This window comes from Cucumis melo, chromosome 1 (assembly GCF_025177605.1).
Source record: "Cucumis melo cultivar AY chromosome 1, USDA_Cmelo_AY_1.0, whole genome shotgun sequence".
NCBI lineage: Eukaryota > Viridiplantae > Streptophyta > Magnoliopsida > Cucurbitales > Cucurbitaceae > Cucumis > Cucumis melo.
This window is the reverse complement of record NC_066857.1, coordinates 13,828,607-13,900,695: the sequence shown is the minus strand read 5'-3', so window position 1 is coordinate 13,900,695 and position 72,089 is coordinate 13,828,607. Positions and strand designations below refer to the sequence as shown.

Below are 72,089 nucleotides of genomic sequence, written 5' to 3'. Positions count from 1 at the left end.
AGAAAATGGTACTAAATAGAAAGTTGTCCAAGTGGTCTAAAATAAACGTATATGGGAAGTGCTCAAAGTGGATGATGTTGAGGATGAGCAATTGAACGTACTCGAAATCGTATCAGCCATTGAGTGGATGAACACATTGAGGATGACACTTTGTGTTGGGCTGACGTTCATCCTATAGTTGTTGAAAAATTGATTGTGTGTCATGTCGCTGACGACTTCATAAACGATGGTTATGAATAATTGTCACATCAAAGCGGATTAAGCGACAAACTAATCACATATCCAGATATTTGATTAGTTTGTATTTTCAATTTGATTAGGCATTTGTATTTGCTTAATCATTATTTATTTCTTTATGTCCACAGGTACTATGTTATCATTTCCGAGCGGTTTTAAGGATACAGATACGATGTATCTCGAGTTTGAGGATAATTTAAATACTGCAGAAGGGTCATCCTCAATGGGCGATAATTTGAGAGAGTCTCTCGGTACTTTACCTCATAATTATTTTAACTTATTTCTCATATGATTTGTTGTTTTATCTAGCAAAAACTACTCAACCCTCTCTGACTCCTAGGAGACGTAAAGAGTCTCGACTATTGGAGTTGGAAGGTACGTCCATGCTAATGGTAGGATTCCCATGTCCATCCTAAAGGGGAGAAGCCAATATCTCCATACGTTATTCGATTCAGCCAAGTCTTGGGCCTGTGCGTGAGGTGTAAATTTTCCGTTTACTGCCTTAGGTGGGCTAATGTTGGGAGAGAATACATCGAGATTGTCAAGGTCGATCTACAGGTTCGTGCAATACACAATTTGGTTTTCATTTGAAACATACTTAAGTAACCAAGCTAATGTGTAACGTCATTTTATGCTTGATTTCAACAATCAAGCAATGACTAGATTTGTTGAGCATCAAATGCTCACTTCTTTCAAGGAGATCAGGGACAACTGTCATAGACAATTCAAAAAGTACAACGACCCTGAATAGGCACGTGCCAACCCATTGCATATATTTGGTGGGATGTATGGAATATTGACACTTCCTCTAAGATCACTACATGAGTTATGAATTTCAGGTAAAGACTTATATATTGTAATGGTTATTTCATTTAACTTTTTGTATGTATAAAGAATAAACAATTGTTTTCATGCAGAAGCAACAACGGACGAACAAGGCTTCTAGACAAAAGCAGCCTTACAATCATAGCAGTGACTTCAAGTCGTTTCTACAACGACAGCATGAGCTCGTTGAGCAATAAGGTCAGTTAGTCGACTGTGTGAAGTTATTCAAACAAACATACGTTCGAGATGGCACGTTCATTTTGCAGGCCGCTGAGGATGCGCATGTAAGTTCAAGCAATACTTTTGTCTTATTATGTAATTTTATTTGTGTCTTAATAACTTAATTACGAAATTTGTTGCAGAATCAAATGCTTGGATTCCAGTTCCAGCCTACCCTAGAGAGTTCTTAGCCACCCTAGGGATATTAGGTTCAATGCATATACATACTTTTACTTCATACTATATAAAGTTTGTATACCGCCTAGATGAGAAGTAAGCTTTATAACTAAGGTTTGATAGAAATTCCCTGAGTTCGACCCTGACTTATCTAGGAAACCTATCGTTTCACTTACATTTGGGAAAGCGATAGGAAAACTTGTACTACATGTTTATCATTTGTAAATCAGCAACACATATGTATGAAGCACTTTTTATTGCATAATGCCTTCCTAAACGCCTATTAAGTCAACCTCTTAGAACTTACATGCCACAACCATGAACAAACATTATAAACACGAATCCTAACAAGCAAGTTTTTGACGTTGTTACCGAATAATTTATTTTTCAAAATTAGAGATAAAGTTTTTACTTCGATTTTTAGCGAAACACTAGATTCATGAATCACGCATTCAACTAAAGACCGCATGAGCAAATCTGTGGTACTAGAGCAATTTGTGATGCATGCACTTGACCCAAAGATTGAGCGAATCTTTTGGATGATGACAAAAGGAACCTTAGTTGATGCGATTAAAAGTAAATGAAACTAAGCACATCAAATGCCCTAAGCCAAAAACATTCTACCCTCTTTTGTAGAGGATATCTAGTAAGGCATTATAAAAGTGTCCACGAGATAGACTAAGTAAGGCACTTGGCCATCACTGGCTATGCAAAGAACGGACAAAGGATTATTTGCAACATTGCGATGAACTAATACGAGCAGAGACTCATTGGGATGAGCAATCATGTAGCTTAGAGACATTCCTTCACACCTTCTTAACACAAGTTAGTTCATTCTCCATTTTCTCGCCATTCTATGTGACCTTTCACATAATCTCTAGTGTAGTCATTAGGTTCAATGCATATACATACTTTTACTTTATACTGTATAGAGTTTGTATATCGTCTAGATGAGAAGTAAGCTTCATAACTAAGGTTTGATAGAAATTTTCCGAGTTCAACCCTGGCTTATACAAGAAACCTATCATTTTGCTTACACTTGGATAAGCGATAGGAAAACTTGTACTAGATGTTTAACATTTTTGAATCAGCAATGCATAGGTAGGAAGCACTTTTTATTGCATAACCCTATCCCAATCACCTATTAAGTCAACCTCTTAAAACTTACATGCCACAACCATGAACAAACATTGAAATCACGGATCCAAACAAGCAAAGGCACCGAGAGGTTTCTCGTCTTAAATCTAGAGTTAACAAATGCTTGGTGTCGCCTCGTTGCATTAGCTATCCTTGCTTTACACTTAATTAGTCGTTAGACATTCTTGCACATCATCGCTACATACATGAGTTCATAGTTTATTACATTTCATCGTCATCTCCATCTTGCTACTTCATCGCACTTAGTGTAAATATATAGAGTAAATGATATTGTGCATATCAATCTATATTGTATAGATATCGCATGACTTTAGAATGCATGATTAACCTATTAGAATCACTAATTTTCTGTGTTAGTCCCTGGCTTATACAGGAAACCTCTCTCACTTGGACAAGAGAGAGGAAAACTAGTACTCAAAACGATGAATCAATGGTAGTTAGCAACGTATTGGTAGGAATATGTCCCTTTTATTGCATAACCCATGTCTAGTCGCAAACTCTGGTCGTATACTTAGAGTCTAACCAGAACATATTCTTGAATTGATATAAAAACAAACAAGTAAGTCTTTGACGCCGTTATCTGAGATTAGTAGATTTTATTATAGATTTAATTTGTGTGCTAATATCATGCAGAAGTTCAATTTCAACTTAATAGTGTGATAAACTGAAGAGCACGTGAAAAAGTATAGGAGTGAAGGTGAACAACCAAAATTCATACTTAACTTTGAAATCGAATGAACTTTTCGACGAAACAAAAGAACAAGACGGAGGAGACAAGCAACTGAGAGAATGAAAAACAACAACAACAACAATGGAGTCCCTCTGCACAATGCTGCCCAAGAACAAGGAAATCCCGCTATGATAGCCCACGATTTAGATAGACCAATTTTGGGGTTATGGTTTACCTAACATGTACGACTTCAACCTCCGAATCGCCTACCATGTCTTTGGAAAAAACACATGTTTTAAGATCAAACTAGTGAAGCTTCAAATAATCCAAAACGTCAGCTAATTTGGCGGTTATCAAGGAGAAGATCCACATGAATACATAAGAAACTTCTACTCTATCTAGAGATGTCCAACTTTCAACCTAAAAGACTTTGAAGAAAAATTTACCTAACTTTCTTAACGAAATTGTGAGTAGTATAATGAAAGTTGGGGTCATGTCCCAAGGAAAACTTGATGATCACTTCAACTAAGAAATCAAAAGAATTAGTAATTTCAAGAATCCAAAGAATAGTAGTAGTACAAGGGGGTTGATTGTCACGAAGAAAAGAATAAGAAAAGAGTTGAAAGAATCTCAATCTTTATGAAATAGGCAATTAAATTGCAATTAACAAGCAAGAAATTCAATAAATGAAAACAAGTGTTTCTATCAATTACAAAGAACAGGGAGTTAAGAGATTCACTTTAATTCTAATCATTTAAACAAAATGGTATTTGCAATCAAATTGATCCTCAATCAATTGGTCTTTTTAGGATCAATTGCCCTAATTTAATGAACAATGTAAAAGAACAAAATTCATATTAATTCATGGGATTAAGTATTCATCTCAGCTGTTTCAACAAAATTATAATGAATTGTATTGGGATCAAGAGTTTCAAATTGAGACTTTTTGAAGCAGGTAGTCTCTATCTTTAGAAAGATTTATTGAGACAAATTAAAACTAACAATCAAGGGTAAATTCAATTGGATGCTAAGTGATGTTAAAAAATTTAATTCAAGATTATCAACATTCATGGTTTAACAATGAGTTTAGCACACCGAAGAATTAGGGTTAAGTTCTAAAATCATATGGTGATCAAGCCTACTTTTAAAGAATATTTTAAGGAAAAAAATCACAAGATCAATTATGAATACAAAATTATACAAAGAATCTCATAGAACTAACGTAAGTACACCCAATTTCTCTAAGAGTTACCTTAGTTCATCATGGAGATTAAAGAATCAAAAGAGATTTTATGGGGAAAGGTAGACATTCTTGAAGCAAATTGAGAGAGTTTTACTGAGCAAATTGAGAGAATTTACTCTAATTTTGAGAGAGTTCTTGCTAACAAACTAAAAAATGATTGAAAAATGTGATTAATGAAGTGAAATACGAGTTATAAAGGCCTTAATGATAATTATTTGGGTAGAGGTGCGTGGAGATGCATGCCTCTTTTTTGCGTTAAAAAGTTTGGAGTGTCACGATACTTGACAAAAATCTACATGAGTGCTGCAACGCTTGACTTGAGTGTCGTGGCGCTCAAGCATATGCATGCTTCTGTCTTCAAGCGTCATTCTGCAATGCTCAAGCATATGCATGCTTCTGTATTCAAGCGTCGTTCTACAGCGGTCCACAGTGTTGGGGGCTATGCGTCTCTTTTAGAAAATTTCCAAAATGCCCTTGAAGCTTGTTTGGGTCCATTCCTGCTCTTTTAGCTACGTTGTAAGCAATTCTCATTGCTTACTATTCTCTACAAAAAGGTGAATTTTGTGAATATGTAGAGTAATGGTGAAAGTTAGGTATTAAAAATCACGTCAAATATAATCTTAACAGAAAGTTTTAAAACATTACAAACTTAACAAAATTCAACAAAACCATGCATGCATTCATCACATAGAACTAAGGCAAAATAACAAACCATCTGATAAACAAAAATGGTAGACTAGTACCCATAGATTAAGCTCTAAGATCATGATCATTGTAATACACATATCTTCTATTCCATTTGCTTGCTAAGAAGTTGAGAAAAAAGAGTTTTTCCCCAAGGATCTCGAGACAGAGGTGTTCAATCTCGATCTTGCTAGACCCAAAGAAAAGGAAGAGAAAGTTACAGGTGAGAATCTTGGGCCAACCTTGAGAAATCTTAAGCGAGAAGGAAAATAGAGAGCAAATCTTCATACTATGGCATGGGCATCTTGGTTCTAGACTACCGAGTTGAAAGACGGTAAGGTTTAAAGTTATGCTTTTGAGCCATCTCATGGTTGTGGTAGCCCAAGATGGAAAACAAAAAGGTTTTAGAGATGAATCTTAGGCCATGTTCAGTTAAGAGTGGAAGCAGAAAAGGAAATATTAGGTTTCTCGGGCATGTTTCGAGCATGTTCTACCGAGAAAAGTGAAGATCTTGGGTCGAGCTTGGTCGAGATTACTTAAAGACACACGACAGACAGACTCGTGAAGACTAGCGTTTTTCAAATGTAAAGAGCATTTTAAGTACAACAAACTCTCATTTCTCACCATTTTCACTTCAAGAGCAAAATAGAGTGAAGAAGTAGAGAGAAGTTGAATTTCCTTGCAAGAGTGAAGTCAAGGCAAGACGGCTATTCAATGTCAAGCTTCAGTTGGGTGTTCAGTCGAGAGACATTTGAGAAAGGCATAAATGTTTGCGAGTTTGAGCTAAAGAGGAAGAGTAGAGCTTGAGGTTAGATCCAAGTAAGTCCAAGTTTCTTCTTCTTTATTTAAGAAGTTTGAGCAAGTTTGTTAAGTTATTTTAGGCTCTAAATCTTTTAGGAGCTCGTGTTGAGCTAGGACAAGCTTGAGGAACTATTCTTAAGCAAGCTAAAATTATCCAAAGAGTTCAAAGAAGTTAAGGTTAGTAAGAAAAGAGTTCTCTTGAGTAGAAAAGGGAAAAACTAAGATGTTGTAGAAGTTTGCGTTAGTTGGAACCCAGGATTTATTTGAGTTTTCTTGTGATTTTTAGGCCAAGAGGAAATAGGGCTAATCTATGAACCAAGAATCTAGCCAAAAGTTATGAGTGACTAAAATGAATTTGAAATGAATTTCTAAACTTAATTTAAAATTTTATGTTTTAAAGCATGCTTTAAGTTTAAGCATTTAAAAATGCTAGATTTATGAAATTATTTACAAAGCATGAGTTTCAATTTTAGAAATGAGTTATTAGAAAGCTTGATTGAGTTGAAGTTCTAAAACATTCAATTTGAGAAATGTTTCTTAAAACATGAGATTTATGAGAATGTGTTCAACTTCTGAGTTTCTGTAAATATTTGAACAAAGAGATTATTTAAAGAAAGCTAGATTTGAGACTTGGTTAATGTAAGAATTTTTCATAAGCATGCTAACTCAAGTAAGTCAAAGTCTTAGCATGAGATTTCTGAATATGCTTAAGTCTATACCGAGATGTCTTGATCTAATAGCAACCCTATGGGGGAAATTGTCATGTGATGAGGGTATCCAGTAGATGCCTAGAGTTTCCATCACATAGACTAGGTAAGAGATTAGGGCCTCTACAGACATCTAGATTTTCCATCCCATGAAAGTTATAACAAGATAGGGTACTACTGATGCCTAGAGTTTTGTCTCGTATGTATTGTATAGAGGGATAGGGCTTCTATGCTTAGAGTTTCGTCCTGTAGATACAAAAAGTTCAAGGTATAGCAAGAAAGAAAAAGAGAAAGTTAAAAGCTAAGTTTGAAAAGAAAGTTGCTTTGCTATGTTTATGTATATTTTGCTTAAAGTTTTTGTTATTATGCTTGTTTTAAAAGTTGTCTCTCATGGGACTTTATAGCTCATTTTTTCAAGGTTTTCCTTACAGGTAAAGATCGTGGTTTCAACGCCTATTAAAGCATCTACCTACTCTTATAGAAATTTGACTAGATTTTTTATGGCTCATTCGATGCATGCATGATAAATTGTAATTAAGTTAGCAAAGAACTTAGTTGTCATTGTCTGTATTAAACTAGTATAAGAGTTGCGAATTTGTTGACTTTTGTAATAGTGTTGTCATAATACTCATCTATATAACTCTCGAGTACAATATCTCATGGCTAATAAATAACTTTTAACTTGAACTTTGCTTACAAACATACTCGTAACTCATGCATTACTCAAATACTTTCCTAAATCTCATCCTTTAAATACTTGGGAAAATAAAAAATCATACTTGATAAAATCATGCTAAGTATAAAAAAAGACGTACTAAAAGACATAACTTCAAAATGTCTTATAAACTCCAAAGGGATCAAGCCATGCCATTCTCGACGCATAGATAATAAACTCGGCGTATAGCACCCACTGGTCGTGTTGCATGGGCGCATAGAACATAATGAATGCATGGATGGGCACATAACTTGACCTATACTAATTGTTCGATTTTATGTCTTAAAAGTCGTGACTTGTGAAGGTTAAACTAACTATTCAATTATTCAATAAATATGTTACTAAGGTATTGTTCAATGAATGATTATTGACTAAATGATTTGCTCGTTATAAACTGCAAGTCCAATAAATTAAGGCTTGTCAACTTTAGTATGAATATCTGAACTTTATGTAACGATGTATAAATGGATCATGCTCAATTTCGATGACCTTGGTGACTTGAAAAAAATCCTAAGTTAACTATGAGCTTCTATTTATTTGGGATTATCCTTAGATCTGTATAGGTGAAGGTAGCTTAATGGTATTGACTCAATAGACTTTCCATTTTAAGGGTAAGATCGAATAGATAGTTAGGGACATAAGGGACAAGTTGGAATTCACTTCTCTTGTTTCTAGGGACAATAGAGAGGTTGTTTCCTTAACTAGTGACTCCGAGACTTGAACAAGGGACCTCATCCTTTCACTAGCCTGAGAGGGACTCGGTTTAATAGATAGACTATAAACCAATTGTTCATTAGAGGAGAATGACACTTAAAGAACAAGATGCAATTTCTGGATAAAACGGTACGTTGACCTAGTCACGATTACGAAAAACCAATGAAGAGTTAACTTATTAATCATTGTTATATCAAGTGAACACAAATATATCTACAGTGAGGAGAATGTAGCTACAAGTTATAGTGGATTGTCCTGTTAGTAAAGGAATGTTGGTTAATTAAGTTAAATAGTTTAGCCAGCTAATCTCAAAATGTTGGAGCTTATAATCTATATGTCCATTAAGTCCATGCACTAGCTCATTATGGAATTAAACTTAGAATAACGTGTACAAAGAATTCGAATTGTTCAAATTCAATTATAGAATAAATTGTAATAACATTTGATACAATTAACGATTACAAATAGAGAGATAAATATTATTTAAATAATATTTAAACAATAATTCAAACAAGGATTTGAATTAGGTCAATTATATTAATCGAGATTGGTGATTAAAATAATAATTTAATATTTGATATTAAATTTTAATTAATTTAAAATTTTTAGTAACTAATTATTATTTTATAATATTTAATTAAAATAGATTTTATAAATTAATTAAATTAGTTATAAAATTATTTAATTAAATAGAAAATCTTGGAATTTAAAAAATTTGACTTTATTTTGACTTTGAGAGTCTAAGTCAATAATTTAACTAAAGCTAGAGTTAATAAGGTGCTTAATTGGTTAGGTGCTAGTTTACTAATCTCACAACAAATCCCACTTTGATACTTTAATGAAGTGACAAATTGATGTGCAAATTTAATTTTCATGGCTTTTGGCTATAGTTTTAATGAGATAAAACACTCTTGAATGTTGAGAATTTTGCTTGAAAATACCCCTCACACAAGAACACACAAGAACTCTTTAATCCTAAAAAAATCTATCAAACTTATCACAAATCTGATCTCACAATCAAGTTATAAGTTCTAAAAATAGTGGAGAAGATCTTGGTTGTGGTCGTTGAAGAGTTTGAGATCAACTACTTCAATTCGTGGTGAATTTAAGCTGCAATGGTTTGAACTTTAAAACTATGTTTTTCTGAGTTGAACCATGTTTAATTAATTCTTAAAATTAATGCACTTAGAGTGATATTTGATTACTTAGTTTTTCACGTATGTCATAAAAAGTCTCCTAACGTACTTACTGTCTTAGTTGTGTGTCTTGTACTGGTCTGTGCACACTAACCTCACAAACAGTCCCTTCATGCCAACGAGCTACACACATTAACCGATTAGCTTGCCTAGCAATGCCCTCTGGCCTTTGCTTGCCCACGAGCTAACCTCGAAGATGGTCGTTTAGCTAAACTTACGTCCCAAGCCTCCTCGCATGTCAAGTTTCCTCGCATATTAATGCCTTCTCATGTGCTTGCCACCTAGATGCAATTGCTAACCTCTCAATAACCCTTCCTCACGCTAAACCTCTTGCTTGGATAAGAGTCATGCATGTATTGCTCCTTATCACTAATCTCTATTAATGCTACCATATTTCACCCAAATTTTCAAATTCAACTTTAAACCTTAATAACTTAAAATCTAGTGCTTAAAATGAAAATTTTCCTTCTACACACAAGTTCTAAAAGTGCTTATCTAGCTTTCCTAAATAATGCAGTCTCAAACTCTTCATGAATCTCCAGATAAGCTTTAATCTTTGTACCTTGCACGGATTGCTCCAAAAATAGCACATTTTGAAAAATCTTCAAGTTTTCTTCATCTTCCTCAAGATTCCTTTCTTTGGAAACCTACGCTCTTAAAATAGACTAAACTAGCCTTCTTTGGACACTAGAAACATCGGTGAATAAATGGAAGCACTTCTTTCCTAAAGCTGCCTTATTTATAGCCCCAAAATTGTGTGCTTTCTCTGACATTTCTCCCTCATTTCAAGACCACTTACTTTAATTGTTTTATTCTCAATACTACACTTGTTTGCTATTATGTTGGAAAAGTCCCAACTCAATGCCTAGCTTATAATAAAGCACCTCACAGTCGCATAGCATTTATGTCATACATAAGTTTGGATGCCTAATCTTTTATAAATGCTCAAGGTATGACCTCAACCATCTCAGCCACAAACCTTGGGTTCCCTTCAATGCTTACCTCAAGTTGGCTCCCCATCTTTTGCTTAGGATTACTTTGCTGCCTAGCGTAAAGACGCACAACATCATACTTAGTTGCATGGTTTATGTTTTCGGTCCATTTGGCCACCTAACTCTTGACCATCTCACATATCCCTTGTTTTGATAGTCTTCCAACTTATATTTGGTTTTCGCCGCTTGATACCTATCTTTGCCACATGGCACTTCCCAATTAGGTTAGATGCATAGTCCTTCCTTTGGTCGTGTGATGCTTGTGTGAGGTTCACTTGGCTCATGCTTGAGTTCCTAATGGCTTGCCTTAGGTTGCATTGTCACACACTTAAAGCTCTAGGTGTCCATTTTTAGAATTTTTCCTTTCTTCTAGCTCAAGCTCACACCATCCATATTTCAAAATGCATGCTTCTTTAGAACTTACGTGCACTCTTTTCTCTAATTATAAATGACATCAAAAGTAACAACAATAAAGCATATAATTGAACTTAAGCAAATTAGAAGAAAGAGTTGGGGTTGACATAAGATGCTTGTGAATTTTGCACGCAAAACTCAATACCTGAAGAAAAACGAGACATGCGCAATAGAATAAATATTAAATCTACTTTAAATACATCTAAACTATTTAGAAATTAACATGCAAAACTACCCTAATTAAAACAAAACTAGGGTTTATAGAAAAACTTACCATCAAAGCTTTCCATTCCATCTCCTCATGAATTCAAACCGAGGACCACCACTATAGTTTACCAACTATTCTTCAAACTTAGAATCAAGTAGTGAGACCTGTTAAGTGAACGAAATGGGGAGATAATGAAATTGGAGGAGGAAATCAACTTTTGGTTAAGAGAGAGATGTGAGAAAAATTTGTGGAATAAAGAATAATTTGTAAAAGGTTATCAAAAAAATTTTTGAAAATGAATTTTCAAAACAATTACATGCAAAATGCATGAAAAACCTTTAACTATGATTACCTCATTCTCTACTCAATCTTAATTAGTTATGTTTTTACATCTTATGTAGCCACTTGTCCCACTAAGTGTCAGTGGGATTATCTAACAAAATGTTGGATTTTTCCACTAACTTTAACATAAAGGCAATATGATCATTCATTCAACTCAAAGTCAAACTTTGACATTTTTAAGTCAAAAGTTAATATTTTTACTTTTTTACTATTTTGTCCGCCTTACTAATTTCGACCTCCCAGCATGAATCCACATTCATTTTTTTAAAATTCAAATCACATTTGAATATAAAGTCGGTAAGAGTTTGGCTTTCCAAAATCAAAAGGTCAACATTTTTATTTTTTCAACTTTGGCTCCATCAATTCCAAGCTTATGAATATGAATATGAATTCGTATTCATATTTTTAATATTTAAATCATATTTAAACATAAATCTCTATATCAATATAATAATCAACGACTATACTCAACTGAGAACTTATTATTAAGTTTCATCCAACCCTTGTCCATCGTTATAAACCTATAACATAAATTAAGTTTCATTAGTCTTATATATTCTCCTCTCAAATGCTCAAACTAAATATCCTATCTGCTAGCTCGTCAATTTACAAACTAAGACAAAATTTTATTTTTCTGAGATCTTTCATCTCGAGTTCTTTCTTAAGATATTATATTGTCTTTGACAATTCTTCAGGAGTTTCAATTATATTTAAATCATCAACATATACAGTTATAATGACAAATCCTAATTGTGATTTCTTTATAAAAGCGGATGGACATATTGGATTATTTTGATATCCTTCTTTCAATAAATATTTACTCAAGCGATTGTACCACATTCGTCCTTATTGTTTCAATCTATATAATGATCTCTGTAACTTTATTGAATATAGTTCTCGGGAACTTGATTTATATGTTTCAAGTATCTTAAATCCTTCTTGGACTTTCATGTAGATATCATCATCAAGAGATCCATATAAATATGTTGTGACTACATTCATAAGATGCATGTCCAGATTTTCATACACAGTCAGGTCAATTAAAAATCTTAATGTGATTGGATCAATCAACTTATATAGAAAAAGTTTTGAAAAGATTTTATATGGATAAAACACATCCATTGAACATTCCAATGCAAGCTTGTTCACTAGATGTGAGGAAAGGTATATTTCGACTTCAAGATGATAATGAAGAACTCCTTGGTCCAAAAGTACAATATCTCTTAGTCTAATTGGTGCACTAATGTATCGTGCTAATAATACAAGACTATATATTACAATTTTAGTAAATCTATTAGCTAGATATGGTTCCTCTCCAACAAAAAGACATCGGAATGGAATTAAACATATACTTCATTATCTCTGAGAAACAATTGATATAGGATTATTTTATTCACATAAATCAAATTTTAAGCTAGTTAGTTTTGCAGATTCTGGATATTTATCTAATCCACACAAAGCTAGATCTCAAACAGGTTATCTATTCACATATGGAGGAACTGTTATATCTTGGCTATCATTGAAACAAACCATAATATCCACCTCCTCAAATCATGCCAAAATTCTTGCTATTCATGAGGCTAGCCAAAAATGTATATGGTTAAGATCGATGACTCAACACATTTAGGAATCATGTGGTTTGTCTTCTAGTAAACTCCTTTCAACAACATTATACGAAGACAACATGACATATATAACTCAAATAAAGTGAGGTTATATTAAAAGTGATAGAACAAAGCATATCTCAACGAAGCTTTTCTATACTCATGATCTTGAAGAAAATGACATGACAATACAACAAATTTGTTCAAGGATAACCTAGCAGACTTGTTTACAAAATCACTATCTACCACAACCTTTGAAAAATTAGTGCACAACATTGGAATATGGCGACTCAAAGATCTTAAATGATGTGTCCATGAGGGGAAATAAATTTTATTTTTGTAAGGATATATGAAATATGTACTCTCTTTCTTTCACTAGGATTTTTTTCCATTGGATTTTTCTCTAGTAAGGTTTTGATGAGACATATTACATATATGTAATGGACATTCAGGAGGGAGTATCATAAATACTATTAATATAGATAGTGCCTATTAGTGTGCATGAGAGGGAATAAATTTTATTTTTATAAGTATATATGAAATATGTACTATTTGAATTTTCCCTAGTAAGGTTTTAACAAGACATATTTCATATATGTAATGGACATATAAATGAGAGTATTATAATATTATTAATATAAATGAGTGCCCATTAGTGTGCTTAGTGGCTATCGCCACATGTCAACCAATTTATCATCCAACACTTGTGCCATGGGTCAAATAAACATGGACTATGGCCATGTAACCCACCTCATGCTCGCCAAATTGCCTATGAATTAGCATTTGATGGAATTGTAAGGTACACTAACATTAGAGAGAAATTCAAATAAGTGGGAGAAAGTGAAGAAATTTGAGATTTTCAATTTCTGGATCATTTTCTTAATTTTCTTAATTTTCCTAAATTTCTTATTTATTTATTATATTATATTATTCTATTATTTTAATATTATAATTTCTCGATTTATGTATTTCAATTGTTCCTCGTTTTCACACCAATAAATTCCAATTTTGAAGCATGGATTTTCATGTTAATAAACTTTCTATGTCATTTATCGAGTGATAAAGACATTGCTATAATTAATTTTTAATAACGCTGGTTAATAACATACTTTTTATTTTACAGGTTGTTTTGCAAAAAAATACTGTAAAATCAAATTATAACCGTGTAGATATTTGTAGAAGTCATTTGCCTAAGTGAATAAAGATGCAATTCACATTTCAACCAAATCTACAATCATAGTTATAACAAAAGTCTTCAAATTTATAACTTATAATAAAAATCTTCAAATTTATAACATACAAAAGAAATAAAATTCATACCTAATAGGTTAATAGAACAAGTTCTAAATTCTTAATTCAAATAAAATGACTATATATATATACCCAAAAGTTGATAGAATCAAAGAGATGTTTAAACTGTAGTGACACCAAAATTCTCACACATATATATTGCTCCAATGTTTGTCGTCACATCAATCACCTAATAAAAATTAAAAAAGAAATATCATGGTCTACCTCTAACAATAAATTATTTAGTTAACTAAATAAACACCTGATTCACAAAGTTAATAAATTTTCTTACATTGTTTGACTTTATCCATTAGCCATGCAATACCAGTGCCCACACACAAACTAAGTTCAACCCAGGAGGTATGTGGCAGACAAGGATCAATGATCATTGGAAGACCATTTTTGCCTTCAACAATAACTTCTCTTGAACTGTTACCCAATCCTAGTAGTGAATGCTTATAGGAACTGTTGGTAGTAACACTCCTTTTCAACCATAGTACGGTTAGAAAATTTTCAAAAAATAATAATTATGAATACGAAATAAATAAAAACTCAATCAATTGCATTTTCAATCGAAGAAAACATTCCCACACGATTTTGTTCGATACACTCCTAACATAAAATCATACATCATAGTAAAATCATTCAAGACTTTGGAGGGAGGGGGGAGGGGGGAGGGGGGAGTGATGCCTTAGGAACAATGTAAACTCGCAACATTAAGATCCCCATACATCAAGTAAATCAATATTCAAACGTCAACAATCCAACAAAAAAGAAATGTTTCAAAGCAAACAAAGCAATGAGTGGGTGAGGGGGGGAGTGCCTTATAAATAATGTGAACTTTAACAACATTAAGAAGCCCATACTTCAAACTAAACAAAGTATTGAACATCAAAAAAGTCGTTCAAGAGAGGAGGTGATGATGCCTAATGTGAACAATGTAAACTCAGAAGTCGCAACATTAAGATCGAATCAATAATAAATGCCAACAATCCAATAAAAAAAAATGTGTTCCAAAACAAACGGAGCATTGAACATAAAATTCATTTAAGAGGAGGGTGATGCCTAATACAAAATTACAAACAAAATAGTAAATCCATTGGCCATGAAGTAAATAAATAATTAATTCACAAAGTAGTATTACTGACCAGAATATTGAGAATACCACTGAAAGCAGACACCACTTTCTGTACCAGCTGCTCTCTTTGTGTTCTCGAAGAAGCATCACCAAACTGATACGGTGACCACAAAACCCTGGCCCTCTCATTCCTTCAAGCACCGATTGAGGTCTGATTCATTCTTGGAGTAGGTGTAGACCAAGGCGATAGCATAGTCATGCAATTAGGCCTCCATCTATGCTCTGTTTCAACCATCAATACAAACATGAGATAGAACTTGTCATTTAATCTAAACAAATCAACAAAAAACATCAACATCATTAAGTAATGGCACAAATTGGACCTGCGTCAATTTGACCATCCTAAACTACCAAAAAGTTCCACAATCTATAGGGAACTTTGACTCAAAATAAGTTTTCGAAACAACTAATCTTCATCCATATCATTCAACAATATATATAAATAATTATTTTCAAGATATCTATGACCACAAAGAGAAAGGCAAGACTCAGCTCAAGAAAAATTCGAAGCAAGAAATGTAAAACTGTTTCCAACTTGGAGGATTTGAACACATGGCCATAAGACTCAACGGGTGGTTGTGCTTGGAAACATACTTTCCCTCTGTATCATACACAAAATCTTGAACCCATTAGCTAAAAGAAAAGGCTTATAAATAGTTAATGTCAGCTTGTAGAATCTAAGGCAAGGGCAGGAATCAAAATTCAGAAGCAAAAGCAACAGGGGTAGCTAAAATTTGAGTCACAAATAAATTTCAGCTTAGAAACAAGAGAAGCAATTGATATTGAATTTTATTTTAGATATAAAGGAAAATATAAATTTGAGTTTGTTTGAAATGCCCAAGTAATAATAGGTCACCAAGTTTGTGCATATTCAAGAATAAGCATAGTGCATTTATTTGGTTCTTGAAAAATATCAATAGAACAAAGGATATAGAGGTGTGTTCCACTATAAAAATGAGAAGTTCATCATAGCTATGTACCTAGTGACATGAATGCACAAAAAGAAATAAGAAAATGTTTAATTTTAGGAGTCAATGCGCAAAAAGAATTACCTCACAATAAGAAGACGAAATCTCGTGTAGTTTGCTTGAAATTAAAGGTTGAAATATCTTGCATGCAAAGCAATGTTGACCTTCAAAACATGATCGAAGGGTTTGATGTAAATAAATATATATATATATATATTAAATGAAACACCATATATACTCAATTAAACAGAACCATACAAACCACTTATCTAGTAGTCTTCGTCTCCTACAAGATTTGAGTTTGATCCTTGTGTAAGTGCTTCAATGTGACTTCATCATGCTTGCCAAAACTTTTCTACCTAGCCACCAAATTCATAAGAACATCAACAGAGCCTAAAATCACGTTCCTCTCATTCATGATCTCATCTTTCAGTCTCTTCCTAACATCAATTGATACGAATTTGCACTTGGGAGCAAATGTTTATGAATTACATTTTGTTAGGACGGTGGCTATATCACACGAATTCCAGCCAAGAGTCTCCAAAAGACTCAACAATAGTGCTTTCAAGTTGTACATAATTAATGCTCCCAGCTGATCTTCTGTACAACATAGAACTTTCTTTTCAATTCTACATTAAATGTACTGAAAGAATACCATAATAAGGTTCAATAAGAAACTATGTATGTAAAGTTAGACAAGTATTTTTTAAAGATTAGTTAGGTTTGAACAATATCAAAACGGACATGCACAAGATAGTATTTAGTTTAGTCGATCGTCAATAAACAAAAAGAATGAACTTGTACTAAAGAAACATTATTACTTGGTGATCCTTTTATAAGGTGGTTAAAAATATGCACCATATAATTAAAACAATTTTAAATTATTTTCAAAATAGTAAAGAACTAATTAAAAGAAACATCATGAACTACCACTCTCATTTTCCATTCTGTCTACAGCTAAGACCAAAAAAGAAAATCACTTCTGAGTAAGCTTCTCATTTTGCTTTGCCTGTTAGAAAGTGAGAGAGGATGTTCCACTTCCATCTCCAAAGTTACAAAAGCCAGAATCATAACCATCCTGAAAATCGAAGCAAAAGCATACCACCACAGATTCCCAATTCCAAAGCTTTTGACAAAAAAATCCCCCACTTTAGGTTATTGCGATAGGCCAAACCGTAATGCTTGAAATTTATGCCCGGGGACGTTAGAAAGACCATCCAGAAGAAAGAAGAAAACAATTTTGTGAAACTGAGAAAAAAATATTAGTTTCTAAATGCCCTGTCAAAAAATCAAGATTGTTGAAAGTGAGAGCAAGCAAATTAGTAATTTTAAGCCTGGCATGACCTTATCTCAATTTGTTCACTGAAGAATCAAGCTTAATCTTTGAGGAGGCCTTGTCTAATCGTCTATCTAAAGAAAATATTCTCCATAAACGAAGAAGAGCATCACAGACGAGAAGAAAAAACCTAGGTCATGTCGTCCATTCAGATTTTGACTTTCAAATGGCCCCAATCTTGGAGGAGGCTGTGAAGTTAGGAAGCAATCGTTGAGGAGAACCCAGATGATGATGGATGATGACAACAGAGGTGTCGAAGGAGTCGATTGCAATGTTTTAAAGCTGAAAGTTCTGTTAGTCCATGGATTTTGCTTCAATAAGAGAGAGTTTTTGGTTGGTTGCTAAGAAGATTGATAGCACTTCAAATGAGAAATTGCAGAACTCTGTGGTGGTTCTTCGAAGTGAGGATTTGGAGGGCAAACTAATATTTCAATGACTAAACCCACCAAAGTCCAATGAGTTGAAAAGAAATAGATGGAGAGAACTTCAAATGTTACATCAAATTTTCCGTACGTGAAGGGCGGGAGACTATATTTTGTTTCCGCCTTCTTTTTTCATTCTTTTAATAACATTTTTTATAATGTTGCTGCATGCCAACCGAACTGCCAAATGACAAAATTTCTACCCCATTACTCAAAGAACTATTTTTTACCCATTTAAAAAGTATTTATGTTTCTATTTCTTTTATCTTTTTTTTTCAGTATTATTTTAGTTAAATTTTCTTAATAATTTTGTTTATATTTTAACATTTTAAAAATCTAAGTATTTTTTATCTATAATCGTCAAAAATGATATTTATTCATTATTTTATTACGTGCTCTTTGTTTCAGTCGGACAATGCTTTTATATCACCTCTCGCCTTAAGGTGATTAAAGAGATTGTCACCTTAAAGTGCACCTAGTGCTTGGGAAACACTTCAAATCACGAGATGAATTGGAAATATGCATCATCTATGATATAAAAAAAAAAAAAAAAAGCTTTGTATGAATTATGGTTAATATCTTGTTGATAAAACAGCAACGGAGGAAAAACAACTCTACCTTTAGAAACTTCTTATAGAGCAATATCATCTCTACGAACATCAGCAGTTTGCTTCTGCAACAATAAAACAGAAGTTTTAGTGAGAGGAATGAAATTGAAACTGAAGCAAAGCCATAAGAACAAAAAAACAAAGAACAAAAAAGTTTGTTATGGTTGTTGTTGAGGATATTTTTGCTAACACTTCAATAAATAACAGCAATTAAATTGTTGCCGCTATTCAGGATGGAAAATTCCATCAGGCAAATTCATTTACATATTGGGTCATATTAGACTACGGTCCACTGTTAGATTAGAAGCTCGAGTAACACTTTTCTTGCTCAAATAACTGCACCTGTTTATCTTTTACAATTCCCAACTGTTTAGAGATTTGAGGGATTTCAATTGAGCAACCTAGTGCAGATAGCTCCCTGGCCAACATAACACATGTCTGGAAATTAAGAGTGCAATTTCTAGATTCCATGTCATGAAGAAGCTTCAAACTTAGATCAGTTTCCCCTTCCTTGAGTAATCCATCAAGTAACACTGTCCAGACAACCTCATCACTATTCCAATGCTTCTTGAGCATAGTTTGAAACATACATTGAGCTTTATGTCTGAAATTTGCTTTGCAAAGCGCACATATGAGAGCCTTATAATCCGATAAGCGAGGTTGAAAACCTATTGTGACCATAGAGTCAAAAATCTTAAGAGCAGCTTCCACTTCCAAGTTCTTACATTGGCCAACCAATAGAGCACGATAAATTTCTTCACTAGGTTGCAAACCTTTCTTTTTCATGCTCATGACCAGCTGATCTGCCTCGTAGCATCTGCCCTTGCCGCACAAGCCTCTCACTAAAGTGGTATAGATATCGACATTAGGCTCACATCCATAGTCAGACAATCTAGCCAGGAGACTGTACACTGAACCTGTGCTTATACATTTCTCATCAGAACTACAAGAACACATGATTTCCTGTTGGGCTACAGCTTTTTCTGTAAGCGACTGGCTTTCCTTTTGCAATCCCTTCAGCAATATGGCAAAGGACCGATAATTGGGTTTGCAGCCAACACCCATCATTCGTCGGCAAAGGAGAAACGCATGATCAATTCTGTCAAGTGCAACAAAACCATTCAAAAGAGAATTTAAAGTTATCTCATCTGGGGTTATTCCTTTCTTCTCCATTTCATCAAGTAATCTTTCTGCATCCTCAGCCCGACCCTCTTGGCATAAACCATAAATTAGGGAACTATAAGTACATAAATTTGGAAAAAAATCTCTTTTCTCCATTTCATGGAAAATCTTGAATGCAAGACTTGTCCTCCCATTCTTACACAGCCCATCAATAAACGATGTGTAGGTAATAACATTTGGAAGCAAGCCTTGCTTCACCATTTTACCACAGAAATTTTCCGCTTCAGAGATGCGATTAGCTTTAGAGAAACCACTTATCATCATATTATAGGTTCCACTACTTGGAAGATTTCCACTTTCCACCATCTTCCAAAACAATGCCAAAGCATCATCCACTTTTGAAACAGTCAAATATCCATTAATTATAGCATTATATGTAACTACATTAGGAGAAATGCCATGTTCCACCATTTCATTGAAAAGAGAAAACGCATGATCCAATTTTCCCTCTCTAGAAAACCCTGAAATAAGATTAGCATAAGTCCAAGTATCTAACTTCAGTCCATTGCCCTTCATCATTTCTACCAGTCTCATTGCATTATTCATATATCCCTGCTTGACATATATATGAATAATCATATTGTAAGTTATTACATTTGGGGAAGGACCAGCCTTGAGCATTTTGTCAAAAATAGCCATTGCCTTCTGAATGTAACCTATTGAGCAAAAGCCTTTAATTATTACATTATATGTTTCAGTATTTGGCAAGCTGTCATGACTCAACATCCAATTGAAGATGGTAAGAGCAGTTTCAAATCTTCCCTCCACATATAATTGATTAATCAGGGCACTATATGTGACAGCTGTTGGAACCAATCCATCAGCCAACATCTTGTGATACACACCAATTGCAACCTCAAATTTCCCATCTCGCGATAAACCACAGATTAGTGCTGTATATGTTTGAACATTTGGACCACAGCCTCTCTTTTTCATCTTTCCTAGAAGCTTCACTGCCTCACAAGAACGGCCAGCATCACATAACGCAACTATTGGAATGGTGTATGCGTGTATTGTTGGTTCAATCCCTTTCTCAATCATTTCTTCGAGCATATTCATTGCTTCTTCTAACCTCCCTTCCCTACATAGCCCATTGATAAGAGTTGAATAAGTTACCGAATTTGGATCACACCTGTCTTTAACCATTCGGTCAAACATCTCAAAAGCCAAATCTAAATTTCGATTTCTACAATGCCCAATAATCAAAGACGTGTATGTAAAAGTATCTGGACAGGCACCATAATGGAAAATATGACCCATAATCAACTCTGCCTCTTGCACCTTTCCTTTGTTGCATAAATTTTTTATCATTGCATTAAATGTAAATAAACTAGGTCTAATCCCACTGTTAAGCATCTCGACATACGCATCTCGTGCTAAACCATCCATATCAAACTTCCCCAACTGAATCAAAAGAGTACTAAAACTATACAAAGTATGCCCAAAATCATATGTGGTATTAATCTCACTCAAAACTTGAATGACCCTCTTAACCTCTCCCTCATTCCTACAGGATTTAATCATTAGAATTCTTACATTATCAGCAGGCACAAAAAGGCGATCCCGAACTAATCTATTGAGCATCGAAACAAAGCAGCTCATGTCATGTTTGAAAAAATGCCTTCTCGAAACCCAGTGGAAGAAGCGCAAGACTGATTCCGTATTGTTGTGCGTATCGAGGATATTCACAACGTGATGGGGTTTGAGTTTGGGGACTAAATGTGAAAGCTCTGAACTGCGTTCCCATGTGGGACTGGAAAGAATGGTAGAGATTTTAGAGACTAATTCAGGAAATGGGTCAGCGTTGGAAGAAATAGAAAGGGGTGAGGAAGGGTGAGGCTCCGATGAGATATTGAAGGATTGGTGAGAACCCAGAAGAAAATAAAGAGTATGAAAGCACATACGAGGAGGGGTTTTATGGGGTTTTATCATTTCGGACTGTGAGCAGTCACGAAGTTTCTGAACGATTCAAAGAACTGGGAGATGGCGTAGCGGGAATGACCCAACGTTAGAGGGGAAATTGCGAAAAAATAAGACATATTTTGGTGGGAAATAAAGGTTAATTTTCGTACGTATAACAAATCTACCGAATATTTACCGCGTAAAAAAAATAAAAATACAGAAATTTTGGTAAATATAACATGAAAATTTGAAAAGCAACAGCCACTATTTTTCGTACGTCTAACCAAAAAAATTTGAAAAAATAAATTATCCTTAACAATACTAATAAAATCTTGAAATTCGTGTAACAAATAAAAAAAATTAACTAAATTAAACGATAAAATTGAAAAAATAAATCGTTTAAACGTTTGCGTGAACATATGTGTCTTTTCCGTTTGTTGAATTATATATAAATATTTTACTTTTAAAATACTTTTTTTTTAATATTTTAGGTCTGCGCTTGCCATTTTTTTCTTTCTATATCTTTTTCTCATTTTTTAAAAATATTTTCGTTTATTCTTACTTTCCATTTTCTTTTTGCAAATATTTCTATTTCTTTCTTTTTCTACAATTTTTCTTTTTTTTTCTAAATTACTTTTTTCCTTCGTTTTCTTTCAAATTGATATTTGAAAAAAGAATTTATTTAGATTTGGATAGTTAAATTTAAAGGTGTACCAACAATTGTTTGTAAATATTTTGTCGTTTTGTTATATTTTTTAGGATCTTTTCAAAAATATAAAAAGCAGTAAAGTATTTACATTGTATAGAACAATTCCCCACCGTGTAAAATACCAAAAATGCCTCATCAACAATTCGGGTAATATATTTAGTAACGCGATTTAGTATACGATCGTTTAATTAATTGGATTTTTTTTTTCAAAATTTGTATAAGATCGTTTAGATTTGGCTATACGATCGTTTACAAAAAAAAATGAAAGAAATTACACGAGTACAGAGAAAGGAAACGATAAAAAATCAGAGACCAGAAAAGGATGTATGGACTTTGTTACACTTGTCGTAAATATTTCAATAGTTTGTTATATTTAGAAAAGTTTCACTATTTTATAAAAGACCCGGAGTTGGTTTTTTTTCTTTAATAATGATTTTTGGGGCTAATAAACATGAAAATGTGAAAGGTCGAAATTGTCCCTGATAGAAAAATCCTACTCGATGCGTGGAATCACCCTCTCGCAGCGTCCTCCTACTCACTCATTAGTTCTCGATTTGACTACTACTCTCACGGCTGGCTCAGGTTTGTAACTCTTTTCTCCCTCCTCTTCACTTGGCCTCTTACCATACCAAGCTCCAATCCTCTTCACCTTCATCTTCATCAACATCTCGGTCTCTATTTCCGACGATGATTTTGATCAAAGCCACCTACCCTGTGGGGAAAGAATTTCAGCAACAAAGGCAGATGAGTGACATGCCATATCCAACTCCATTTAACCATTTTTCTTTCAAACTTTCCCTTTGAATGTGTTCTGGATTTGATTGTTTTTCTTTTATTCAAATCTGCATCCAATTTTCGGTGTATATAAAACTACGTAAATTAGATTCTCTTACTTCTAGGTCATCTGATTATATCCATTATTAATTTTAGATCTCTAATTTTTGGATTGTGGCGTTTGCTTCCAACTATGGTGCTAGCTGCCCATTCCAGTTATGACCCTTAATTTTCTTTTTTATCAACCTTTCAAGTGATGTGATTCTTAAGATTTTGCGGTTTGTATATATACATTTTTCCTTTTTTAGACAAATTAAGATTTTGCAAAGCATATGTTAATTAACATTTTAAAACTTATCTTTTATCTCGCAAATATTTTGGATATTCTAAACTTTAAATGTCTACTCCTAATCAATTTTAAGTATGTTTCGAGGAGTTTGTTATGTAGTATGTTTTGAAACAACAGCTAAATAACTTCCTAAAACATGTGTAAAAACATCATAAATCCCCTAAACACAAGTATGGAATGAACTGAGGTTGAATATTTTAAGTTTGAAAGTTACGAGATATTAGCGATATGTCTGATCACCTAAGGTATGAGTATTTTGATAACACGTAGAAATACAAGTTAGAGCCTTTCAAGATATATATATATATATATATATATATATATATATATATAGAGAGAGAGAGAGAGAGAGAGAGAGAGAAATATATTAGGAAACGCATCAAAGACACCTTAAAATTATGTAATTTGCTTACTATTTGCTTACATGTTTACAATGTATTGACTTTTGGATATTATGACCTTTGGGTATTTTTTTATTGCATGATTTTACTTAAAGACAATGTGAAAGGACTTTCAACACATACTCAGAAAAGATGTTGCAAAGAAATGCTAAAGGAAGCAATTCAACTCACATCAAGAATCTAAAAAGTGTACAGAGTACTTACTTATTTTCGACCATCACTTGGAAGAACTAAGCATTTAGAACATATGTGTTGTGTGTTTTTTGGATCATTGTTGAGAACCATGAAGCGTGAAAATAGCCGCCAAAAAACATGAAATGTGTGCAGTGGGCATTGTGTGTTAAAAGCCTATAAATACATCCAAGAAGACACAAAAGGGAGATGAAGCCAAAAGAGGAAAAATGCTGCCCAAATTGTCACATAAGTCCAATTTTCGATCTTTCTCAAGTTCGGAGCTTTGTCAGACAGATATCAATCATTACAACAAAAAAATTGGAATTAGTAGTTATGATTCCTTGTATTGATTATATTTACATTTCATTGTCCTCACTTATTGTAATTGATACGTGATTTTGCAACAAATTCATTCATCAATATGATCAATTATGTTTTCAGCTCTTTTAAAGGGGTCAGGGGTAGATTTAGTCCATAAGGACGAACAAAGATGTGCTTAGTTTGTTTGACCTAAGTGGTGACGCTATGTTTAAACACATCGAAAGATTAACTTAGGCAATGATAGTTAACTTCTCGAAAGAGTACAGTAACAAAGGCCAAGTCAAACGAAGATAGGAATTTGCTTATAAATGAGAATTAACCATCGCATATCTAGAAATAGAGTATTTGTGGCAAGTTGGCACCGGAGAGAAAACACCTTAATTAGTACATGAATGCATGAGTAACATCTAAGTTCGATAATAGATTTGAGGAGACTTTTTGACCCTTCTCTACCACACACTTGTGATCAACACCTGTGAAATTTTAGGTCACTTTAAACTTATTCATCGCACATCACTTGAACAGTATAGTTTAGGGTAATTTATAACCAATTTCACCTCTCTGAGTAGTTCATTAACGAGAAGGTAAAACTTAAACTTGGATTATATTAGGAAAGCTTGTAATGCACAACTTTCACCAACACTTACATTTCATCACATAAGCATAGTTTCTCATCACATTTATTTATATATATGCACCACGGCATGTTTCAAGCTTGGAATATGGGAGATATTTGCAAGATGATTACGTGATAAGAAACAAAAACTAAAAAACTCAAACATATATAAAATCACCCTTAATTACCTACAAAAAAGTATATCATGGATTTGGGGATGGGTATTTATATGATAAGCATTAGGAGCGTTCTATACAACTTCATCAACAAAATACCATTACCAATATTGGGTATATTTAATATATTTCCAACAAAAGTAGACAAATATTGGGTGAAAGTATTTCATATATCTCCAACAATTATCATTGTTTTTTAACGACCTTTTGTCACTGTTTCTTTACCAATACTTTCTGACGTTTGTTGCCTACCAATTTTCGAAGACATTTTTTATCACCATTTTCCGGTCATTGTCACTAGCTCACCATCAACCATCATCGACTTTCGTCGCCAAACCTTCCATCATCATTTGTCTGGTAACTATTATTTTTTATCGCTGACTATAAACTTTTCGTGTATCGTTTTTCCCACGATCATGTTGGCCAATCATTGACAACTATTTTTCGGTAATCATCGATAGTCCACATTCGAAAACCATTTCAAGTGATCATTGTCGGTTAACCTTCGACACTAATGCCGTCAACCTATGGTCATCATTTTTCGACATTACCACCGGTCAATCTCTATCAACTTCTTTTCGATAACTATGGTCAACCAACTTTCAACGACTATTTTTCAGTGAGCGTTTCTCTTTAACTTTTATCAAACGTGTTTTAGTAATAGTTGCTGGTAGACTTTTTTTTATTGTTTTCGGTGACTATTGTTGGAAAACTTTTGTCGACCATATTTTGTGAGTCTTGTAGACTAACTTTCATTGAACATTTCTTTGTAATGATTGTCGAATGAAAAAAATTGGCCAATTAAGTTACGTCATGTCATTAAATGGAAAAACTATGTTTATCGTGAAATTTATAATTTGGATTGGTTTGGGTAACTGAAATTTCTCAGACCCAATTCACTAAAGGCTCAAGCCCAAGCCCAAGCCCAAAAAGCAAATAAGCTCAAGCCAAGCCCAAAAAGCAAATGAGCTCAAGCCCATCTAAAGTCTATAAAAATTCTCTATAAATAGAGGCTTTGTCATCTATTTGAGAGAGAAAAATTGGCGATGAAATGTTGAAACTCTGGAAATTTGGAGATAACACCTTTAAAGCTCTTAAAACGTTAAAGTTCTTATCAATCTTGAGATTACCACCTTTTGAAAAATTGAAGACTTGGCAATTGAAAACTTCCTTGAATTCCAAAAGATTGAAGTTCAAATTGATTTTAATCAACAACTTCCTAAAGACTAAGGAGTTAGAAGTTCTAAGTTTTACTTTACATTCAAGTGAAAATATCAAATGATTAAATATTAGAGATTGTATCCACTACACTATACTAAAATAAATACAAAGTTTAAACTCCACGAATTATATTTCTCTAAAAATCTCATGTGAACAGTTTGACACGCTCAATGGAATAATCTCTACCTTTCATCTTTGTCTTTTTTGCAGGAAATATCTAAAAAAGCCATGACATCTAAAAGCAACACTTCCAAAGTTCAAAGCGGCATTAGTAAGAGATCAAACACTCGTTGCTGCTCAAAAAAATCTCAATTGTCTAAAGAGATGTTGTCCTTTAAGGTCGTGAAGAACATATGGGTACAATTGTCAAAGCCTTGGTGGAATTATAATCAAGGAAAATCTTATACTCGACAAACATATTTTATCTTATGAACGATCAAGTGTTTTGCAACCACCAACTTTTAATGCTTAACCCATCTTTTCCCTGCACTATTCATCATCTTCTTTCTCTTCATTTTCAATCCATCATGTTATATTCTTCTTCTTTCCCCACCTTTCTTCTTCCAATTGAACCCTTCTTTTCTTTTTAGTTCTGTCACATAAGTATCAAGAATTAACAAAGCATAGGTTAGCAAATTTCTCTTGCTTAACCTCTTCTAATTTCAAAGATTTGTTTGATTTAGAACTTTGATAACAATTTTTTAAGGAGGAAAGAATGTGAACATCCCAAATTTTAAGGTATCTTGATTTTAATTATCTAGAATTATTTGGCTTTAATTTTGAATTTCGAGATTAAAATTGAATTTAGGAATTCAATTAAGCATGATAAAGATTTCGATTTTGAGTTCAAAGTCTGTGAAAGGATTCACGAGATTTAGAATTTTGGTTCTAATTGAAATTTGGATTTATTTTGAAAGTTAAAAGTGGAAAAGGGAATATATATTGTTCACATGAGATTTCTGGCAAAATTTGGTTCGTGGAGTTAACTTGTGTTGATGTTGTATTTATGTTGATTTGATGCGATGTGGTTCGATCTCTAAAATTTGATAACTTGTGTTGATGTTGTATTTATGTTGATTTGATGCGATGTGGTTCGATTTCTAGAATTTGATCCCCTGATTCTCTCTCGACTAGATGCTTATGCTTGATTTGAGAAAGCGGAGCACGTGATGTTTTTGAAGTTAGAGTCATGGAAGAAACTTGAGTTGGGAGTCTTCTAGACTTTGGGAGAATTCTCTTTAGACCTTCCGAGTCAAAAGTTTCCATCCCCACAAATGAAGAGAACTTCTCTATTTATAGAGTTACCTGGTGGCTTTTATGAACTTGGGCCTAGTCTATATCCATGGACTCAATCAATGGATTTGGGTCATATTTAATTTTGGGCTAAATTAAGCTTTTTTTTTTGTTCAATTAAATTTTAGCCTAAATAAATAATATTTAATTGAACCAAAATAATTAATTTGATCCAATGGTCATAGTAAAGCCATGTGACATCATTAGAATTGTCCAATTTGTCTTTAAATTTAATTTGGGACCCATGCCAATTTTAAGTTAATCCCAAATACAATTATTTTAGTAAATGACGTGGGACTTTGTAATTGGTTCCAAAATTTCTTATTCAACATGTATATATATATATATATATATATATATATATATATATATATATATATATGTTTATTTAAACAAAAAAGGGTGTGGATTTAAAATTATATTTGAAGAGAAGAAGAAAAAGTATATATCTAGGAAAAGAAAAAGAGAGTCTGTCTCTCTTTTATATTTTGGAAAAGAAAAAAAAAACTCTTTCTATGTACGTACGATTCACTAAGAGTTTGAATTTAAAATTATATTGAAAGAGGAGAAGCCAAGTAGAAATCAGCTGATTACTATATTATATGAATTTAAAATGGAAAAGGGAATATGTATATATATGGAGTGGCAGAACTAATGAACAAAACCTTGTTAGAGAGAACAAGAGCAATGTTTGGAGTTGCAGGCTTAAAGAAAGCTTTCTAGGTAGAAGCTGTTAATACCGCCTCTTATATGTGGACTGACAAGTCGGCTAATTATTCAAACCTCCATATATTTTGAAGTCTAGTATACGTAATGTACAATGCTAAAAAAACTACTACATTAGATCCAAAATCCAGAAAAATGTCTATTCTTGGGATATGCTGATGGTGTAAAGAGGTATCGCCTCTGGGATCCCACTGTCCACAACGTCATCATTAGCAAGGATGTAATCTTTATGGAAGATAAGAAATAAGTAGCAGATGATAGCACTATAAATGAAAGCTTAGAGACTGCAATAGTACATGTGGAGAAAGAATTTGTAGATGACTCTTCTGAAGTTGAGCCAATGCATGAGATCTAATAACCAGTTGAGCAACAAGTGCTAGAAATTTGTCAATCTGGTCAAACAACAAGACCACTAGGTTGACAATCTGAGTATATTTTGGAGAGCAATGTTTTATACTATCTTCTAACTGAGGATGGAGAACCATTAACTTTCTAAGAGGCAATGACCAGTTCATATGCTACTTAGTGGATGACAGCAATGCAGGAAGAAATATAAGCTCTTCATAAGAACAAGACTTGGAAACTCGTAATGGTACCACAAGGGAGAAAGACCATTGAAAACAAGTGGGTGTATAAGATAAAGCGCAATAATGAAGACCAAGTATAGCGGTATCATGCAAAATTAGTGGTAAAGAGATATGCTAAAAAAGAAGGTATTGACTTCAATGAGATATTTTCTCCAGTGGTTTGACTTACTACTGTTAGAATAGTTTTGGCAATGTGTGCTACATTTGACTTACTCTTGAAGCAATTATATGTAAAAAGTGCATTTCTCCATGAAGATTTTGATAACTTGTAAAAATACAAGTTATTATAGCCTTTTAGGTAAAACAATGAAGTCATAACGCATGATAAAGCACCAAAACACGTAGCTTTCGTTGCAAATTTATAAAGATAAGAGAAATAGAACTTGCATAAGTCTCCATGCATGATTAACTATGCTTTTTAGTATTTTTATTGCAGGATAATGAAGAAAATAAGAAAATCGCAACGAATCGCATGAAAAACGCGTGATAAGACCTATATGATAAGAAGTTGACTGGCGATTAACATTGCTAGGCAAGATACCATGTCATCATGCAAAGAGATTCGCAAGAAGACAAGAATGGTAGTTAGGGTTAATGTGACTTGACAAGGCTGCTTTTGGCGCTAACATGTTAAGAAGAATAGAAGTTTATCCCCTAAATTAGCCTATATATACCTCTCATCTCTACCATGTAAAAGGATGTCTAAATGAACCAAAACCTAGAAGAGCTTCGGGAGGTTTGTCTCCGGTAGAAAGGAATAACCTTTCCTTTTTGTAGAAGTTCTTCCCCTCTTCACCTCTTCTTTGTCAACTTCTGAGTGAGAGCTTAGAGAGAGATTAGAAAGAGAAAGCACTAACCATCCCCCTAACTTGCAAAAGAATCAAGGGATGCATTGTTATGCATTATACGACTCGGCTCCGTTCTTTACTTTCCATTTTTGTATTCTCATTATAATGTTTTGACTTTTATATTTCCATGGTCACAAGGCCTACATCTATGAATACATTACATCTTTAATCACTGTCATTCTACCATTTCTTTACTATTCATCTCGTTGAAATGTTATAAGTAGTTTAAGCTTGTAATAAGTGCTTGATAAGAGATCTTTACTTATAAGTTTTATCGTGTTTACCTGAGCTTGACTCCATTGCTTGGCCAGCTTTCATCGCTATATGTTCGAGAGTGTAAGTAGCAAGGACATAGTTAAACGCTTACAGGAGGGAGTTTGGAAACAAACTCCATTCTAACGTTTGACCACCATTATTTTTGTCCCAAAAGGAGAACAAGTGTGGTATCTTGGCACTGAGAGGTTGTCCATCTTACAAGAGAGACAATGTGGCTCTTATAAGTAAGGAAATCTAGATAGCTATATCCTAATCTATCTTTATCATTTGCATCCCAAAAGGTGAGCAAGTGTCGCGTTTAGGCACTAAAAGATTGTCTGCCTTAATTAGAAGATAATTAAGTGATCTTTATCTCATCAGGGACCACCGCATGGCTTGATTGCCTACAACATGACGACCTTCCTTCACATTTCTTTAACAAATGTTAGTTCACCTTCCATAATCATGCCACCTATACAACCTCTAGGGTAAATAATAGAATTAATAAATACATACATCATACCGTATGGATATTTATACCGCCTAGAAATATGTAAATATTGTAGCTAAGCTTGATAGAAATTCCTTGTGTTCGATCCTAGCTTATCTAGGAAACTTCCCACTTCACTTACACTTAGGCAAGCAAGAGAAAAACTTGTACTCAATGTAGATTAAGTAGTTAGCGTGAAAAGGATGTGTACCTTTTATTGCATGATCCTCGACTAGAGACATAGTGAGCATATGGCATGCAAAGATCATGTCTGACCGTGTAGCATAGATGTAGACGTAGAACCTTAATGACACATCAACGAACTCTTTATTAAGCGGATGAAATACGTGGTTATCATCGTGTACCCCATCTTGCATGGATATGTTCATCTCATTGATTTTGTGAAGAGAGGTTTGTGATAGAATTATTAAACTGATAAATCTACATAAAATGTATGTCGGCACATCAAAAAAAAATTGGAGCAGATCTTGAAGAAGAAATATATATGCTCCAACCAAAAGGCTTTGAAGTAAAAGGAAAAGAGAACTTGGTTTGTAAGTTAAACAAGTCTTTGTACGGTCACAAACAAGCACCGAGGTGTTGGTACAAGAGATTTGATTCCTTCACTGTGAGCCATGGATACAACAAACTTAATGCAGACCCTTGTGCATATTTTAAGAGGTTTTAGAGAAAAAGACTCATTATCTTACGGTAGCAGGCCCTAATAAAGATCGTATTGAAGAATTAAAGGCTCATTTGGCTAGGGAATTTGAAATTAAGGACTTGGACAAGCAAACAAGATTCGGGGGATGCAAATTCACCGAGACAGAAATAATAGGAAGATTTGGCTATCTCAAAAAAATTACTTGAAGAAATTGTTATAACGCCTCAACATGTAAGGTTGTAAGTGAATTTCCACCCCTCTTCTTGTTAATTTCAAGATATCCTCCAATATGAACCCTGGCAGTGAAACAGAGAGGATGGAGATGTCTCGAGTATCGTATACATTAGTAGGAAGTTTAATGTTCGCCATGATATGTATCAGACCAGACATTGCACATGCAATAAGAGTAGTTAGTCGGTATATGGTGAATCCTGATCGAGAGCGTTGGAATGTTGTTAAAAGGATCCTTAAATACATCAAAGGATCCATATATGTTGCATTTTGTTATAAAGGAACAAACTTTACTGCCAGAGGATATGTTGACTCCGATTATGCAGGTGATCTTGACAAAAGCAAATCCACCATCGATATGTGTTTACTTTTGTTAGTGATATTGTAAGTTGAGTTTACAAATAGTTAGTTGTGGCTATGTCAACAATAGAAGCAAAATACGTTGCTGCTACACAAGGTAGTAAAGAAGCAATATGGTTAAAAATGCTATTGGAGGAGCTCGGACATGAACATAAGAAAATCTCTTTGTTTTGTGACAATCAAGGTGCCTTGTATCTTGCAATCTAGCTTTCCAAGCCAAGACTAAACATATTTAAGTGCAGTATACCACTTCGTTCGTGAAAAAGTGGAGGAAGGAATAGTAGATATGCATAAAATTCATATAAAAGAAAACCTAGCAGATTATTTGACAAAGGCAGTCAACGCTAACAAGTTCATTTGGTGTAGATTCTCAAGTGGCCTAGCAGAAACATAAGCAACATGAATAGGGAAAGGAAGAAAGAATGGTGCAGAGATGTGATTGATTATCAATTAAATCTCCAAGTGGGAGATTGTTGGATAACTATCAAGAAGTTTCTTTAAGATTCAAAAAGTTTCTTGAAAATAATTTATGGAGCATTGAATCTCACACTTTTTCTAAGATTAATTTGTGGTCATGGGATGTTTGACATCTCTCTAAAATATTTGGAGTCATTGGATCATACACATCTATCAAGGACAAATTAGAGTCATTGGATTTGATTGATAGTCATGTATCTTTTGGCTATAAATAGGTGAGAACTCATGGTTGTCAAACCATCCCAAAATCTCCAACAAGTTGAGTGAGGTATAAAATGGAGAGAGTTTCTTCTTATAAGAGAGCATTGTATTCCTCAACAAGAAAGAAAGTTTGTAACTCTTGTTTTATATAGTAAATTCTTCTATCCTTGCTCGTGGTTTTACCTTAATTAACTATTTTAGGGGTTTTCCACATAAAATTTTTGTGCTCTATCCTTTACCTTCTTCTTCTTCATTATTATTGTTCTCAGTCTACTTTAGTTACAATCTTACTCTATTCGATCACAGTTCGTATTAACAAAAAGTTCTAACCTTTAATGACCCTGTTGAGGTTTAGTTGTGGTTTTGATAAATTCATTTGGCTTGGATCGAGAAAGAAATGCATATGGTTAGGCCTAAAAGATTTAAGTTTTTAATACTGGCATAGGATTGCATTAAAGGTTTGGAAAGTTAGATTGAAAAGGTTTCTCGAGTGTATAATTATTATTCCAACTTCACCTTAAAGTAAGTAATACTATTACTGGAACACCTTTTAGCCAAGTGACATAGACCGTATGATAGTGTTTGATATTGGGTGTTACTAAGAGGCATGGTATATATGTCCATACAGAATTATGATATCTTTTTATCATATGTTATGTAAATTGAGAAGCTCGATATGTTATGATATAATACATTTGGACTGATGAAATTACGTGTGTGACCTTTAGGCTTGTAACAGATTTATATCATAAATGCATTGATGCTATGAAAAATACCATGATCTGAGAGTGTCGATTTTTCCTCCTAACACCATGATTTTATAGCTCCATGAGCCTTTAGTTCACCAATATCTAATCGTTCCACGGACCAATAGGCTCACCATATTACTGTTCTGTGAGTTGACAGGTTCACAACCATGATACAACTTCGTGTTAGGATATGTTAGATCGTTCATTTGTTAATGATAAAAAATGGTCAAGTTATATGTTTGCTTCACACACACTTAGTGTTTTTTGGACATAAATGCCCATCATCGATCCTGATAGTAGGCTCGGGTTACTTTATGAGTTTTCTTGTATCCATCTTTTCTTATTTTATATTTTTCAAGTAAAAGCAAGAGCAGACTGGCGAGTGACAAAAGAGACTTATAATTGAGCTATATGGGGCTAGAGAATTGCTTTCACCCAGTTTATGTTTTCAAGTTATTTTAAATGTTTTAATAGAGAACTTGACATTAGGTTTTATTTTGTTTTATTTTATTTTTTGTTATTTCTATAACTTTTAGGGAACCTACACAAAAGTTTTATTTATTTACTGATTTTACAAATTGTTTTGATGCTACCATTCTTGTTTTAGTAAATTTCACTTTTAATAGCCAAAATATTTTGGTTTTAAAAGAGTAATGACAGATCTCTAAAAGTCGAGTCGTTTAAATGACCCATCAAGCATTTAAAGCACACCTGTTATTTCTCTTTTCATGACTATACCAATAGCGCATTTTTTACTCTTTGAGGTGTATGCATAGTCAACTTGCAAGGCTTCTTCAAGCATCACCTTCTTCCATCAAGGGTGATTAAGTACACAAAATCAAATTATGAAATCGAGCTACCAATTAAATCATTTATATCTTTATCAGTTAGGGCAGGTCTTAATTGAAATTTTCAATACTAAAAACTTCTAATTCATCAAGTATCAATTCTGCATTCAAATGATTTAAAATCACTCTCTTGCTTTACGCATCTATAACCATGCTTCCCCATCCTTCATATTTGTCAAAAATGTACTTGTAAAAGTGTTCAATCATGTACTTGTTTGATCAACATTAGTCATTTCTATGAATTAAAGGTATACTTCACACTCTTGTGATTTGTCCATTTGTGAAATGTTTCTTTATATGGACACTGTAATTGCTCTTTAAGTATCCCAACTTTTAGATTATCATTTTTATTTTCTGGATAATTAGTTGGATCATTATGTTGGTGCTGCTACACTATTTTAAACATAAACTATTAACTTTCTACTTTGTATCCAACGCTTATGAGAATGCTAGCAAGGTAAAAAATTATTCGTTAGTACTTATTTGTTCATACAAAACTCAAATTTCTTCTAAACAAATTAGTTAATGAAGGATTGATATCCAGTGGTCCTCGACATTACAACTAATCAAAAAAAAAAAACCGAATATCCCTACGGATAAAATAGGCGTGGGGCAAGAAGGCATCAGGTCGAGATAGATTGTTTCTCTCACGACTCCCGACGGCATACACTAGCATTAAGCGTTAGGCCAAAAATTTTAAGAACGTTCACGACTCTTGACATCATGCATAGCACTGTTGGGAGTTATGGGAGAACTCCTAACGAAAATCACAACCGTCGGGAGTTGTTGCTCTGCGACTGAGAAGCTTCTACCCACCGCTCTTCGCCGTCGTTTTCCCTCCTCATGTTGTCGTCAGCCACTTCCTCTGTCACCCGTGCTGCCACCGACCCATCTCTTTCTATTTGGTGATTGATGTTTTTTTTAGTTGTTTTTAGGTTGATGGAAGGATTTTGTTTTTAGGTTGGATTGAAGTTGATTTATAGTCGTATAGAGGGAAGTTTCTTTTTTGTTGATAGAAGTAGACTTGTTTTTGGAGTTATTTTAATTCTGGGGTTGATTGAAGTTAAAATTTTTTGGAGTTGTTTTTAGGTTGATTGAAAGTTTTTGATTTTAGGTTGGATTGAAGTTGATTTAGAATGTGATCTATATGTATCTTGGTTTAGGACTTGGATGTAGAAAGTGATAGTCTTTAAAATAGAATTATTTTCGATAGTTTATTCTTAAGATTGTATGATTCTTTGTTCATCCATGAGCATTTAATTAATAACTATAATAGGTTGTTAATCACAAGTTAACCATAATTATTTGACTAAATAATATATGTAATAACTTGTTTGAATTCACAAGATTGTGGCAAACTGTTATTATTAAGGATGAACAAAGAATGGATCAAACTTAGAAATAAGTTGTTGGTTCATTATAAAGGAGTATTCCAATTTTTAGAGGTGGCAAAGTTTCATGTTAATGACTCCGGACAAACAAGATGTCCATGCAAGAATTGTATTAACTCAATGTAAGAGTCATTAGAGGATGTGGAGCAACATCTATTAATATATGGAATATCTCCCTCGTACTGTCAATGTTATATCATAGAGAGCCAGTCAACTTACCTAAAGGTTTAGAAAGAATTACAACGCATTAGCATCATTATAATGAAGGAACTAGCGTGTAGTGCAATGTTTATGAAGAAAATGAAATGTTGAATCTTTTAAATGATTTACAAGTTCCAACTGAAAATGAAGAAGCAAGTGATGAAGATTTTGAGAACAAAATGCTCTTTAATGATCAAGAATGAGGCATAACAAACTTATTTGAGGATTTAATGAATGAAGCACATAATGAGCTATATATCTTGGTTGTTCAAAATGTTCCTTGTTGAACTTTTTAGTTAAGTTGATGCATACCAAAAAGTTCTCAACGGCTAGAGAAACAAACTGCTTGGACATGTTGCTAAAACTGTTGAAACCAACGTTTCCAACAAGCACCACTACCCCTACTTCCTTTTACAAAGCTAAACAAAAATCGTGCAACTTAAACCTAAGATATGAGCTTATTCATGCGTGTAAATACGATTGTATATTGTATTAGAAGGAATTTGGAGATCTGCAACATTGTCCAATTTTTTGTGAGTCATGGTATAAAGTTAGTGATGACAAAGGGGAAAATTTTCACATAAGGTATTACGCCATTTTCCATTAATACAGAGATTAAAGCAATTGTTTGCATCGCAAGAAGGGTGCTTTTGGCATGAGATGACATAAAGATAAGGGAGTCAAAACAAAGGATGTGTTAAAACATCTAGTTGATGCAGACGGTTGGAAGCATTTTCATCACGCATTTCTCGCTTTAGATTCTTGAAATGTTCGTTTACTATTAACTTTAGAGGGGTTAAATCCGTTCGGAAATATGAGTACTTCCTATAGCATGTGGCATATGGTGATAATCCCCTATAATTTGCCATCTTAGAAATACATGAAGGTGTCCAACTTCTTCATGTTTTTGCTCATACCTAGTCCAAAATCTCTTGGAAAGAAAATTGATGTTTACCTACAACTGTTGATTGAGGAATTAAAATAGTTATGAACTATTGGTGTTGTCACACCCTTTCCCAGACCACCTTCTTTTAGTCCAAGAAAAGGTGTGAAGCCAAAAGATACTGTTCTCCTTGTAACAATACATGTTGAACCTACTAGAACTAAAATTGACTAAACATGGAATATACAACAGTACTAAAGTATGAACAATCTTTATATAAACACAAAGTATAGCCCAAACTTTACAACAACCATAACAAGTCTGATTTAGACATATATATAACTACATAGTATAAGTTCATACAAGTCAAATCCTAAACAATCCACAACTAGCACTACTAAACCAAACTCATGTACAACCAGAATACACAACTGAAATAACACATACTAGTACCACTCGAACTTATATGCACATCCTCAACGACCTGCAAAACGAACGTGCCACTCTGAGCATGTGTTTCCTTGAATAACTCCACACAGTCGACTGGCTAACCTTATTACTCAGCGAGCTCATGCTGTCGTTGTAGAAACGACTTGGACCCGCTACTATAATTGTAAGGCTGCTTTTGTCTAGCAGTCTTGTTCGACTGTGATTGGTCCTGCATTAAAACAATTGTTAAATTTATACATACAAAAAGTTAATGAAATAATGTACCATTACAATGTATAAATCTCACCTGAAATTCACGACTCATGTAGTAATCGCATAGAAAGTGCAAATTTTCAAGCATCCTACCAATATGTATGGTGGGTTGGCATGTGCCTATTTAGGGTTGCTTTATTTTTTGAAATGTCTATGATAGTCGCCTCTGAGCTCCTTGAAAGAAGTGAGCATTTGGTGCTCAACAAATCTATTCATTGCTTGATTGTTGAAATCAAGCACGAAAAAAAGTTACACATTACAAAACACCACACATTAGCTTGGTTTATACTTAAGTATGTTTGAAATGAAAATGAATTGTGTATTGTATGTACCTATAAAGTGCCCTTGACAACATCGATATATTCTCCCAAACCTTCCTCTGTTTCCTCTTCCTGTTCAATGGGAGCTTATAAATCATTCAACATACCAAACATTTCATCTTCTTCATGAAAATGGCTACTGCTAGTTCCTTCATCAAAAGGGTTACTACTAGTTCCTTCATCAAAGGTTTTTATACCTCTATGCAAGTTAACTGGCTCTCCATGATACACATATTCTGTGTAGGAGGGGGATATTCCAATAGTTAGTAGATGTCGCTCCACACCCTCTAATGAGTTCCAATTTGAGTTCATACCTCTCTTGCATGAACACCTTATTCGTCCATATTCATCGACTTGAAACTTGGCAACCTCTAAAAATTGGGCCACTTCCTCTCTATACTCAACGGAGAACTTATTCCTAAGTTTCATCCAACCCTTGCCCATTGCTAAAGACCTAAAACATAAATAGGTTTGATTAGTCGCACATTCCTCCTCTCAATCCCTAAACTTACTCCCTTGAATAAGCTATGCCTAATCTCCCAAACTTTTCACTAAAGCTAAGTTTAAATTACATAGGCTACCATAACTGCAAGATAGACACCATAAACAACTTTAATCTTTTGAACCTACGTACATACCCCTTCCAACATACTTTACAAGCTACCTCACAACTTCAAATCCTTAGAAATACTAACATATTCAATCCTAAATTTGCACTGAATAGGCTACCATAACTGCAAGATAGCCATAATAAATCAACAACAAATTACTTCAATCTTTACAAACTACCTAAATGTTCCAACAAACAAAACTATTAAGAAATAAAAAAACAACTAAGTTTAAACTAAAGGCTACCATAACTGCAGGATAGCCAAAACAAATCTCAACCACAAACTACAATAATTATAAAATAATAGCAGCCTTCACAAAGACAAATATTGAAATCGTTACACCTCCTTCCTCAAATTCAATACTACACCTTTTAATTTTCAATTCAACCACTCCTTCTCAAGTTTTCAAATCAAACCACCCCCCTAAAAAAATCCCAAAAAATAAACAACCCTATTCAAATTTTCAATATAACACAACCCTTCCCCCTTCCTCTCAAATTTTCAACACACCACCCCCTCAATTTAATTTTCAATACGCAACCCCCCTCAAATTTTCAATTCTCAAATCTATAAAACACATAAAATTCAAATTTAATTCTAAAACTTATTCCAAAACTAATTCAAAAACTAAATCACAAAACAAATTCAAACCCTATATCATAAAACTAATTTCAAACAAAACCTAAAACTAAAGTAAACTAATCTTATCCTAACACCTAAACTAAAACAAAACAAAAACTAATTACTTACCAGAGTTAGGAGTGGCGACAACAAAGACAACGGGCAATGGCAGCGACAAAGAGGGTGAATGGCGATGAGCGACAGACAGATGAACTTCTTCTTCTCACCATCTCTCTCGTTCTCAAATCTTTCTCTCTTTCATTTATCTTTCGTTTCTGTGATTTACATAACTCATATAAGGGAACTCTCGACGCATCACGAAAACGTCGAGAGACGCCTAGTCCCAATGCTTGTGTCGAGATATATTAGCCTTTATCCCAACGTTGTGCATGACGTCGGGAAAAAGCAAACATATTATTTAATTTTTTCCTACCCCTCGATGCTGGTTATAAAAACGTCGATAGTTGAGCCCTAGTCCCGATGTTTACTTAGTGGCATCGCAAAAAGTGTGACGATTAAATAATATATTTAATGTTCCCCGATGCCTTCTTCACAAGCGTCAAAAATACTGAAGCTTATCTTGACGTCTCTAAAAAGGCGTTGGGAAAAATTGAATATATATTTAATTGTCACACGTTCCTCGGCGTTATTGTTACTGGCGTCAGGATATGCCTACCTTAGCTCGACGTCATTCTCACAACATCGAAATATGCAAACTTCATTGACGTAGAGGATATGGCATCGAGGAAATACCTATCTTCCGACGTCAATTTTTCCAACGTTGGTTTGTGCGTCGGGAGAAATAGAACCCTATTAGACGTTCAATGATGAGTTATGCCTAATTGCATAGCTCGTTTTAGGTGTATCTTGAACAATGTTTCCTTGAGGAGTGTTTCTGAAACACTTTTCAAGTTATGAAGAGAACGTAAACCTAGCTTAATTCACTTCAGAATCGAGGGTTGTCTAGTACACGTGTTAGTGGATAATTCCAAGAAGTTGGAACCCCGTTCAAGGTTATGCCAATTTATTGGTTACCCTAAAGAAACGAGAGGTAGTATATTCTTCGATCCACAAGAAAACAGAGTGTTTGTATCAACAAATGCTACTTTCTTGGAAGAAGACCACATGATAGATTATAAACAACGAAGCAAATCAGTATTAAATTAAGCTACTGATGAATCAACAAGAGTTGTCGATGAAGCTAGTCTGTTATCAAAAGTTGATGAAACCAACTCATCAGATAAATCCCATCCTTCTCAATCATTGAGAATGCCTCGGCGCAGTGAGAGGGTTGTATCACAATCTAATCGTTACTTGGGTTTAATTGAAACTTAGGTTGTCATACCAGATGATGGTGTTGAGGATCCATTATCCTATAAATAGACAATGAAAGATGTAGACAATGTCCAACGAGTCAAAGCCATGGACCTTGAAATGGAGCCTATGTACTTTAATTAAGTGTGAGAGCTTGTATATATATCTGAAGGGGTGAAACATATAGAGTGCAAAAGAGTAATACGGTTAGGAAGATACAAATCTTCAAAGCTAGGCTTGTAGCAGAAGGGTATACTCAAAGGGAAGGGGTTGACTATGAGGAAACTTTTTCCCTTCGTTGCTATGTTGAAGTCCATAAGGATAAGGATTCTCTTATACATATCCAAATTTTACGATTATGAAATATGACAAATGAATGTCAAGACTACTTTTTTTTGTATGGCAATCTTGAAGAGAGTATCTTTATGTCTCAACCCGAGTGGGTTCATAATCAGCAGTCAGAAGTAAAAATTTTGCAAGCTGAATTGATCCATTTATGGCTTCAAACAAGCATCCAGATCTTGAAACATTAGGTTTGATACTGCGATCAAATTTTACGTTTTGACCAAAACGTTGATTAACCTTGTGTATACAAGAAAATTAACAAAGGTAAAGTAGCTTTCTTAGTACTTTATATGGACGATATCCTTCTCATTAGGAATGATGTAGGATACCTAACTAACATTAAAACTTGACTAGCAGCCCATTTCCAAATGAAGATTTGGGAGAGGCATAATATGTTCTTGAGATCCAAATCATAAGGGATTGTAAGAATAAAATGCTAGCACTATCTCAGGCAACCTATATCGACAAAATGTTTATTCAATATTCGATGCAAAACTCTAAGAAGGATTTCTTACCTTTCAGGCATGGGGGTTCACTGGTCTAAGGAACAGTGTCCTTAGACACCTCAAGAAGTTAAGGATATGAGACATACTCAACTGTGGACAACTAAATGTATGTTATCCTCTACACTAGGTCAAACATTTATTAAATAGTAGGGATGTAAAAATAACCCCAATAACCTAACAACTAGTCCACCCAAACCATATTATATGGGTTGGGTTGGGCTAGTTTAAAATTTGGGTTGAGGGTTGAAAATTTTGGTTCAACCCAACCCAAATTAATAATATATATATATATATCAGGGGAAAGATACGGTTGTGTAGAAAATGATACACGATCATGTAGGTAGTATCAATATGATCGTGTAGTTCTTTTTAACGATAGAAAATAATGCTTCAAATCTACACGATCGCGTTAACCACGCTAAACGATCGTGTTAACTATTGTAAGTGATCGTTTACATCATATTCACACAATCATGTAGTTCTTTTTAAACAATGGGAAAATGGCTTCAAATCTAAACGATCGTATTAACCATGCTAAACGATCACTTACCTAGTCAACACAATCGTTTAAATCATGTCAACAGATCATTTAGATCATTTTAAATAATGGAAAAAGTGATTTAAATCTAAACAATCATGTTGACTTGGTAAGCAATCGTTTAGATCAGATCTACACGATCATGTAGTTTTTGAATTTATGTAAATTTGAAACATTGAATTTATGAATGTTGAACATGTTACAAACATTATGAATGAAAAAAAAAACAATATAACCCAATAACCTAACCTAACTCAACCAATATCTTACGAATTAGGTTGGTTAGGTTGAGAAATTAATTTGGGTTATTTTTGTTGTGAACCCAACCAACCCAAAAATATGGGTTAGGTTGAGAATGTCTCACAACCAACCCAACCCAACTTGTACGTTTACACCCTAGCTATTATGTAGTGAGAATAATCAGTAGGTATCAGTCCAACCCAGATTTAGACCACTTGACAGCGGTTAAAATTATTCTCAAGTATTATAGGAGAACGAGAGACTACATGTTTGTGTATGGAATTAAGGATTTTATCCTTACTTAATACTTTGACTCTGATTCCAAATCGATAAGGATTCTAAGAAATCCATGTCGGGATCAGTGTCCACTCTGAACGGAAGAGTTGTGGTATGGCGTAGCATCAAGCAAAGACGCATTGCAGACTCTACTATGGAGGTTGAATATGTCATTGCTTGTGAAACAACAAAAGAAGCAGTTTGACTTAGGAAGTCCTTGCATGATTTAAAAGTTGTTCCAAACATGAACATACGAATCACTTTATATTGTGATAACAGTGGGATAATAGCCAATTCTAAAGAACCTCACAGCCACATACGAGGGAAACACATAGAGAGGAAGCATCACCTGATACGAAAAATTATGCAACGAAGGTTTGTGATCGTAACCAAGATTGAACTATAGCAGAACATTGTTGATCCATTTACAAAGACTCTTACGGCAAAAGTGTTCGAGAGTTATCTAGAAAGCCTACTCTGTGAGATATGTACATTAGGTAATCTAGGGTAAGTGATAGATGTGTAATGGGTATAGGGATGCCCTAGTTTATTGTATTTGTATATATACGTTTTATGTAATATACCTGTACATTTTATCATTTCCAATGTTTGAGGATTACTTTATTATGTACATCCCATAGAGACTAGAGTTGTAGTCCAAGCGGCTATTTAATATTATAAATGTTCTTTTGATGCAAGGAAGCGGCTAAAATAAGATAGTTTTTTTGTTTACGTTTGTTCTCAAAGGATTTTTTTCCTTTATAAAAAAAAATTGTAATGCATAGAAGATAATATATATTATTCAATGAGATATTATATGTATAATTTTGTTGTAATTCTTCTTTTAATAATGTGATTATGAAATTTTAACGAGGCTAAATGGTTTTAAATATACTTACCTTTAATATTGTTATTCATAGCTCTACAAAAACAACTATTAAAAGTCAATGACTCTTTTATACAACAACATTTATAAAATGCTACAAAAAAATTTTTGTAGCGTTTTAATGTTATTAAAAATGCTATTGAAACATTTTATAGCGATTTTTCAACGCAATAAAAAACACTATCAAAATGTTTCGATAGTGTTTTTTCTCAACATTATAAAAAGCATTTATAGCATCATATATGTGCTATTGCTGGGGTAATATTATAGTGTTTTGCATAGCGACGAAAAAACGTTATGAAAAGTCATGGACTTTCAATAACATCGGCTATGAAAACATTTCGAAAATGCTATCGAAAATCAACGATAGCAATTTTTTTATGTTATTTTAACTGATATTTCTTGTAGTGGGTGCAAGATGAAGTTCACTCTTACTCGCTTAAGGGTTAGTAGATAAGTTATTCCCTTAAGGATTGAATCCAAGTCTTGAACAAGGGGCCCTACCCTTTCATTGGCCCGAGAGGGATTCAGTTTTATAGGTTGGACCTTAAACTAATTGTTCAATAGTGGATCAGTAGGACTTGAGGAACAAGATGTAATCTCGGGGGTAAAATGGTATTTTGATCCAGCCGAGATTACGGACAACTTGTGAAGGATTAACTTACTGATCATGGTTATATCAGATGGACAGAAATATATCTATAGTGAGGGGAGTGCAACTACGGGACTCTAGTGGAATGACTAGTTGGTTAACGAATGTTGATTAGCTTGGTCTAAAAGGGTTTAACCAATTAATCTCGGATCATGCTTAACTTAAACCTTATACGTGGTTCGTTAAGTAAACTTAGGAAATTTTTGAGAAGTTTCCTTGTTTCTTCTCACCAAGTTCCATTTCACGAAGAACTTTAATCGTCTAGAAGACTTGTCGCATAACCTTTCTCGAGTGCTAACCAACCTCTTTTCGCATAATCCACCCAAAACGCATGTTTCAGGACACTGAGTCAAATTTTTACTTCTTATCTTAACTATGAGTCTTACACACTAAGCATTTGGTATCTATTTTGTAATATATATAATAATTTGAAATCTTTAAATGTGTATCTTCTTTTTAGGTTTAAATCCTATTTTGGTTCCGAAACTTTGTATCTTGTTCTATGTTAGTCCTTGGATTTTTAAAAGCGCCTATTTTAGTCTTCAAAATTTTAAAAAGTGCATATCTTGGTCTTGCCATTAAAATTCCATTAACTCTCTAACAAAATGATGAGATGACTTCTATATTTGGACGACTAGGTTGCCTAATCAGTCTTAATAATTTTGTGTTTTAATTTTTAATTAAAGACTAGATGGTAAATTTATGTTTTATAGAAGAACTCAAAAAGTAATTGTCTTTAAAATTTTGATTATCACAATTTTGGCGTATTTTTATTCTATTTCACTTTCTCAACTCATATGCTAGATAAAATTCATCTACATACAAAACTTTTGATGATTCATTGAGGTACTTTTTTTCTCTTCCTCTCAATTCTTTCTCTTTCTTCTTCTTCTTCTTCTTCTTTTTTTTTTTTTTTTTGGGTTATGTGATTCATTGTGAAAATGTTTATCTGCTATTTTATAGAATTTATTTTATACATATTTGTACTTATTTTATTTTTCTAGTTTATTTCACCTTGCCATTAGAGATGTCCATTTAACCCATGGGGTCGGGGCCCGCGGGGACCCGCCCCAAATAGGAGGGGGAATCCCCAAGTACACAGTGAGTGGAGGAGGGAGTGGGGAGATTTTTTTTCCGTTGGCAAATCGGGGACGGTACAGGGAATATATTCCTCAACCCCAGCCCCGCTCTGCTCCCCTCCCCGCCCAAGAAAAATATAATTTATTTAATTATTTAATTAAAAAAAAGAACCCTAAATGATCTTTTTTTCTTTTCTCTTCCATTGAGCCTGCCGCATCCAATTTCTTTTTTTCTCTTCTTTCTTTTTCTTCTTCTTCTTCTTCTTTATCGTCGCATTCCATTTCTTTTTTTTTCTCTCTCTTCTTTCTGTTTTTTCTTTTTCTTTTTCTCTGTTGTTTTCTCCATTCCATATTTCCATTCTTGAATCAACTACAATGAATAGTGTGCTTCAAGTGGTCATGAAGAATCATTAGATAGTGATGATAATGAGAAAATACTAAAAAGTAGTAGATTGACATCGGTTGTATGGAATCATTATAAAAGACAAAAAATAAACGATACCATGAAAGTAATATGTAATTATTGTGGAAAAAAGTTAGGAGGAGAATCTAAAAATAGAACAAAACATTTACATGATCATTTTTTGAATTTGTCCATTACGTAGACAAAGAGACATTAAGCAATCATGTTTAAAACCCACTAAAACCAATGAGGGAAAATTAGTGTTAAATTCTACCCTTTTTTTATTATGAAGCTTCTAGAAGAGACCTTGCATGTACCATAATTTTACATGAATATCTTGTAAACATGGTTGAACACAAGGATTTAGAAAGTGTTTTAGTGGTGTTCAACCAATGTTTAAGATGATTTTAAGAAGCATGATGAGGAGAGATATATTAAAATTTTATGAGGAAGAGATAATTAAAACAATGAAATTTTTGGAAAGCAACAAAAGTAGGGTTGGCCTTACTACAAATATGTGGACTACGACAAGCCAGAAGAAGGGATACATGACAATCACTGCACATTTTATTGATGATTCTTGGGTCCTACAAAGTAGACTTTTAAGGTAATTTGATTTAAATATTTCATCTTGTAATCTATTTTTTTTGTTTAACATTTAGTAGTTTTCATTTTAACATATTATTACGTAATAATGTACATGTGTCACATCCACATACTAAACATTTACTTGTTGAATCATTAATAGAGTGTATATTTGATTGGAACATAGATCGTAAATTGTCCACTTTAATAGTAGATAATTGTTCAACAAATGATGCAATGGTTGACATTCTATTAAGAAAGTTAGATTTAAGGACCCTTTGGTTGCGTGGAAGTTTGTTTCACGTTCGTTGTTGTGCACACATTTTGAACTTGATAGTGAAAGATGGTTTGACTGTAATTTCCAATGGTATAGAGAAGATTAGAGGTATGGTTCATTTTTGGACCATTTCTCTAAAAAGGAAAGAAAAATTTGAGAAAGGAGTTCGTCAATTACAAATTCCATGCACTAAAAAACTATGCCTTGATTGTGTTACAAGATGGGATTCAATATATGTGATGCTGAAAACTGTTTTGGAATACAAGGATGTGTTTCCTCATCTAAGACAACGTGAACCACTATACACTTGTCTTCCTTTAGAACAGGTTGGAATTATACAAAAGAAATGTGTGATAGATTAGAATCATTCTACTTGGTTACTAAATTATTTTCTATGTCGAGTTATCCAACCTCTAATGTTTTTTTCAAAGAAGTTTGTGAAATTAGGTTGGAACTTTCTAAATGGCTTAATTTTGATGTTGAGGTGATACAAGTAATGGCGTCAAGAATGATTTCCAAGTTTGAAAAGTATTGGAGTGTGATTCATGGTGCGTCGGTAATAGCTACAATATTAGATCCTAAATTCAAGATAAGATTGATCGAGTTTTAATTTCCTCAAATCAATGGATCTCATTATACTACAGAAATTAAACGTGTTAGAGAATTGTGTTGTGATTTGATGACGTTTTATAGTTCAAAATCAAGTACAATCGAAGAACCTCAACGTTCTACATCTACATCTTATTCGACTTCAAAGCGAGATGGAAGTAGTAGTAAAACTTCTCTTGTTAATAGGAAAGACCGCCACCTTAAGTTTGAAAAGTTTGTTAGTAATGTGGAGAATGATGTTAAAATGTCGCATCAAAGCTTGATTGTTATTTGGATGAGTCTCTTTTACCGCGAACAGAAGACTTTAACATTTTGCAATGGTGGAAATTGAATGGAGTCAAGTATAATGTTTTGTATGAAATTGCAAAGGATGTTCTAGCTGTTCCCATTACTATTGTTGCTTCTGAATCTGCATTTAGTATTGGTGGTAGACATGTGGGTCCACATCATTCTCAAATTCATGAAAACTTATTGGAAGCTTTGATGTATACTCAAGATTGGATATGGGCCGAAGGTATGAGTTAATACTAGTGTTTAGATTATTTAACAAAATTTTACTAACTATGATTTGAGATTTAATTTTTTTTGTACATGGCTCACATAGATAAGCATACTCCTATTGATACTAAAGTGTTGGAAGATGTTCTTCATGATTAAGACTTAGATGATGATGTAAGTAATAAGTTTGCATATTCTTATTATTTTTTGAATATTTATTCATACTAATTTGTATAATATCTTTTTCAGGAACCATTTCTTACAAAGATGGATGAAATTCGTTGATGGCTTAGGTCGACTTTGGCTATGTTGTGAACCTTTTCCTACCATTTCCTAAAAAGTATATGTATTGTGCCTTCAATAGTTATTTTGTAAACTTCTCTTAAAAACTTTGGTGTAATTGAACACTTTGTTAGAATAGTTATTGATTGATCTTTGATTTTTTTTTTATGGACTTTTGAATTTTATGGATGGATTTTTACATGCTTCTTGTAATAGTTGAATTTTTCATAATATTCTATCGAAAACAAAACATTGGAAATCTATACATATTTCAAAAAAATATGGAAAGAAAAATGAGATTCAAACTTTAAAAAAATTTACACATATTTCAAGTAATGTAGAATGAAAAATGAGATAAATTTTTTTTAAAAAAATAATGAGATAAAAACTAAAAAACAAAACAAAACGAGGAATATTTCCTTGCAGGGAACCCGATCCCCGCAAAATTTTTATGGGGAACCCTCGCCCCATTCCCCGTGGGTGACGGGGATGGGGAATGGAATAGGGAGGCGAGGACGAGGACGGGGAGTGGCATTCCCGCCCCTGTCCCGTCCCGTGGACATCTTTACTTTGCCATAGATGTTGACACCAATATGTGAATTTTATTTTATTTTTGAAAAAATTACTTTTTTAATCCATAGGTTTTGATAAATATGTGCGTTTTGTCCTTCATTTTTAAAAATAGACCTTTTCAATCCCCATGTTTATAAGAATAGACTCATTTGATCCCCAAGTTTTCAAAATGTACCTTTTTAATCCCTAAATTTTTAAAAATAGGTTTAAAAAGGGGTCTTTTAAAAAATATAACAAAGCGGCAAAATATTTACATTGTATAGAACAATTTCGAAAACGAAAAAAGCCTACAGGCCCAAAATGAAAAATACCAAAAATGACTCGTCAACCATGCTGTCAACAACACACGCGATATATTTGGTACACGATCGTTTAGATTTGTCTATTGTTTGGTACTTTAGATTTAGTAGTTTAGATTTGGATAGCCAAATCTAAACGATTTATTTTTTCAATTGTATTTGGTTACACGATCGTTTATATTTGGTTACACGTATACATTTGGTAATCTAGATTTGGCTATGATCGTTTAGATTTGGCTACTCAAATCTAAACAATTTTTTTAAAAAAAAAAATTGGTACATGATCGATTAGATTTAGCTAAATGAATTTTTTTCAAGATTCTTTTTGGTACACGATCATTTAGATTTGTTTACACAATTGTTTATTTTTCAAGATTCTTTGGTACATGATCGTTATTTTTTTAGATGTAAAAAAGGAGGAGGAAAAGAAGAAAAACGATGGAAAGAAATCACAGTAAAAAAAAGAAGAGAAAAAAAACAAAGACGATAAAAAGAAATCAGATTTGGTTCCTCAAATCTAAACGACGTAAAAAAAAAGAGAAAAAGAAAAAAGATGATGGAAAAAAATCGTAGCGAAAAAAAAAAAGAAGAGGAAAGGAAGAAAAACGATAGAAAAAAATTGCAGCGAAGAGGAGAAGAAAAACAGAAAGACAAACCTGAAATATTTAAAAAATGACTAACTTTATGAGTTTTGTTAGATGTATCATAAATATTTGAATAGTTTGTTATATTTATGAAAATTTAGGATCCCTCAGATAACTTTATACTTTTATTATAGATAATTATATGACGTTTCAAATTAGAAGAATAATTTCTAAAAATCATATACTCTTTAAAACTATTTATTTAATTTTAAATATCATATAATTATTTTTAAAAAAATCAAACATAAAATATTTTTAGGACATTTTGAACCTATTTATAATCCAGAGACTAAAAGGATACATTTGAAAACTTGAGAACCAAATGAATCTACTGATATAAACCTGAGAACTAAATATGTCTATTTTTAAAATTCAAGGACTAAAAGCACATATTCATCAAAACTTGGCCAAAAATGTAGTTTTTCCTTTTTATTTTTTTATTTTTTTTATTTTACTTAATTTTGTCCTTCTAGTTTGTTTCAAGTTTTCAATTTGAGAAAAAATAAGTAAAGAGTGGAAAACAAGGAGAGAAGTTGAGAGATTTAAGTTTTGGAGAAAAAAATAACAAAACTAGAATTTAATTTGGGTTTATTTGATTCAAGCGTTGATTTTGCTTCTCTATTGTCATAAAAGATTTATATAATAAATTAGCAAGATATATCTATCAATTTAATTAACATGTGAGATAATTTAGAATCTAATCATCAAATACGAAATTTACATCGTCATTTCATTAAAAGTTAAAAGAATTTTAATGATAATCATCGAAGTAAGTTTTTTTCTTAAAAATTTGAAGATCAAGATAAAAGTTTAAAACCAAGATATCAAGATTAAAACCAAAATAATATTTACGATTATCTATATTCACAAATTTCCATATTTCGAGGCAGTCTTAGCTGTTAATATCTTTGAAATGACGTTTATTCAATTTAATATCTTATTAACATTATATAAATTCATTGGAAATTTCAATGCAGCTTTTATGATTCACATTCTTCACTATTGAGTCTCACAGCAGGCAGCACAGAGTGGCCCTTTCTTTCATAATCAAATTTATTTTCAACTACTATCTTAAAGTTAACTCATTTCAATATATATATATATATATATATATATATATATATATATAAAAAGTTGACTATTGAACAGTTTTGATAATCATTTCAGGTTTCATATTTAAATTTTAATTTGGTTGACTTGATGATTATAATTAGAGTGTAGGGTGAAATCAAACCTCGACACTAACATTCATGTTGGTTTCATTTCCATTCTTTTTAAAAGAAAAGATAATGAATTATTTTATTAAGTATTTCAACTTTTGTTCTTTAAGAAGTTGACAAGTATTTGATATTTATGTTACTTTTAGAAAAACAAAACCAAATAATCGTTTCCATTTTTTCTCACATACATGGTTGGAAAGGTTATACGGATTTGTTGAAGAACTAAAATGTAATCAAGGATTGAATGAAAATGAGAATGTGAATCGTGAAAATAATGAGAAGAATGTCTAATTGAAAACTGAAGGAATTTGAGTCAGTTAAAGTTCTAAATTTTCATTAGTTAATTTACACCTTGCTTCTAAATTCATTCAACCAAATATTGTGTGAACATATAATTTGAGTCGGTGAAACTTCTAAATTCTCATTAGTTAATCAGTTTAGACCCTTTAATACGATTACCTTTGAAAATCATCTCCCCATTAATTTTCAAACATGTGTTAACTTTTTCAAATGTCTATTTTACAAAATGGATGATTAGAGTAAATACATAAAATGATTTTCAAAGAAAATTATGATTATGTGTCAAGGGCTCATTTGGATTGCCTTATGAAAAAATTGTTTTTTAAAAACTTATTTATACATTTAAATTCTTTTGATAAAACGGTTTAAAATACGCTCGACTTGGAGTGGTTGTCAAACAATAATTTTTTTCAAAATAATTTAGTTTTTAAATTAAAATTTTGCAAATGTATTCAAAGCACACCCATAATTGATTCCATTTATCAAAATTTGGGATTTAATTGATACAGTTATAAATATGACATTTTAATGTAATATACGATACAAATTGATATATTTATAGAAGTTTAGGGTTTAAATTGACTTCATAATTATATTTATATTAACAATTCAAATATATTACGAACAATGTCTAAACAATACACTTTATCTTTATCTTTTGTCTTTGTCTTCGAACACATAGAAAACAAAGCTAATTTTCATGAAAGGGTCTTTTAAAAAATATAAATAAGCGGCAAAGTATTTACACTATATAGAATAATTCCGAAAATGGAAAAAGCTCAAAGGCCCAACGTGTAAAATACCAAAAATGTCCCGTCAACAATGGGCATAATATATTTGGTGACGATTTCGTACACGATCGTTTAATTAATTAGATTACACGATCGTTTAGATTTGGTTGCACGATTGCTTACATTTGGCTACCCCAAATCTAAAATTTGGTACACGATCGTTTAGATTTGGCTACACGATCGTTAAGATTTGTCTACACGATCTTTAGATTTTGGGGTTCCAAATCTAAATGATTTTTTTTTCAAAATTTTATATACGATAGTTCAAATTTGGCTACACGATCGTTTAGATTTGGCTATCCCAAATCTAACCAAATCTAAACGATTTTTTTCGAATTTTGGTATACGATCGTTTAGATTTGGCTACCCCAAATCTAACGATTTTTTTAAAAAATTGGTATAAACGATTTTTTTGAATATTCTTTATACACAATCTTTTAGTTAATGCTACCCTAATTTAAATGCCTAACCAAAATTTTTTCAAGATTTTTATACACCATCAGATTTGGTTACCTAATATAAATGTAAAAAAAAGAGAAGAAGAAAAACGATACAATGCATGCAGTGAATGAAAAAAAAAAGAAAAAAGAAGAAAGAGGAAGAAAGACATGCACGCATAGAAAAACAAAAAAGACAATAGAAAGAAACAGATTTGGTTACCCAAATCTAAAAACAAAAAAAAATGGAAGAAATCGCAGCTAAAAAAGAATAGTACAGAGAAAGAGGATTAGTACATAGGAAGACGATTAAAAAATCGCAGGGAGGAGAAAAAGATGGAAGGGCAAACCTAGAATATTTAAAAAATGGCTAACTTTATGGGCTTTGTTACATGGGTCATAAATATTTCGATAGTTTGTTATATTTAGGAAAGTTTTCCTTTCATTAATTTAAACAACAAGCTTGTAAAATTCTTAGATTTTATGTTTAAAAACTCGTGATTTGTGAAGGTTAAACTATTTTATTATTCAATAAAGTAGATGTTAAAGTATTGTTCGATAAAATGATATTGAATAAGAAATTTAATAATTATAAACTCAGAACCTAATTAGTAAGGTCCTTTGACAATAGTATGAGTACTTGAATTCTACGTAGTGGTATAAATGTGGATCAAGTTTGAGTAATAGTCTAAATGATCTATAGTATAGGAACACATTTTGATGCTTATTTTGGGAACACTGTAGATGTGGCCCACTTTGTATTTTGTACAAGCGAAATAATCGCAATATGCTTATATAGAGACATATGAGTGGGGGGCGTCCTATGCAATGTGATTGTATAAGACGAGACCATGAAATATTCATTTTTACATTATAGCACCCTTAATTATCTAAAATCACCTATCACGACTTAGATGACCTAGATAACTCGACCTTAATCCCGAGCTAATTATAAACTCCTATTCACATGGAATTATCCTTAAATCTGCATATGTGAGTGCAATTCATAAGTGCTATCTCAATGATGTAAGGTGCTAACTCAGGGTAAAATGGATGGATAGCTAGGGATGTAAGGTGAAAGACAGAATTCACTCATGGCCCACTTAAGTGCTGACTCTAGGTCTTAAACAGGAGGGGGGTCCATCCAGTCAATGGCTTGGGAGAGATTTAATTTATAGGTTGGAACTTAAACCAATTGTGCAACTACGATCTATAGAGGACAACCTTAATTAGTTAACGAATATATGTTGATTAACTTGATTAAAAATTTAGCCAGTTAATATCGAATCATTGAAACTCATGACTTGTAGGTCTGTTAGGTCTTTCTACTAGCTCATTGTAGAACTAAACTTCAAACAATGTGATCGAGCATTTCAAATTGTTCGAATTAATTAAAGATAGAATCGTTAATAATATTTGGATATAATTAACAACTATAAATTGAGAGAGAAATAATACTTAAGTAGAATTTAAATATCAAAAATTGGAATAAAGAAAGTTGAATTTCATTGATTAAATTGTTTAGTTAATTATTAATTATTTAAAATTAATGCATCAATGGTAAAAATGAAACTTTTGAATTTATTTGATATAAAAAGGGAGTATTTTCATAAATATTGTTTTTTTAAATAGACAAAAATAGGGTAGTATGAAAAGAAATTTAAAAAATGGGATACATCTATCTGATGAATATCGTCGTTCATATATATATTCATGAAACTATTGTTGGACCACTATACAGGACTATAGGAGCAAAATACAGGAACAAAAATATATTACAATTTTTAAAAAAAAAATTCAAACATGCTTAACGGTTTTTAAATGTCATAAACAATCAATTTCTTGATAGTTTTTCCATATCAAGTAAAGAACATTTATTGACAATTACTAAATGTCATGAGCACTCATACTCTTGATAATTTTTAACTGTCATGAAAACTTGTATTCTTGACGTTTATAAAACATTAACGTTCACTATTCTTGACATTTTATTAACTGTCAAGAACTTCAACTTTCTTGATGCCGACTTCATGACAGTTTTAAAACCATCGAGAATAATAATTCTTTCGACCAGTTTGTAAAAAGATAACCATTAATCCCAAACTATTGTAACCTACCACAGTTTTATATATAACCTCAAACTATTGTAGAAATATAAGATAGTTTTACTTTCGAAAGAAGTCGTGTACTGGGTACACGACTTCCATTAATCTATGTCACCCATATTTTGATCAATTTGATCCACGTGGACGGCGAGTCATTGGTCATGATCATTGCATGTGATATGCTCACTATGTCTCTCTTTATTGCGTACTAAATCCTCATTGAGTACAAGTTTTTCTATTGCTTGCTCAAGTATAAGCGAAACAATAGATTTCCTGGGTAATCAAGAGTCGAACATAGGAAATTGATATCAAAGCTTAGTTCTAAGGCTTACTCTTAATTCAGGTGGTATACATTATTATCTATACAGTATTGGTAAAGTGTAAGTTATCTACTATCTACACTAGTGAATCTGTAAAAGAGGAAATAAGAATGATGGTGAGATGAAAATGTGAACTAACTTGCATTAAAGAAACAGTGAAAGAAAGTATCTGCGTTATTAAGCGATTAAGCCATGCGGCAGCCTTGATGTGGTAGAGCTCAATTGGCTAGCTTATAATTAAGGCGAACATCTCTTAAACGCCACACTTACTCGCCTTTCGGGATGCAAATGATAAAACTTGATTAAGCAAAATCTATCTAGAAGGGTTTACTTATAAGACTTACAAAACTTCTCTTTTAAGGGTGACAACCTCTCGGCGGCAAACACCCACACTTTCTTCTTTCGGGACATAGAAGTTATCTCACGAATGTGAAGTTTGTCTCCTAATTCCTCCTTTCACTCGTTAGCCACATCCTTGCTACTTGCTCTCTCAAGTAGTTGGCGATATACACTAGCCAAGTGATGACTATAACTCAACTAACGTGATAAGCTTTATAAGTTAAGCTTCTTATCCAGAACTTATCACAAGACTAAACTACATATAACACATTAACAAATGAATAGTACAGAAATGATGGATTGAAAAGGTATAAACATGCACTATATTAAAAAAATATAGGCCTTAGGCCACCGTACAATATGAACACATACATTACACATAAATATAAAAATGGAAAAGTAAAGAGATTGACTTTACAAGTTAAGGGAAAGGGAAATGATGGATTCTTCTCTACTCTGTCTTAAGCTCTCACTCACAGACTGACCGAAGAAGAAGAAGAAAACATTTACAAACGATGAAAAGGCTACTCTTTTCCGCCACTCTCGAAGGTTTTTGCTCATTTAGGCACACACTGCTTAATAGGGAAGGAATTCTTTTATAGGCAACTTTCAGTGGGAAACTTTTATTCTTCTGAGCATGTCATCGCTGAATGCAGCCTTTGCCAAGTCACATCAACTCCAACTACCATTCTTGTCCCAAGTCACATCAACTCCAACTACCATTCTTGTCTTTTAGTGAATCTTCCTCGTGTGACGATGATAGATTCTCGTCTAGAAATTGTACTTGCCAAACGAGTCCTTCTCGCGTAGCTTTTGCGTGAGTTCCTCTATGATTTATGATAACTTCTAGAAATACGAGTTATTATGGCAGGGATGAAAGCCCTTGCACAACGGAAAAATTACAAAGACCTTAACTCAATTTAATTGGAACCTAAAAATACCAATACATTGACAAAAGAAATTACTAAACTAATTTCTATGGCTAAACATGCTATATGAAACAAATTACAAAGTAAAAGGAAGAAACTTGCTCACGTTGATGTCTCTATATCAACAAAACTCCAAATTTGGGCACCACCACTTGGAAAACTTCCTATTATCTAGGTTGAGATTTGATTTGTAGGAACCAATTGGAAGGGAATTTTTAAAGAGAAAATGTTTTTCTTGAGAGAAATTGCAGTACGTAGAACTAATAGAACTCTTCTATTTTGTTTTGCACATATCTCCCTCTTCTTCAAACGAAAGAAGTGGAAAGAAGAAGTGGAAAGTTGAAAGAAAAAATAGGAACATGGGAAAACCACCACGTTCCCTATTAATTTAATAAATTAATATTAATATTAAAATAGTTAATTAAGTTAATAATTAATTAAATCATATTTAATTAATCATACTTTTAAATCATATTTAAATGAATATCTCTTGCATATATTATAGTTTTAATTTAATTAATTTAATTTAATTAAATCAAATTCAATTAAACTAACTAAACTAAACTATTAATTAATTCTTCAATTAATTAATTGGGAAACTTTTGTAAATGTAACAAAACACCAAACTATTTACAAGCCGTGTAACAAAACCCATAAAGTTAGCCATTTTTTAAATATTCCAGATTTGCCCTTCCATCTTTCTGCACTTTCTCGCGATTCGTTTTCCTCCTGCTATTTCGTCTTTCCCTACGATTTCGTCTTTCCTCTTTCCTCTTTTTTTTCTACGATTTCTTTCCATCATCTTTCTTATTTTTCAATTCTTTATTTACGTTGTTTAATATTTCCATCATTTTTGTTCTTTTCCTCTTTTTTTTCGCTTTGATTTATTTTCATCGTCTTTCTACTTTTCCTCTTCTTTTTTTTTTTTTGGGTAACCAAATCTAAACGACTATGTACAAAATATAGCAAAATCTAAAAGATCGTGTATAAAGAATCTTGAAAAGGAATCATTTAGATTGGAGTAGCCAAATGTAAACTATGTGTAAAAAAGTAAACAATCGTGTAAAGAAAATAAAAGATCGTGTATAAAAAATCTTGAAAAAAATCATTTAGATTGGAGTAGCCAAATGTAAACGATCGTGTAAAAAAAATAAAAGATCGTGTATAAATAATCTTTAAAAAAATCATTTAGATTGGAGTAGCAAAATGTAAATGATCGTGTAAAAAAAGTAAATTATTCGTGGAAAAAAATAAAAAATTGTGTATAAAGAATCTTGAAAAAAAATCATTTAGATTGGAGTAGCCAAATGTAAACGATCGTTTAAAAAAAGTAAACGATCGTGTAAAAAAAATAAAAGATGGTGTATAAAGAATCTTGAAAAAAAAATCATTTAGATTGGAGTAGCCAACTGTAAACGACTGTTTAAAAAAGTAAACGATCGTGTAAAAAAAATTAAAAAATCGTGTATAAAAGATCTTGAAGAAATTATTCATTTGGATTGAAGTAGCCAAATGTAGACGATCGTGTAAAGAAAGTAAACGATCGTGTAAAAAAATCTAAACGATCGTGTACTAAAAGAATTAAAAAATCGTGTACCAAATTATATTTAATTTAATTCATATTTGAATCATATTCAAATATAAATTTCTCTCATCACCTATGTATATATAGTTTTAATATGTAACATATACACATTAAATGTTAACCTATAGTTTTAATATGAATCTAATTCACATTAAATTAATATTTCAACTCATTCAAATATTTTATTCTCTTATAAATTAATTTTGAATCATATCCAAAACTAAATTTATATTATAATATATCACCATACATTATATTAAGAGGCTCTTGCAAATATGACAATTATAGTATCATAAATTAGGCTCATAGCACATCATTTTTACATTTGCAAAAATAGCAAAATTGAAACACAACCCACATTTTAAAAATACGAAATTATGAAGCTACCCTTCAATCATTTTATGTTTTTTTCTTCCCTTCACGTTTTAACTTTTCATCTTTCCCAATATATACAGTTAATACACCAATATATACCGTTGATACATTTCGTTGATACACCTGATTTGTTTTGTTGATGTATTACTCATACATTTTTTTTTACTCTTTAATATTTCACTGATACATATTATTAGTTTGAAATGCTTGATATGTTGTTGATACACTTGCTCAATTGTTGATACACTTAATCAATTAAATACACTTGATGCACTAAGAATGATACACTTTATATATCGTTGATACACTTGTTATTGTTTTCTGATACACTTGATAGATTTAATATACTTAATCACTTGCTAAACTTCATTGATACATATTATTAGTTTGATACACTTGATACGATGTTGATACAGTTGCTGAACTGTTGATATTCTCAATCAATTAAATAAACTTTGATGCACTAAGAATGATACACTTGTTATTGTTTGCTGATACATTTGATAAATTTAATACACTTAATGACTTGCTAAACTTCGTTGATACATATTATTAGTTTGAAACACTTGATATTTTTGTTGATACACTTGCTCAACTGCTGATACACTCAATCAATAAAATACACTTGATGCACTAAGAATGATACACTTTATATATCGTTGATACACTTGTTATTGTTTGCTGATACATTTAATAGATTTAATACACTTAATCACTTGTTAAACTTCATTGATACATATTATTAGTTTGAAACATTTGATATGTTGTTGATACACTAGCTAAACTGTTGATACACTCAATCAATTAAATACACATGATGCACTAAGCATGATACACTTTATGTATTATCGGATACAGTTGTTATGGTATGTTTACAATCTTAAGAACATGTTGAACATTATTACTGCCTATAGTCAACAAATTAAAACTGGAAGTTCAATACATGACTCAACCTGAATTTCAGTATGAATCAATTTCACAAAAGAATCAAATGATGATATCACTCCATCAACCAAAACACAATTTGTTTTGTAATCCACGTAGCAATGTTGCTCATCCCATTGACCACTCTGAAAAACAATTACTTCCAGCTTAACTATAACTATAATGAACTGCAACAATTTTGGGAAAATAGAAAAACGCGTAGTAAGTGTATTACTCAACTAATACATATAATATCAGTACATCATACCAATGATATAAAAAACTGATACAAATTAAAAAAAAACAAACGTAACTAAGTAAAACCCAACGGATCTGCAAAGCCCTTTCAATAAAAGATATGATGAACAAATAAAAGAACAAACAAAAGAGATGAGGAAGAACAAATCGTAGCCTTAATTTCAATAAATAATAAATATGAGCGATTCACAGAAAAAAGAAAGAAAAGATAATGATCAAACTCCCTTACCAATTTCGAATATCAAAATATGTACATAAGTATAAGAAAGAATATTAGGGCTTTAAAAAATGGAAAGAAATACATACATAATTCTTGTTTTCCTTGGAGCAAAAATGAGGAGAATAGGAGAAGAAGACAAGGAGAATATGATAAAAAAAAGAAGCAGATGAAGAGAGAGAAATCTGAAAGAATGAAACAAAAGAGAGAAGAGAAGAAAGATGGAGAAGAGAGAGAAGAAGACAAGGAGAGGAGAAGTAGACAAAGAGGAGAAACTGTGAAGAAGAATGGTGGAGAAAATTAGGAGAAGAAAACGAAGAATGAAGGAGAACGATAAAAGAAAGAAACTTAAGAGGAAGAGAAAAAAAGTAGATATTCAGAGAAGGACAATTTTTGGAATAATGAAAAAATTAAAATAAAAAATATTAACCACAATTTAAAAGTTGTCATATTTGTAAAATTGAAAAGGTTAGTGCTAATATTGCTAAATTAGATTTTTATTGTGCCATCTCAATACAATTTCCCTTATATTAATTCCCAAAGTAGATTTGAACATTTCAAATTACACCAATATAAATAAATCTCATTACCCTTTACGAGCTAGGAAGGGGATCTAATAGACCTACAGATCAAAAGCTATAACAATATAAGATTAATTGGCTAAACTCATTAACCACATTAATCAATATTTGTTAACTTTGTGTACACTCCACTAAAGACCCACATCTAAACTCTTCTCACTGTAGATATTTTTCTATGTCCGGATATAGACCAATACCAGAAGTTAGTTCTTCACAAGTGCTCCTCTAATGAACAACCTGTTTAAGGTTTAACCACTAAACAGAAAGCCCTCTCGTGCCATAGAGAGGGTAGGACCATTTGTTCAAGTCCCGGAGACACCATTTAAGAGAACACTTATCTACTTACTCTAAAATCGAGAATGAGGGAATTTCATCTTGTGCGATTATGTTCCCAACTCCCCACTTGGTTTTGTCTCTAAAATGATAAGCATATTAAATCGACAATCTGGCCACTCTCACCCGTACAAATCAAAGGACAATTCCTCGCAAACAGGAGTTCATAATACACTTAGGATTAAGACTAAGTTACCTAGGTCATCCTAATGAAATAGAAACCTAACTAGTTAACGGAGTTACATCTAGTGGTTACTATTTCGTGGTCTGATCTTATGCAAACTCATTGCATAAAATATCCTCACTTGCATGTTAGTTTGATCATTGTGTTTGTATCAAATACAAAGTGAGTCGTATCCATAGTGTTACCAAGATAAGGTACCCAAACTTATCGCTATACTATAGACCCTTTAAGTTGTATCTCGAACATTGATCCCTATATGTCTATACATCTCCCACTTGCCCTAGATTACCTAATGTAAATATCTCGTAGACCTAGACTTTCTAGATGACCCTCGAACACTTTAGATGTGAGAGTCTTCGTAAACGGATCAGCAGTGTTGTACTCTGAAACGATCTTGGTGATGATCACATCCCCTCATTGCACAATCTCTCGTATCAGGTGATGCTTCCGCTCTATATGTTTCCCTCGTTTGTGGCTGCGAGGTTATTTAGAATTGGCTATTATTCCACTGTTATCACAATATAGACTGATGGACAATTTGTGTTTGGAACAACTTCCAAATCATGTAGGAACTTCCTAAGCCAAACTACTTCTTTTGCTACTTCGCAAGCAGTGGCGTACTCAACCTCCATAGTAGAGTCTGAAATGCATCATTGCTTGATGCTACACCATACTACAGCTCCCCCATTCAGGATGAACACTGATTCCAACGTGGATTTCCTAGAATCCTTATCAGTTTGAAAATCATAGTCAGTATATCCTGTAAGGATCAAATCCTTATGTCCATACACAAGCATGTAGTCTCTCGTTCTCCTAAGATACTTGAGAATAACTTTAATCGTTATCTAGTGGTCCAATCCTGTGTTGAACCAATACCTACTGACTATTCCCACTACATAACAAATGTCTGATCTAGTGCAAAGTATAACATACATTAAGTTGCCCACAACTTAGGCATAAAAAATACGTCTCATATCCTCAACTTCTTGAGGCGTCTTAGGACACTGGTCCTTAGACAAGTGAACCCCATGCCTGAAAGGTAATAAACACTTCTTAGAGTTCTGCATCGAATATCGAACCAATTTTTTTGTCGATATAGGTTGCTTGAGATAGTGCTAGCATTTTGTTCTTACGATCTATTGTGATTTGAATCCCAAGAACATAGTGCGCCTCTCCCAAAACTTTCATTTGAAATTGGGCTTTTAGCCAAGTTTTAATGTCAGTTAGGTATAGGGTTTAGGGTTTAAGGTACCACATCGTTCCTAATAGGAGGATAACATCCACATAAAGTACTAGAAAAGCTACTTTATCTTTGTTGATTTTCTTGTATACATAAGGTTCATCGGCATTTTGGTCAAAATCGTAAGATTTGATCGCAGTGTCAAACCTAATGTTCCAAGATCTAGGCTTGTTTCAACCCTTAAATGGATCGATTCAGCTTGCAAACTTTTTGCTCCTGACCTTGAGTTATGAACCCCTCAGGCTGAGACATAAAGATACTCTTTTCAAAATTGTCGTTCAAAAATGCAGTCTTGACATCCATTTTCCATATTTCATAATCATAAAATGTGGCTATGGACAAGATAATTCTTATTGGCTTTAACATAGCAACAGGGGAAAAAGTTTCCTCATAGTCAACCCCTTCCCTTTTGCTACAAGCCTAGCTTTGAAGGTCTGTACCTTCCCAGCAATCTCTCTTTCTCTTATAAATCCATTTGTACCTATAGGTTTTATCCCTTTAGATAGATCTACAGCTCCCACACGGAATTGAAGTACATAGACTCCATTTCAAGGTCCATGGATTTGACCCATTAGTCCTTGTCTACATCATTCATTGTCTGTTTATAGAACAATGGATACTTAATACCATCATTTGGTATGATAACATGAGTTTCAATAAATTCCAAGTAACGGTTAGGTTGTGATACAATCCTTCCACTACGTCGAGGCATTCTCAACGATTGAGAAGGATGAGACTGACCTGATGTATTGGTTTCATCAACTCTTGATGAGGGACAGTTTCATCAACAACCCTTGTATCTCAAAAGGAGAACAAGTGTGGATATTTGGCACTGAGAGGTTGTCACACATAAAAGAGAAATTCTATAAGTCTTGTAAGTGAAATCTTTTAGATACATCTCGCTTAACCAAATTTAATCATTTGCATCTCGAGAGGCGAGTAAGTGTGGCGTTTAAGATACCGAGAGATGCTTGCCTTAATCATAAGCTAGTTATATGAGATATATTGCATCAAGGTTGTCGCATGGTTTAAACGCCTAGTAATGCGAAGACTTTCCTTCATTTTTTCTTACACAAGTTAGTTCGCACTCCCATCTCGCCTTCTTTCTCATCCCCTTTTACAGATTCTCTAGGGTAGATAAGTACATATAATTTAAACTTACACTTCTTCATACTGTATAGATGATTCTTTTATACCGCCTGAATTAAAAGTGAACCCTAGAACTAAGCTTTGATATCAATTCCTTGTGTTCTATCCTGGATTACCCAGGAAACCTATTGTTTCGCTTATACTTTGGCAACCAGTAGGAAAACTTGTACACAACGAGGATTTAGTAACTACGCGAGACATAGAGAGCAGATCGCATGTAATGTCCATGTCTCATCTCATAGAATAAGATACAGATACACACAACAATGCACAACTCTAAGTTCGAACGAATCTATCCCACCAATTCACTAGTTTCTTCTTTTGTCCATATCTTGCGTTAAAACACTTAAATACATGGTGAAACAGACATGGGGACTTATGTAAGGTGTATTTATGAATATTATGAATTTTCAGTAGCAGTTACGCATTGACACAATTATTACGCATTTTGGTCTCATTATTCTACCTAAGAACCCATAATAACTTATATTTCTACAAGTTATCATGCCTCCAAATTTAGAATAATGATTGTCCTTAATCATCACTCTTCACTACATTCCACCTCAAATACTTACCTTACTCTTTGCATTTCTAAACTTCTAAAAATACAAGTTAAGTTTATTCACTATTTATATTTTACTCTCATCACATACTTTCCACTATGAAAATATTTCTAGGTCCAAAACGCGACAAGTTTAATACTAAAAATACCCTTGTTCATTCCCAACAAAAATCTTATTTTCAAATTTTAGAAATGACTAAACTTTCTTAAGAGTTTTGAGTCCTCTGGCAAAGAATACTTTTTATATACTTATTTACTTACCATTTGGAGTTGAGTGGGAAATCATAGGCACACTATGAGTTCGTTCCTCTCCTCAACTATAACTCTTATCGCCTCTTATTACTCAACCCTCGTAGTTTTACTTCAAAGCTATGCTTCTTATTTTTAGCGAGAGGAGACAACATTGGAATTGTTATTTCAATTGAATGAAAGAATGAAAGAATTTTTTCAAAATTTTACACTTTTTGGTTTGGTTTTAACTTATGTTAAGAACGTCTTATTTTTAAACGCCTTAATAGGATTTTCAAAAAGTTTCAAAAGTTTAGCTCGGATCTCGCACACCCCTAAATTTAGAATATAGCAAGTCCTCATTTCTAAAAATGAATGATAAGATTATTCACAAAAAAACATACAAAAAAGGTTGAGATAAAGCTTGATCGCCTAATAAACTTTAGAAATGTTTCTTAAGTTAATTTCCTTAACAAGTTAAACACCTAGATGACAAATGTAACATTATTTCGCATAGGTTATTTCATTGAAGTTATCATTGAATTACAAAGAAAAATTAAAGTGCTTAAATGTGGGGAGTCAAGCTTGCGACAAGAAAGGCTAAACACATAGTAATTGCTTCAAAAGTTATACTTGGTTTCTAAATAACATAAATAGATTGAATACAAAGTACATAACATAAGTAATAATCAAAATTACAAAAGAAGACAATTAAAATACAAACACCCCCAAATTTAATGTTGCGGCGGCGGTGGAGGACGACTTCTCGCATCGCAAACCGTAGGGTCATGTTGCGTAAGGGGTCGAACTACATTTGGTGGAACCTTAGGTATAGGAATGGTTCTGAGTGTTGATATCTCATTGAAGCTATGAAGTAGGTGTCATTCCGTGCAGTGATCTACAATTTCGTATAATTTATTTTATACATATCTTTGTACTTATTTTATTTTTCTAGTGTATTTTACCTTACCATAGATGTTAACATCAATATGTGAATTTTATTTTATTTTTGGAAAAATTACTTTTTTAATCTATAGATTTTGATGAATATGTACGTTTTATCCTTCAATTTTTAAAAATAGACTTTTTAAGTCCCCATGTCTATAAGAATGGACACATTTGAACCCCGAGTTTTTAAAATATATCTTTTAATCCCTAAATTTTTAAAAATAGTTTTAAAAGGCCCATCAAATAACTTTATACTTGTGTCATAAATAATTATATAACATTTTAAATTAGAAGAATAATTTCTAAAAATCATATACTCTCTAAAATTATTTATTTAATTTTAGATATCATATAATTAATTTTAAAAAATCAAACATAAAATACTTTTAGGATATTATGAATCTATTTTTTAAAATTCAAAAACTAAAAAGGTACATTTTGAAAACTTGAGGACCAAATGGGTCTTCTGATATAAACTTGAGAACTAAATATGTCTATGTTTAAAACTTAGGGACCAAAAATACATATTCATTAAAACTTGAAGATTAAAAATGTAGTTTTTCCTTTACTTTCATTTTTCTTAATGTCGTCCTTTTGATTTGTTCCAAATTTTCAATTTGAAAAAAATAAATAAGTAAAGAGTGGAAAACAAGGAGAAGAGGTGAGAGATTTAAATTTTGAAGAAAAAAATAACAAAACTAGTATTTAATTTTGGATTTATTTGACTCAAGTGTTGATTTTATTTCTTTTTTGGTATAAAAGATTTATATAATAAATCAACAAAATATATTGATTGTTTATCAATGTAACCAATATGTGAGATAATTTGAAGCCTAATCATCAAAATACAGAAGTCATATCATCATTCTGTTAAAAGTTAAAGGAATTCTAACGACAAAAACCAGAATAAACATTTTTAAAAGTTTAGAACCAAAATTGAACAAGATACAAAGATTAAGAATCAAAATAATATTTTAACAATTATTTTTATATACAATTTTCCATATATCGAGGCAGTCTTAGTTGTTAATTTCTTTGAAATGACGTTTATTGAATTTAATATCTTATTAACATTATATAACATTTCATAGCAGGCAGCATGAGTGGGCACTTTTTACTGAAATCAAATTTATTTTCAACAACTAACTTGAGTTCACCAATTTCAAATTATATATATATATATATATATATATATATATATATATATATATAAAAGTTGACTATTGAACAGTTATTGATTATAAAGTTTGATAATCATTTCAAGTTTTATATTTAAACTTCAATTTGGGTTGTTTGATCGTTAATTTTGCTTTAAAAAATTGAACTTTTTTAATACAATAATTGTGATAGAAAAATTTGAACTAAGGACATCGTAGTTAGCAATATAATTAAATGTCAATTGAACAAAATTTTTATTACAAAATTTTTATTAGCAAAATCAAACTTATTTGATGATTATTATTTCTTTTCCATTCTGTGAAGGTATTATAATTAAAGTGTAGAATAAAATCAAGGAATCTTTTCAAAAATATAACAAAGCGACAAAATATTTACATTGTATAGAACAATTTCGAAAACAGAAAAAACCCACAGGCCCACGATCGAAAATACCAAAATGTCCTATCAACCACACCGTCAACAACGCACGTAATATATTTGGTACACGATCGTTTAGATTTGACCATTGTTTGGTACACGATTGTTTAGATTTGGATAGCAAAATCTAAACGATTTATTATTTCAATTATATCGTTTAATTTGGTTACACGATCGATCGTTAACGATTTTTTTTTCAAAATTTGGTACACGATCATTTAGATTTGGCTAAACGAATTTTTTCGTTTAGTACACGATTGTTTTATATTTGTTTACACGATCGTTTAGATTTGACTATTTTTTAATTCTTTTGGTACAAATCATTTAGATTTATCTACACGATCGTTTAGATTTTGCTAAACGGTTTTTTTAAGTCTTTTGGTATACGATCGTTTAGATTTGTTTACACGATCATTTATTTTTTTATTTGGCTACTCCAATCTAAACAAATTTTTTCAAGATTCTCTATACATGATTTTATAGATTTGGTTACGATGTAAAAGAAAGAACAGTAAAAAAAGAAGATGATGGAAAGAAATCGCAACGGAAAGAAAAGAAAAAAAAGAAAGACCATAGAAAGAAATCAGATTTGGTTACCCAAATCTAAACGATGTAAAAGAAAGAAGAGGAAAAGAAAAAAGATGGAAAGAAAATGCAGCGGAAAAAAAAAATAAGGAAAAGAAGAAAGACGGTGAAAGAAATCGCAGCGAGGAGGAGAAGAAAGACGAAAGAGCAAATTTCAAATATTTAAAAAAGTTAACTTTATAGGCTTTGTTACACGAGCCGTAAATATTTTAGTAGTTTGTTATATTTATGAAAATTAACCTAAAAAATCAAACTTTAACGACAATGTAGATGTTGGCTTCATTTCCATTCTTTTTAAAAATAAAAGATAGTCAATTATTTTATAAGTATTTCTACTTTTGTTCTTTTAATGAAACCAAGAAGTTGACAAGTGTTTGATATTTATGTTACTTTAAAACAAATAAAATCAAATAATCATTTCCATTTTTCTATATACATGGTTAGAAAGATTCTAAAGGGCATTTTGGAGAGCTAAAATGTAATTAAAGATAGAACGGAAATGAGAATGTGAATCGTGAAAATAATGAGAGGAATGTCTGAAAATTCACTCCTACCCTACTTAAGTGCCGACTTTAGGTCTTGAAGAAAAGGGGGCACCATCCTCTCAATGGCTCAAGAGAGATTTAGTTTATAGGTTGGAACTTAAACCAATTGTTCATTAGATAATTAGTTAAGACTTAAGAAACAAGATGTAATCTCATGGATAAAATAGTAAATTGATCCAATCGAGATTACAAATAATCTGTGAAGGGTTGATTTACTAATCATGGTTATATCATATGGACATAAATATATCTACAACTTGGAGAGTGCAACTATGATCTATAGTGGATAACTTTAATTAGTTAACGAATGTTGATTAACTCGATTAAAAGATTTTAACCAATTAATCTCAAATCATTGGAACTCGTGATTTTTAGGTTCGTTAGGTCCCTCTACTAGCTTATTGTATAACTAAACTTAAAACAATGTGATCAAGCATTCCAAATTATTCGATTTAATTAAAGATAGAATTTATCTACAGTTCTCTTTTAGCTTATATTACTAGCAAGTCTGCCGCCAAGGGTATGTGATAGTAAAAACAATTTGAAGTGAGAGATACACATCAAGCATGAAGACGAAAAAGGAATTGAAATAATAGTTAGATTAAGTTGGGATGTAGAGTATTATAGGGTGAGTTATTATAATCTGCGTTTGGGGTATAGACTATTGTAGTCTGATATTATAATCTATTTTTTGGTGCAGATTATTGTAGTTTGTTTTTGGGTGGAGATTATTATAATATGAAATTATAATCTATTTTTTGGTGCAGATTATTGTAGTTTGTTTTTTGGTGCATATTATTATAGTTTGTGTTTAGGATGAGGATTATTATAATTTGAAAATTTTCACTTCTCTTTTTTTGGCATACATATATACCGTACATGTACTTTGACAATAAAGGGTCAACAAACATAAATGCAAAAAGAAAAAAACTCAAATAATAATATTTTATTTTTTATGAAAAACAATAATTAGTGATAAAAAATTATCGTTACATAAGTCAAAAAAATTTAATTCATGAGATGTCATGAAAGTATTTTGGTTAATGATAATTTATGATCGTTTGATGAATATGAGAGATTACCTTTGAGAATCTTGTAAAGATAAAAAATAAGAAAGGGAAGTAAAAATGTTTAAATGCTACTTTAATTACTTAAATTCACATATTTATTTAAATTTAGGTTTTCAAAATTTATGTTTAAACTTTTAAACTTTATATATTTTACTTCGACTATAGGTTTTGGTCATTTAAATTTTAATAATTTTGATTCTAATATGATAGTAATAATATTAACATTCTTTAAAACTTTAAAAATTTGTTTTGTTTTGTTTTTTTTTTTTTTTTTGAACTTTTGAATTTGGGGTAGAAAAATATCATTTATCTTTAAATTTTTTAATTAAACTAAGTCATTAAAAAAGAAATATATATAAATAAAATTCATAAAATGGCTTTTGTGGTGATATAATTAAAAATTTTGAAATATATAATAACCCTTAAGAAAAAATGGAAGGTCAAATAACCCCTCAGGTTAACGTGAGAGACAAAATTTCATTGTTTAAAATGAAAGAAAGGTGGTAGCCATATTTTCTGTTTCGTTTCTTTATTTTATTATACGTATGCAAAATTTGCCTAAATTTTTACAATTTCCGTTTCTTTTCTCATCTCCCTTCGCCCACTTACAAATCACCCCCAGCCACCATTTTTCTCTATTCTTCTTCCGGCGAACGGCCACGCTCACACTGCACTCTACCTCCGGCCACACCCACGAACACCGATCCCAAAATTTCCAGAGATCTTCCTTCTCCACTGAACATCGACGACCTGCCGCGACCGACGCAAACCCGCGACCTCTGACGATTTGTTCTCCGGCGACAATGCTAACGAACATAAACCGCGTTGGAGATCTGTGCGACGGCAGCTCCAAATCCTCATACTGTCCTCCGGCGAAGTGCATTCCAGCAGTGATGGAGCAATGTTTTCCCTCTTTCTGACAAGGTTTGACACTTATCCACGCTCATTCAGCTTTGGATTTTAACCTAACATTTACCCTCTTTTCTTTTCTTTGACCGACAGCGCATCCCTCTCTTCTTCTTTGATTATTAATTCCTCTTTGTCCCAACTTCGAGCCATAGTTCCCACCGACATTTGCTCTGCTGCAGCTCCTGCCACCCTTCGCCCAGGTGTTCGACGTTCTCTCTCTTCTCTCTGCCATAGTTTCACCGTTCTCCAACCCTTAGACCCTGTATTTGGTTTGATCCGGTGAGATTCCAGTTCATGGGCTATATAACACTTTTGCAATCAATTTGATTATGATGACTGCTGCTTGATTAGAAGCTCTTGTTATGAATTAGTGAGTTATTTTGGTTGTTTCTATTGATTATTTGGAGCTGAGATTGTTTTGGTTTCTCCGTTTCCGTTTCTCTGTTGGTTTACTTGAATGTGCTGTGTTTGATTTACTTAGCAACCGCTTGGAATTAATTGGCTTATGCATGTAATTGTGCTTTTCTTTCAATTATTGTTTGATGATGTTCTTGTTCCTCTACTTAGCATTGCCCAGTTCCTCCTTTGCAATTACACTCTTTATGTAATGAATGAAAGCACTCTCATGCTCTTTGTTCTTCTTTTTTTTTCTCACTGGGTTTTGTTTGGTTCTTTTCTTAATTTTGGGGGTAGCTTAATTTTGTTTTTGCAGCATCCTGATCCAATTGGAAGTGGATCTGCACTTATCATTTTAGAAGTGGCTGGGTCTAATTGTATTGTGCCTGGACAAATCTGCACTTGCCAAATTACTTGGTCTCAAGGTACGTTTTCTTCTATGCCTTCCTTTTTTGGTTACCCTTGTTTGATTTGTTTGAGATTACTTGAATTTTCTGACTTTGGGGTTTTCTTAGGATTGTTTACTTGAATTCGGTGTGTTTGCATTTTGTTACCTGTCCTTACATGTTTCTTCTACTTCTACATTGTTTCAATGATTTTGAATTACCCGTACATTTATGTATTGTTGCTACAACTTATGAAAGGTGATTTTGTCGAAAATGTGTAAAAATGTGACATTTACCTTCAGAAAGTTTTAAAGTGAACCAATTTAGTTATAATATTGTTTGTTTTAAACAGACAATATATTTAAGTAACTGATGGTGTGTATGACTTTGGAGGTAATGAAACACTTCTCCAGTTAATTGTTTCGGAGAAACTATTGGTTAGAACCTTAAAGAAATTTTCCAAAAAATATTGATTGTGTAACCAATGGTCGAAAAAAATTAGTGTGTGATTCTAGAAGTTGTGCTGAACACATTCTGAATTGTCTACACTCACCTTTGAGTTTTAATTTGTTTGGTATATAATACTATATAGTCCATGATAGTTGAATTTAGGTTTACAAGTTCACAAGCTATGTGCCTGTGATCTGGTGCTTGTGTTGTTATGGTTTTGAAGTGAGTTAACATGGAGACGCATGTTTTTTTGTTTACTAGTAAATGGATTATGCATTATGTTTGTTACTTAAAGAGAAAAAATAAATAAATAAAAGAATAAAAGAAAAATGTATTATGAGGTATGAGGATCTTGTCTCATGTTGTGCTGAAGAAGGTGTTAGGATCTTTGGAGTGGGGAAAAGTCTTGTATGGGAGTTTCAGGTTTATTTGTTTGCTACCGTTCATTTAGATTTCTTACCAACGAATTCAGTATTATTTTTATACAGAGAGCTTACCTTTAGTCTGCAACAGGAGATGTATGCTCATCAAGTTTTATTGTTTTATATTATTTGATTGGTTTAGTTGTTATGTTCATGAGTTTAATTGTTGTACCAATTCGTTTTTATAGGTCTTTTTTTTTTCATAAAATGGTACTCTACATTTTGTTAAGATGATGAGAAGAGTCTAATGTTCTCAGATACAAAAGGAGCTAACAAGAAACTATCTAGAAATACAGGAACTAAACAACGAAAACAAAAGGAACTGAGAACATTAACAAGACTTTTAAAAAAAACATAGATATTAAGGAAAAATGAAAGCCTTCCAATTGCAAAATTTATCTTCAATGATGAAGCCTTCAAACTTCTTCGATAGGGAGCACCGTGAAAAGGACTTCAAACGAGTTGAATAATAGATATATTATGTGCTTTGAAAATAATTCTGAAAAATACAATGGTTTCTTTCAATCCATGACTAGGAAAGTAATGCTGCCCATAATAAATAGGCTTTAGAGTTCCATCTAATGCCGCAAACGATCTTTTTGTGATTTTTCATAAGTTTGGATAAGTAATACTCTTTATGTTATTTGTTAGTGATATATAATTAAATTTTTCTTCAACTACCAACTTAAGCTTTTGGGTGAATTGGTGATTTAATATGGTATCAGAGCAGGTGGTCCAGGGAGGTCCTGTGTTCCCATGCATTGTTGTTTCCTCCTCAATTAAAATTAATTTTCACTTGTCGGGCCTTTCAAATATTTCAAACCCACAAGTGAGGGGGAGTGGTAGTGATATATAATTAAATTTGTCTTCAACCACCAACTTAAGCTTTTGGGTGAATTGGTGATTTAATATTATTTTTATGGCATTTTAATGTTAAAAGATCGCTTGTGTGTATTTTTTAAGGGTGAGTTGAATTTGGAAGCTATTTATGTGATTAGTGTTTGATTCGGAGCTTATCATGTGATTTTTTAGCTTATTTATGTGATTACATTGTGTTTCCAAAGTTTAATCTAAAGCTTATTGTATGATTAAAGTGTGGCTTTGATTGTTTTGGTGTAAGGATAGTTAGTGTATCTTAATAAATGACTAAGAGGTCAAGTGTTCAATCCATGGTGGCTAGCTACCGAGGAAAAAATTTCCTATGAGTTTCCTTGACACCCAAATTTTGTAGGATTAGGTGGGTTGTCCTGTGAGATTAATCGAGATGAGCATATGCTGGTCTAGATACTCACAGATATGAAAAAAAGAGTAGTGAGTGTATACTATGTGAACATGAAGGTTGTCATGTGTCTGCACACTTAGATTCAACTGACAACTCTGTTTAGTTTGCGAGGTGATAAATAGTTTATTATTGTCAAGAGGTTATTTTCTTATTTCTTATGTTTTGATAAAACGACTTTCATTGAGAAAAAATGAAAGAACACATGGGCATACAAAAAACATGCCCATAAAATAAGTGGGGACCTCAACTACAGGAAAGGAACCCAACTATACAAAATCGTGTCAAAAGGATAGATACAAAAAGCCTTTGAAATCGAAGCCCCATGAGAAACATGAAAATGTACAAGAGACCAAATATCTTTAGCTTCCCTCTCCAATCCCTATGATTCCTTTCATCCCACACTGGCCTATCTCCAAATGGTGAATTGAGTAGGAACAATCATAACTCAAACATCTATATGCAGACC

At 32.6% G+C, this 72,089-nt stretch overlaps 2 protein-coding genes across 13 annotated transcripts in view; one reads left to right on the top strand and one right to left on the bottom strand.

Annotated features, from left to right (window-relative positions):
• Positions 1-14,146: 14,146 nt before the first annotated feature.
• Positions 14,147-21,874, bottom strand: LOC103490161 (pentatricopeptide repeat-containing protein At5g65560-like). Of its 11 annotated transcripts, none has more exons than XM_017045020.2 (8): positions 19,011-21,874; positions 18,679-18,733; positions 16,795-16,902; positions 16,565-16,661; positions 16,387-16,466; positions 15,345-15,556; positions 14,489-14,679; positions 14,147-14,386 (listed from the first exon to the last, which is right to left on the bottom strand). In XM_017045020.2, the coding sequence occupies exons 1-2, from the start codon at positions 21,780-21,782 to the stop codon at positions 18,692-18,694; spliced, it is 2,814 nt and encodes a 937-aa protein (XP_016900509.1). In that variant the 5' UTR covers positions 21,783-21,874; the 3' UTR covers positions 14,147-14,386; positions 14,489-14,679; positions 15,345-15,556; positions 16,387-16,466; positions 16,565-16,661; positions 16,795-16,902; positions 18,679-18,691. The 11 variants fall into 11 exon arrangements, with proteins under 11 accessions (XP_016900509.1, XP_050945608.1, XP_050945610.1 ...); XM_051089651.1 differs by having other exon boundaries at positions 16,565-16,657; XM_051089653.1 differs by having other exon boundaries at positions 16,387-16,661; positions 16,795-16,945.
• A 46,427-nt stretch (positions 21,875-68,301) lies between these two features.
• The window catches only part of LOC103490159 (GDP-mannose transporter GONST3), a 6,417-nt gene continuing 2,629 nt past the window's right edge, over positions 68,302-72,089 (top strand). The window contains exons 1-3 of one of the 2 annotated variants that reach the window (XM_008449546.3): positions 68,302-68,702; positions 68,781-68,966; positions 69,400-69,508. The gene's annotated coding sequence lies outside the window, so the exon portion shown is untranslated. Of the gene's footprint in view, positions 68,703-68,780; positions 68,967-69,380; positions 69,509-72,089 lie in introns of both variants that reach the window. The other variant, XM_008449547.3, reaches the window with a different exon arrangement.

Excerpts from the sequence above, each read along its gene's own strand:
- LOC103490161 (XM_051089653.1), bottom strand. The coding sequence starts at position 21,782 with ATGATAAAACCCCATAAAACCCCTCCTCGTATGTGCTTTCATACTCTT. Across the intron at positions 18,734-19,010 it reads GAATTGTAAAAGATAAACAG|AAGCAAACTGCTGATGTTCG; the intron begins GTGCAGTTATTT and ends TTATTGTTGCAG.